A 64,535-nucleotide genomic window follows, 5' to 3' on the forward strand; every position below is an offset into this window, starting at 1 on the left:
GCTAGCAGATTAGCATGTTTCTTATTTCTCAAACTCCTCTATATATAGAATTTTCTTTGGAAGTTTCATTTATGATTGAAGGTGAAAATAGTTTTTTGATTTCTATACGATATGATCTACTTAAAAAAGGATCATATGTTTTTGGGGTTCGCAGAGAATAGGGTCCCAAGCCCATTCCGTTTCTAGTTTAGGTTTATTTGATTTTCCCGATCTTCGATCTAGACCCCAATTATCATTTCCATATTCTCATTCCATCAGGGGCAAATCCCGTGGAGGAGGCTACATGGCCGGTGTTTTGGTCATTCCCGTATTCCTGAAGTCCACAAGTCATGTGATGGGACTCTGCCATTATACAGGTTTGGGCTTAATTCATTAGTTTTAACCTCAAAGCAACCAACCAGGTCCACCTACCACCACTTTCAATCTTCAATAAAATCTTGCTATAAAAAGGAAACCCCACTTGGATATAATGCTCCTTATCATTCTTGTGAGCTGGCTTTTTCTTATTCCTTCCTTTCTATGTCCACCACTACTCTTCCCTTTACCTGATCATGGATTTCTTTTCTCATAGCTTTGAGAGCACAATACTCATATCACAAATCCTCCAAACCCTTTTCCCATCAGGCCATTTTTTCGAGGACATGCTCAAGCTTCTCCTCTCTTATATCCCTCTCAGAGCCAAGTCCCATGCAGATGGACAAGATGCTGAAGCTTCTTCACAGAACTACAACACCTTATCTCCTTTACTTGTCCCAGTTCCTGTCCTCTCAATAACTGAATCCATGAAAGACCAGCTCCGGGTGGTGGAATACAGTCCCCTTCTTGATGAGTCCAAAGCTGCGAAAGAAGGCGATTCACAGTGTGCAGTGTGCTTGAATATCATAGGAGAGCAGCATGAAGTGAGGGAGCTTGGGAACTGCTGTCATGTGTTCCACAAAGAGTGTATAGATGCTTGGATGGATCAGGGCCAGGCGACTTGCCCTCTGTGCAGATCAAAGCTAATGCCTGCAGGTGATGATGAACATGGAAGGAATGAGCTGATAAAGAATGGAGGAGATCCATGGAGGAGGGAGAGGATGATTTACTTATTTGGTGAAGATTATGTGATGGGGTAATGGCTTGGGCCCCATTTGGTTATTGTTTGAGGCCAAGTTTGCTACCTCTGAGGCTGTAGCTAGTTTTTCATACTGGAGAGAGAAAGTCTTCATTCCAATATCATGTTTCACTCCTACCTCCAATAATTGTACTAGTCTTTTATCTTTTCTTCTAGCTCACTAGGTACTACTGTCCCCATGAATGATTCTCTCTCTAATTATAGATTCTATCCACTCTAAGCCTAATAGAATCTGCGACTTTAAAAGGGTGCATTTTGCTCAATCCTTTTCCCTCCTTCTATCTATGAACTGTAATTTATATCTCATGAAAGTGCTTTTGTTTCTTGAGCTTTCTCCTGTTTGAAGAAGAAACCGATTTAATCCGGAAAATATCAGCAAAGTAGGCTTCAAGTTAGAATATGTGTTTGTAATCTTGTGCTAATCCTTTCCTCTCAAACGTAAGTTTCAGTGAGGATTATGCATTAGCCGCATGGTTTTTATCATTTATTGATGTCGCAAATTGCAGTAATCAAGGGACTGTATATTCAAGAAATCAACTGCTCAAATTGATAGATGGAGCAATAAAAGTTGACTTTAGCCAATGGAACTTCAATTATAATCCAACGGCTAACAGATTAGTATGTTTCTTATTTCTTAATCCCATCATTTTATTCTTCTACAAAAACCTTATACTAGGGTAAGGAGAGGAGCTGTCTTAATTATTATGAAAGTTACAGGCACGTTGAAGATGGGATATTTATTAATTGAGCCTGTTGGATTAATTTTCTCGGGTTTGGATTAGCATAAAGAGGGCGAGGATTAGTTTTATTGGGTTCACATTAGCATAAAAATGATGAGCATCATTGAACAGACGATATTATGAAATTTTGATTGGGTTGTTCAACTGATTCACAGTAAGATTGCTTGTAACCGTGACTAAATGATTTAGTCACAGCATTATAGTCTATGGTCACGCATGGAGAGCGACTAATAACACCATTTCTCCCATTGTAAACAAGTTTGAACCCATTCTAATCTCCTATTTTTACTATGTCATGCCTGTCCAAACATACAGACTTGCTATGGAAGAACCCCACTGAGATGCTTCTTTCTTGTGAGTTTTTTCCTCTCTTCATCTTGTTTCTTTCTTTATTAATCCCAGTTACTTTCTATTGTATACAGTGGCCTGCTGAGAAGGCAGGAGCATCTAAAGAAGGCGATTCGAAATGTGCTGTGTGTTTGAATTGCGTAGGAGAACAGCATAAAGTGAGGGAGCTATGGAACTGTGGCCGTGTGTGTTGCAGAGAATGGATGGATGTTTTGATGGATCAGGGCCAGGCAACTTGCCCTCCGTGTAGATCAAAGCTACTGCCAACAGATCGATGAGCAAGGGAAGGAGCTCAAGTGTGGAGATCCATGAAGTAAAGAATGATTTAAGCCTTGTTTGGCAATTGTTTTCGAGAATAGTTTTTGTTCTTCAAAACAAAAAAAATGGAAAATATGTTTGCCAACGAGAAAATTGTTTTTTGTTTTTTGTTTTTAAAAACGGAAATTATGTTATTTTCGGATAACATATTTTAATTGTTTTTTGAAGGTTGTTTTAAAAAATAATTATACAAACATGAAGAATGATTAAAAATAAAATACTAAATATAAAAATTATTTTTAAAAACATTAAAGACATTTTAAGTTTCCAAACACTTTTGTTGTACAAAACATCAAAGAATATTTTTTTTTAAACTATTCTCAAAAATTGTTTTTTAAAATAGTTACCAAGCATAACCTCATTTGTCTAAGGACTCTATGATGATGCTAGTTAGGGCCATAAATTTGCAGTTTGAGGTCATTTGGGATGACCCAACTTATTGGACATCCATTTCAGTTTTTCTGTCTTTCCTTCTAAGTAACTATTACTGTCTTACATTGTATGTAAGGATCCGCTTTCAATTATGTAAATATTTTCCACTCTTAACTCAAAGCGCATTCATGGTTTTAAAACACATTTACAAGGCTAAGAGAGCCCAAAAAGCATTCACGACTTTAAAACATATCCACAAAGTTAAGAAGAACTCATATATATGTAATTTCCCTCAATATAGACATAACATTCTCATTGTATCTCATAGGATCCAATATAAAATATCACAATTAGATTTTTCCTTCTTCAATATGAGATATCACAATTTCTTTTTATGTAAACACAACTTTCTCATTGTATCTCATCGGATCTAATGTGGAATATCACAATTACCCTTCATATAAATATAATGTCTTCATTATGTCCCATAATATATCATAATCATTTTCTGTATAAACACAACATCCTCATTACATCTCATAGGACTATGGGGTCGAATAGAGAAACATCATTTGCAGAGTTAAAAAAACATTCACAGTTTTAAAACGCATCTACAAAGTTAAGATAAGTTTATATATATATATATATATACATAGTTTTAGAAATTTTTTCCCTTATTTAATATAGGATATTGCCTTCAATCTTATAATCAAATGGTATGGTTTGTTACTTGGATGCATGACCTCTAGAAAAACTTCTCATTTATATCTCATGGGTGATTTCCCTTTTACCCCAGAAAAGGCAATTAAGAAGACAAGAAGCTGTTACAATATCTCATCAATAATGGGACATGAAATCTACAAGCTGTTGAGACCTTGCTGCCTGTTGATCTGCCAAAAAAAAACCTGCAAACAGCAATGGCAAGCAGGTGATGAATGATTTAACTTTATTGATAGATGGGCATCAGTGTTTTCCTGTGAAACTTCCAAATCTACCATATATGCTTCCCTTGATCATGAAACAATGGTGAAAACAACTCTAAACAGCCTCATTGATATCTTATGAAAAAACCTATCCGAAAAAACACATCCTAGATCGAGCACCTTTTTCAACTAAACAAAAAACTTCCCAAGAATTTTCTCAAGTATGTGTAACTACTGGCTTTCCATTGGAATCTCTAAGAACATATAAAGCTATAACCAGTTTGGAGAGACTTATTTTGGGCTGCTCTCTCCATGCCTGGATGAATAGCAGAAAGCACATTTTTTAGGGCAGAGTGGATTATACTAAACCTGGACATATTTACCACCCATTTCCTCACACTGATCATATTGGATCAAACCAGCATCCGGGTTTTGTGGATCTCAGACTAGATGTGATTTTCAGCTGCATCCTCATTTAACCTGATCATGAAATATGAATAAAGATGGCAATGAGACAGGATTGTGACGGCAATTAGACGGGTTTGAGATGGGTTAATATCATTGTAACTCGTCTCATTATTTAAATATATTCTCATCCTCGACACAAAAAAATTAAATTAAATTAAATTAAAAAAAATGGGTTCGAGTATGTGTTTTTTTTTCCTTTCAACTTTTAAAAATATTTAATTACCTAAAAATAAACATAACTTGTAAGTAAATAAATATCATATGCCTTTATATTTTATTTTAGTGAAAAATAAATTTTGTTTTATATGTGTTAAAAAAATGAAAAAATTAATGAAAAGAAAAATTAAATGAAAGTCATTTTGTATCAAGTATACATATAATCGAGCCCATTGAAACAAGAAAAATACCTGAACCTGATTTAAACTTCAAAAAATTTCTCAAACTCTTCTCTAACTCGTTTTCATTTTCCAAAACCCATCATTAATGGTAGGATAGAGTGGATAAGTGTCATCCCTAAACTCATTTCTAACTCATTTATCATTTTCCAAAACCCATCATTAATGGTATAGGATAGAGTGGATAAGCTGTGTCATCCCCAATCATGAGTTCAACAGGTGGAATTGTTAAACCTAACCATTCAACTTTGAGTTGGGTGGTTGGTTGAGGGAGAAATACAACATTGCAATCAGCATTGACCTTTTTAAAAATTTCATCATTGATTAATTGGAAGTTTATTTGATGTAGGCTCAATAAGAAGACCAAAGACCATCTTTCAGAGAACAGTGATTTGATCTCAGGATTAAAAATCTTTCTCTTTTACCACTCAAAATTTGATTGAATTGATGAAATCACTCGAAAGGACTCGTTTGGATGCATGTAATTTACTATTGGGATATACCCACTTAGTAAGATATCCTGCTTTTTCCATTTACCAGGCGCCTGAGGACTTTACCAAAAATTCAAATAAGAAGCTCAGTGCAGTTGGGTAGGTTCACAGGTGGGAGGATGAATGATCATAGAACAACCATGGGGTTGAATTAATGGTGAGAAAACCACCTTCATTATTGTGAAAAGATCAAGATGGGAGTTGACTGACTAGGGCATACTACAATACCAAACAATACTTTTTTACTACCACCATACCGAAAACATGTCATTGATGTTACGGGTACATTTGAGTTTTATTTGTTTTAATAATACTTAGTCTCGTTTATTTGTAGTACGTACCATTTATATCTCAGTCTTATTTGTATTATTATTCAACTATCTAAATTTTATCACACACATTCAATAGTCTAGATAGAGTTTGTTAGGTACTGATTCAATACTTTACTATTTCCCCTATTCGAAATTTTCTATTTTGTTTAGGGAGAATCTTTGGCATTCAAGAATATTTGGGTTCATCAACTAAGAAATCCAATTAGCTTAACATTGAACAATATTTAGAATTTTCAAGATTCAAGATCCTTCCTTCTGTATTATTTCAAATCATCACCTTCTAGGCCTTATCATTGACATGAAAGCGAATGTAAAAGAAGCCTTTAATTTCTCATGTCGATATTGTTCTTGGAAAGCTTATTTTTCACTTAGTCTAAAGTCAATCATAACTTTAAAATATGCTTGCATGATTAAACTAGAGAAACTCATTATATATTTCATATTACAATTACCCTTTATGTAAACACAATGAGGATATTATATCTTATGTAATTGAAAGGTATATACTCAAAATACTCACTTAAAGTCTCACAGCCCAATAGAAGGTCCACTCAAATACCATTTATATGATTCATTCCCTTTTATCAAAATATTGTTTGCTCTAAACTCAACGAACTCTCATAATTTTAAAACACGTTTATAAAACACTATCCCAATAATATTGGATGATTGGACTCAAATGAAATTCATTTAGAAACCATTTGCATTAAGAATTGAACTGTTGACCTTCACCACTTACAGTACTTTCCTTACAATCCCCTTCCTTCATCATTAATTTACCCTATTTTTCCACTCTTATCCAAGAGAGATTCTCTCTTAGTAATTATAAAAAAATACTAGTGCATTTTGAAGAGCTAATATTTTTTGAGCTTGTTGGACATTGTGTGATTCGTATCAGCACAAAAAAATTGAGGATCATTGAATAGCATGATATTATAATGAAAATTTTATTAGGTTATGTATGACTCACACCATTAGAGAGATGAGAATCATAGAAGATAGGAGACATGATATCATACTTGATAAATATTTTGTTGGGTTGTGCATATGACTAAGAAAGATGGGAATCATTGGAAGACATGATATTAAATTGAGTTGTGTGCATGACTCACATTACCATTAAAAATAATGGGAGAATCACGGGAGAGTTGATATATATTAATGAAAATTTATTGGGTGGTGTTGGGTAGTTGATTACTACTCAAAAAGAGAATATTTTATATAATAATTATCACGAGTTTCACATCTTTTGAGTAGTAATTATGCTTAAAACACCCAATTAAGATGTTGTTGCCCTTGCAAGAGTTATTAACAAGTTTCATGAAGTTTTGGAGTCATTTCAAGATATGATTTTGATAAATTGGTGACAAAAGAGATGAATCAAATTGAAGAGAACAAATAATGTTAATAATGATCCAAATGTATAATGAAAAAAGTAATACAATTGGTTTTGATCAGGATTTAATCTGATTTGGAGGTAGTTGAAGTGGAAAAACAAATAAAAATAAAAAATGGAAGAAATGACAAAAGAAAGCTTAAAAATCAAATATTTCAATTTCGCATGATGATGTAAAAATTTCGCATGACTATGCGAAATGGACCAAAAAGTGGATTTGTGTCGCATGCCAATGAGAATTTCAAAATTGATTTCGCATGATCATCCGAAAATTTCTCACAATCATGCGAAATACTCCAAGAATATGTAAATTGCTACTACTGCATTTTTTATTTTGAACAATCATGCAAAATTGCTTAAGCTCTTGCAAAATGGCCATTTTATTATTAAACTCCAAATTACTTTATGAAGAAGCTTCTGAAAGACCTCTTAGATGATGCCAAGCGTCCACTTAACCTTAGCCTATAAATAGAAACTTGATTTTCTCATGAAAAAAATTCTTTTTAGACACTTCTAATTGTAGAATTTTCCAAATTTTCTTTTTCAATAGAATTCTCTATTTTCCTTCATTTTCTCACTAGCCAAACATGCCTTGTGAGACCAAATCTCCAAGCATGTGTGGCTAAATCCCGTTTTTCTCGGATGAAGGAGGATCTAAAGGCAAAATCTATGGTGAATTAGAGAAATGAGCTTTAATTGCAAAGGTAATTTGATCCAATTGATTGATTAATTGAATTTTGAGGATTTTTCTCTTCAAATTGTCTTGGATGATTACTACAACGCAAACTAGGTGGATTCATTAAATTCTTAAAGCTAGATTTGATGAAATTGAATAGTTGCATTGTGTGAATCATTGGAAGATAATTTAAGATGAATTGAATATATGATTTGAATTGGTCTCTTGGATTAAATAACATAATTTGAAGAGAAATTAAATCTAGACCTAAAGTTAAATCAAAAATCGGTTTAAATGAGAATTTAGATTTTCAATCTAACTTGATGAAAAATAGATCTTAACATTTGTTCACCATAGAGATTATTTTCTAGAAAATTCTTACTCTGAGAATTTCATTTCCTATTAATTTTCTTCTATTTCACATTTTATTATTCCTCTCAATTTGAAATCATTGTTATTTTGAACTTTTATCATGAATTGTCAAATCAATTTCACTTGATCACAATCATTTCTTCTCCTCTCATTCAAGTCTTAATTACCGAGAACAATTCATCCTAGTGGACGACACCTAAAAACCACTATACTACAGTAGTTTGTACTAAAACCACTTTTTGATCAAGTACAAACTACTCTAGAATGGTGAATTATGTTATAAATTGTGTTTTGATGCAATAAACAACGAAAAATCAATCTATCGATAGTGTTTCATTCTAAGATATAAAACTCTACTTATGGATGAAAATTTTATGATCAATGCAATCTATGTATGTTGAAAGTTTTTTTGATTTATGTAAATCTTGAAAACAAAAGAGTTTAAATTTGAATAAGTAGGTATGGATAGAGAAGAAAATGCGACAAGGTAGATGAGAGATCAGTTGTATTTGTCATTGTTTACATATATGTTTCTTATTTTTGTCTCATTTCTTGTATTAAATTAGGTGGATTGAGACAAGAAATCCCTACTAAGGAAACAAGTTTTACATCTTCGTCACATTTTTCGTTTTAGAATTTATATTTTAGGGTTTTATTTTCTAGATGGTAAATTATACATGATGGTTAATGGATCAAAGCTATCTAGTTTGTTTGATCAGAATTACTAATATCTTTGTTAGTGTTAATAGTATCGATATAAGTATCAATATTTGCACATTATTAGTAATCACTACATGTTTGGATTTTCTTGAACAAATCTTATAGCCCATCGCTATGACTTTCTTTAATTTCTCCTTCCTCTTCTTCTAAATTGTTGATTAATTTGTATGACCATCGAGTAACTATTGTATTGATTTTCTTTATTCCAATGGATTTTTTTTATATTGTTTGATGGTTGGGGTCATTTTTAATCATATAAAAAAATTTAAAAATTTTGCTTGATCTTTTGAATTTGGATCAACTTTTCCTTGTTCCAAAAATAACAAAAGTCCTTTCAAATTAATATTTGATGGCGATTTTATAGTAAATTGATTGATGAAGTTGAAAAAAAGAACCAACTTTTGTTGATAATGATTTTCTATTAAATGTGTATTCAAATTCTCGATAAAAGAATACCACAAATTTTATTTATGCAAAACTTCTTCTTGGAAATTTCTCTAGACGCTTTATTTATGATTGATGGTGAAAACATTTTTTTTTTATTGTTCTGTGGTTCACTTAACAAGGGATAATATATTCTAAGTGTTAGTGGGGAATAGGGTCCCAATGCCGTTTCGTTTCGGTTCAAATTTATTCAATTTTCCCCATCTTCAATTCCGACCCTTGATTATCATTTCCTTTTTCTCATCTCATTAGGGGCAAATCCCAAGAAAGAAACTACATGGGTATTTTGAGGAAAATGCTAAGGTACTGTAACTTACCGAACAAGATATATGGACCATTAAAATATGTATAACGAGATCTAAACCATTGAACAAGGATACAAATGAATGGAACCAAGGTAGAATGGTAAAAAAAATGAAAAAATGAGACTATGATACAAACAATAGACCCAAAAAATGTATAAGTGGAACCATCTAATTAATGGTAACTTCTCAACAAGTACAAAAAAAAATGTCATTCAATGCTATTAACCAATGTCGTGTTTTGATCATTCCTATCCTTTAAATCCACAAGTCGTGATGGGACGACTCTCCCATTATACAAGTTTGGGCGTAATTTATTATTTTTAGCCAGAGAGCAACCAACGAGGTCCACCTATTACCACTTTCACCCATCAACGTGATCTTGCTATAAAAAGGAAACCCCACTTAGATATGATGCTCCTCCTCGTCATTCTTGTGAGCTAGCTTGTTCTTCTTCTTTCTCTTATTCCTTCCTTTCCACTACTCTTCCCTTTACCTGATCATGGATTTCTTTTCTCTTAGCTTTGAGAGCACAATAATCATATCACAAATCCTCCGAATCCTTTTCTCATCAGGCCACTTTTTCAAGTACATGCTCAAGCTTCTCCTCTCTTATACCCCTCTCTCAGCCGACTCCCATGCAGATGGACAAGATTCTGAAACTTCTTCACAGAACTACAACACCCCATCTCCTTTATTTGTCCCAGTTCCTGTCCACTGTGTAAGTGAGTCATTGAAAGACCAGCTCCGGGTGGTGGAATACACCGGGCTTCTCGACAAGTTCGAAGCCACGAAAGAAGGTGATTCACAGTGTGCAGTGTGCTTGAATATCATAGGAGAGGAGCATGAAGTGAGGGAGCTTGGAAACTGCTGTCATGTGTTCCACAAAGAGTGTATAGATGTTTGGATGGATCAGGGCCAGGCAACTTGCCCTCTGTGCAGATCAAAGCTACTGCCTGCAGCTGCAGATGAACATAGAAGGGACGAGATGATCAAGAATGGAGGAGGTCCATGGAGGAGGGAGAGGATGATTTACTTTTTTGGTGAAGATTATGTGATGGGGTAATGACTTGGGCCCCATTTGGTTTCTGTTTGAGGCCAAGTTTGCTGCCTCTGATGCTGTACCTGGTTTTTCATACTGCAGAGAGCAAATCTTCATTCCAATATCATCTTCCACTCCTACCTCCAATAATTCTACTCTTGTCTTTATCTTTTCTTCCAGATTAGTTAAGTACTACTGTCCCCACATTATGCTTCACTCAATCATAGAGTGGCTTTTCCCTACCATATATGCCAAAAAAAAATTAAAAAAAAATTGATCAATAAGAAACAAATACCATAAATGGTTGATTCAAACTCGATATATGTTTTATTTATTTTTACCAGATTTATATCCAATCTCATTTTTTTTTACACAAAAAAATTAATAATTCAACATGATATCAAATTTTTGTTTAATGGGAGGTCATATATATTTGTTTCCCTCCATTTGCAAATTTGTTTCCCAATTTAACAGTTTGTCTATCCTATTGACTTAAACTTTTAGAAAAATTGGTGGTTCATCAATACTTTTGTAATATTATGTAATGATCTAAATTTAATTATAAATGTAATAACTTGCTCTCTCTCTCATATAGACATTGTTCATTCTAAATTTAACAAAGAACTTACAACTTTAAAATACATATGTAAGATTTAGAGGAATTCATATATAAACTTTTTCTCAAGAAATTTTATTATATATCAATAACTTAAATTAAAAGTTTTAAACTAACATGGGCTTGGCTTCAATTGAAACCAAGAGGGCCCAATACAACCCGATTGTTTATATGTTTATACTTATTGTACGCACAAATTTCGTAAATTTTTGTCCTGCAAAAATTAGCAAAACAAAATAGGAAAACAATGCGAACAAAATATTTATTAAAATTAAAAATATATTGTGTGTACAATCTAAAATATATATATATATATTCTTTCCAAAAGAATATTTTCCCTCTGATTATTTTGCCTTGATTACACTTTGAAAGATGACGATGGCATTTTCTTGATTTTGAAGATCAATCGAGGGCCACAAGTAGCTTATTCTCGAATGACTTTGTTGAATGGCGAAGAACGCGTGTAGTAGTTCTTTTGCCGTTTTCTTTTGTTGTGAAGCCCCTTTTCCCATACGAAGTTACCTTAGGATTTTATCCTTAGGATTTTCCTTTTTGGATTTTTTTTATTTCTTAATTACTTCCCTTTTTTATGGAAGACACCTCATTTATAGGTGAAGATAGAAAATTTGAATTTCAAATTCCCAAATTTTAGTTTCTTAATTCAAAGGATTTAGTTCCTTGATTTTAGCAAATTTTATTCTCTAGGAAGTTTTACCAACAAGATAATAATAATAATAATAATAATAATAATAATAATAATAATAATTTTCTTACTATTATTATTATCCTTTTTATAGTTAGATATTAGGGAAACTTATCCATGAAGAGGATTTTTTTTTTTTTTCAATTTATTGATTTTGAAGACCAAATTAGTCGTAATTTAATCCACTAATTTTTTTATGTCTACAAATGCCCCCACTTCAAGACACATCATGTACATACATTGTCATGTGGATGGGGTGAGTCTTGAAGTAATTTGTTTTTTTTTTTTTTATTTCTTTCCCACTTTTTTCCAAACTCCACTTCGTTTTCCTTCTTGCTTTACACTTTGAATCATCTTCAAATTCGTTTTCCTTCTTGCTTTACACTTTCAGTCCTCTTCCAATTTGTCATCCCTATATACACTTTTTTTCTTATATAAAGGGTACAATAGTTGAGAAACTTGACTTGAACCTTATTAGAGAGCTATTTTGATCTTTGGGTGTACTTCAATCCATCTAATTTGAATTCATCGCGAGAAATTTTCACCTCTTCAAACTTATAAGTGTTTTTTTTTTTTTTTGAATATATATATATATATATATTGGCACTTGGTGGGATGGAGCCACAATGTTGGTGGAAACGTGAGCCATGATGGTGGTTACCTCGGGACGTAAAGGTCATGTCGTGGAGATCATATCATGGTGTCCAACGTCACGCTGTGGAGAGGCTTCAATGGTGGTTGTTTACCTTACCATGGAAAAATGTGGGCTTGTGGTCCTTGATACCCACTTTCTATATATATATATATATATATATATATATATATTGTTGACACGTGAACCCACTTTCCAATTTTCATGTACATATGTATATTCATGTTGACACGTGTTATCCTTACTTATTCTTTTTTTTTTTTTTTAAGGAAGAAAAAGACTTACCTTTTTCGAACAAGTGTCGACCTTCATTATTCACTCTTATTTCAGGTAATTTAATTAATTAATTAACTTTTTAAATTACCTTAATACCTTAAGAGAATCTTTAATAAAATTAAATATCCAAAAAAAAATGAATATTTAAAATTGACCCACATATAATCAAGTCGTAGCCCTGACGCGAAGCGGTGTCGTATTTTCGACATTTATGTGCTAAAGTCATGCATAGTGGTGTTCAAGTTTTAATATTTAATTAAAACCTGGAATAACATTTGGTATATATGCAAACAAGTTATAGCTCTGATGTTATGTAGTGTTGTATTTTCAACACTTATGTGCTAAAGTCTTCACTCATGCAAATTGACTAGACTTGAATGTATTGTGATATTTCAAGGGAGAAAAAAACCTTCTTTTTTGTCTCCATTATTCGCAAAGGTGAATTTGATTTCAAGTAATTTAATTTAATTTAATTTAATTAATTAATTAATAATTAATAATTTTAAATAAAAAAAAATTACCTTAATACTTGAGGGGAATTTTTAACAAAATTAAATATCCATAAAAAAGATATGAATATTTAAGATTTAACCTTCATGTAATCAAGTCATAGCCTTGACGCGAAAAGGTATCGTATTTTTGGCACTTATGTGCTAAAGTCTTCACCCATGCAAATTGGCTTGACTTGAATGCATAGTGGTGTTCAAGTTTTAATATTTAATTAAAACCAGAATAATACTTGGTATCTATGCAGACAAGTTATAGCCCTGATGCTACGCGGTGTTGTATTTTTGGCACTTATGTGCTAAAGTCTTCACCCATGCAAATTGGCTTGACTTGAATGCATAGTGGTGTTCAAGTTTTAATATTTAATTAAAACCAGAATAATACTTGGTATCTATGCAGACAAGTTATAGCCCTGATGCTACGCGGTGTTGTATTTTTGGCACTTATGTGCTAAAGTCTTCACCCATGCAAATTGGCTTGACTTGAATGCATAGTGGTGTTCAAGTTTTAATATTTAATTAAAACCTGGAACAATACTTGGTATCTAGGCAAACAAGTTATGGTCCTAATGCTACATGGTGTTGTACTTTCAGCACTTAATACGACTTGAGTACTAAGGTTTTCACCTATGCGAATTAGCCTGACTTAAATGCATAGTAGCATCTAAAAACTTAGACCCATGTTTTATTCATCTCTCTTTCTACCTTTTTTTTTTCGTAGGATGGCATTCTTCAAATGTTTCAAGGAGAAGACCCTAACCATTCTTGAGGATGATAGTGAAGATTTTGAAGAAATGACTACCTTGTCAGTGCATAAGTCACTTACTGGCCTTCAATCTTTGTCAGTACCAGTGACAAAGGACCCATTACACATTTCTTCCTGGTCTCGAGTCACATCTTGCAAGCTTACAAATATCAGCAATTCAAAACTTAATAAGGTGAAACATGTTTATGATTTTTTTGCTGTTGAATTCTTCTCACCTAACTACTACTGAAGTTCATGATGAATTTGGATTGTTAGGTTCTCGTGTTCGTAACGGAGAAGCCAAATGGGAAAGCTCATTCAAAGTACTTGGGGAATCTTTCTTTACCGAAGGATATTGGGAATGGGTTGAGGAGGTATTGGGTCGACATGGACCATTTCTTAAAGGATGTAAGCTTTATGAAGCTATTTTTGCATCCTTATTCAACTATGATCGTCATGCCTCTGTGATTAGGGCCTTTTGCGAACGTTGGTGTCCTACCACTAACACCTTGCATACTTCCATTGGAGAGGTTTACATCTCTCTTTGAGACTTGTATCGTATTGTTGGACTACCCATCAGTGTAATGATGAGATGGTACCAAGCACGGAAGAATTATCTAATGATGCAACAAAGTCCTCATTCCCACCAAGTTGTCGAAACTTATTCCTTACATATCATCGAATTTGTTCTAAGACAAAAAGGAAGTCTTCAGTCAAGTTAGCCTCTTGGGTGTCATTTTGGTACAAAGGCTCTATGAAGTATGCAAAACCTCCAAAGAAAAGTACAAGGAATCAGGTACAGAGACCTAAGGAGACTCATAACCGCTCCAGGGAAATTGATCCTATTAAATCTCGTACTTCGTTGGAGATGGAAGTTTTTGACAACCTTGGGGTAGCTGAGACAGATGTTAAAGAGACTTACTTGGCCGTTTTCTTAGCATGTTGGTTATGTAAGTTTGTTCTTCCTTGGGGGGTGTCAATTTGATTCATCTTGGAGTCTTCAAAGTAGCTAGTAGAATGGCTCAAGATGAGACATTTAGTCTTGTTGTTTTGGTGTTGGCAAGCATTTACAACGGCTTAAATGAAATCGCTTGTTCTTTGAAACCTAGGACTAATGCACCTATTTTCCCTATTCATTACTTATATGGATGGTTAGGTGAATATTTCGACACCCATTTCATTTCTCCTTCTTGGAACCATCCCCCACGGATGACTTATTATGATGGCGAGTTTTCTGCTAAGTGTTTTGATGATTTGCAAACTCAAGCTTTGATAATGTCTTGCAAAGGCGTAAAGTTGGACTACTTGGCATTGCGCCACAAGGAGCGTGTGCACTGGACTCATAATGAATCTATTAGTGTTACCAAAGCTTCTTATCTCATAAGTCTTCGCTTTAGCTATTTTTCTTTGCGACAAAGTAACCATTAGGTGATCCAACCGTATTATCCTCATCGGTTTTCCAGGCAATTTGGGAATCCTCAAGACCTTCTAGGGGGTTTTCCAGAGATTTTTTGCACTGGAACTTTAGAAGCGGTGCATCAACATTGGGAGTCATGCACCAAGCTTGGTACCTACTCTAAAGTTACTATACTATATTATCATAGTCTTGAAGAGTTTTTAGTCACCAAGGCTTACGCGGATTGGCGGATCAAAGTGCGTAATCCTGGTAAGGAAATTCTTACTATTGCTTGTATAGAGCCCCCTCTTGATTCTTCTCGACAAATACCCTCAAAATCTTTAGAGAATAGAACGCATAAAAATGACTCAAGTGTTTCTACTAAGGAGAATGTTAAAGACAATGTTGAGAATGATTTTGATGATTTACCTGATGATTCAAGAGCTTCTTCTAAGCGCTCAATGAGTGGACATCAAACTAATTCTTCTACATACTTAGAGCATGAGGAAACTATTTTCAATGGTGAAAATACTCACTATCACAAGACTTTGAAGCAACATAACAATGCAGAGGGTTTTTGTGTATCAGACGATGACTCTGAAAATACAAGTGAATGTCATTTCAAACGCCGAAAGATTAGACCCAACCCTGTGTACTATGATGAGACCAACTCTCATCCTCTTGATGCAGATGTCTTCTTTGCTGACATCCAAACTTCTACTCAACCGATAGAACTTGATGGTGAAGAGGTAATTTTTTATTTTTTTTTATTTTTAGCATTGATACTAACAAAAATAAATATTTGTCTTAGGTGGCAAGTGACAACCAATTTGTCAATAAAGGGGATGAGTCCTCTCCTAAGGATCGGCTTGAAAATGTTGTTGCTACTAGGGAGTCGACGCCCTTTACATTGACTATGCAACAAGATAATCACTCTATCATCCCATTACTTTTGCCTCATTCTCGTTTGGGTGATGAAGGTATTACTAACATCTTAAGTGATGTTTTGATTGAATCTCAAGGTCAAAATATCACAATTGGAGATATAACATATGATGAATTGACACTTTTAGTAGTTGCAGGTTTAATTGTTGAACAACAATCTCCATGCTCTACTGTGGTTTCTCCTTCTACTTCCACTTACACATTCGACGTCGAACAAATCATACTTAATGCCCAACGCCAAGCAGCACTTATGATAGGAGAAGCCATTAAGGAAATGATTATCAAAACTTCTAATGAATGTCTCCCATTATTGAGAGGAAAACTTGATGAGCTTTTCAATGCTATCACGAAGATTGGAGTGGACCCTTCACCATTGAAGTCTCAGATAGAGAAGTAGATGGAAAGTGTAGATCACCTCGATGTAGTGCAATACACCCATTCTATGAAGATATTTCTAGAAGTACAAAGTGAACGTTTAGCTATTGTTACGTCTCAGATTGTAGATGCTTTAAAATCTGAAGGTGTACAGACAAACCATTGTCAATCATTAAAGGTTGACTTAGCTACTCTTGATGCTAAACAAGAAGCACTTCAGAATGAATTGGAACAACTAGGTATACAAAAGAAGCGCCTTCACAACTCAATCTTGGAGATTGATGAGATTATAGCCAATAAACAAAGTAATGTTTCTCGCTTGAGGAAAGAACACGTCATTATCGCCCAAACCCCCGTGCTTACTGATGTTGATGTCAAGACTTTAGAGACACTTCAAGAAGCCTTAAGGATTCAACGTGACAAGCTTGCATGCTTGGTGTGGATGTGATCATTGTACATTTTTACTTAGTTTTAGCTCTCATTTTTTTCCTTTATTCATTATTTTATTTTTATTAAAATGTAGTAAAGTCTAGCATTTGTTAGCCAGATTTATTTATTAATAAAAAATGACTTTTTTTTGTAGTGACTAAACTCAAATGGTTTCCCCGAGTTGCCTACGTACCCTTTAAAAAGAGGGGATCGAGTCAAACGTAGTTCCATTTTTATTTTTTTTATTCTCTAAATTTTTCCAAGACTAAAAGAAATATTTAATCTTGTGAGCATATGTCCTAACTTTTGCCTAAGTCACCTTTTCAGGTTTTCAACTTAATGAATTTTTATTTTTATTTTTACGCTCTAACTTTTGCCTAGACTAAAAAAAAAATTAATCTTACGAGCATATACCTTAACTTTTGCCTAAGTCATCTTTTCAGGTTTTCAACTTAGTGGATTTTTTTTTTTTTTTTTTTTGTGCATCATACGCAGTTTATGTTCATGTGGGCCAAGAGCATAGTATGACTCAAGCATAATAACGCTTTAAGAATTTGCCATTGATAGGGCCAATTCTTAATATGTCTTCAGTGATGATCTTATAAGCATCATTGGTGTAAACTTCTTGCACCACATAAGGTCCATCCTATTTTGATGTAAATTTGCTCCTAGTCTTATGTGTGGTGATGATGGGTCTATGAATGGCAAGAACTAGATCACCGATTTGAAAAAATTGAAGACGAACCTTTTTGTTAAAAACTCTTGAAAGGCGTTCTTGATAACACTCTAAGCGTTGTTGGGCTTCAAGTCACTTTTCATCTAGTGCTTCTAACTCTTGAAGACGTAACTTGGCATTATCTTCATCAGTTAGTCCTTTATGTATAGCAATCCTTAATGAAGGGATCTGACACTCAAGAGGCAATATAGCTTCTACACCATAAACGAGGGAATAATGGGTTGCTTGTGTAGGCATTCGATATGTTGTTCAATATGCCCAAAGTGCTTCTCCTACTCTTTCATGCCAATCCCTCTTTGACTTATCAACAATTTTCTTCAATAAGTTACAAAGGGTCTTGTTGAATGCCTCTACGAGACCATTGGTCGGTGCATTGTACATTGATGAATTGTAGTAAAGTATTGGATTAAAAAGACCAAAATTTTAATCCAAATCAACTTGAATTCAAGTAATAGTATCCAAATAACTTAAGTTTAACCCAAACCGGAAACAATTGGAAATGACTTAGACTCAATTGAACATTTTGGATAAGATGTGAAATTTTTTAGAATTTTGATTGAAAATCTATTATTTCGGATTGAGGTCTAACAAATGTGAAAACTAGGGCTATATTTTGGAAGAGTTTGTAATGACTAATTTGAGTCTAACTCGAATTAAAAAATAATCAATTGGGGTTTAACTCAACTTGACTTTTAACTTAAAGATACTCAACTCAAATCGAATCTAACTTCATTTTTCTAAGTTCGGGTTGATTAGATTAGACACGATTTTGAGGGTTGATTAGATTGCACAAGTCAAAATTTATCCATAAATAACTTTTTTTTCTAGGTATTTTCACCAAAATTTTAATAATAGTTAGATAAAATTTCAAAATAGTAACAAAAAAAAAAAATTATATATCTTTCAAAAAAAATAAAAAATATATCTCGTATAATATAATTTGATATTTTAAAAAATATATATATAAATAAAATAAATATTATTATATAAAATTATAAATATTATAAAGATATTAAATTGGGTTCGGTTTGTCTGAAGCCTGACCTAAGCGTACCCAAAACTAAGCTCATGTTAAAAAAACTTGACCCAAGTCTAATCTTAGCCCAACCCGAGTATTGAGTCCGCCAAGTGTTTGGATCAGATCAACTCGCCGCCCATATTGAAAACTCAACCCTTCTTGTGGCCCAAAATCCCAAGGAGAGAGAAAGGAGAAAAGATGAGAAAAATGACGAGTCAAATGACATAAAGGAATATCTGAAATTGGATCCCCAATGCAAAATCAAATCCAGGAGTTAGAATCCAATCCAAACCAGAAGTATAGAAAGTAGAGGAAACCCACCTCTTCTTCCAACCCTCAATCCACAATCACATATTCATATTCCTTCTCTTTCGCCCCCATTCTCATCATGGACTCTTCAACCCACATCACACAACCCATCTTCAGACTCCAAGAGCTGCCGCCACCTCCTCCTCCGCCGCCCCATAACGACACCCAGTGATATGTCTCCACCGCCCCCGCCTCCCCCTCCGCCGAAGCCACCGCAGCAGGCGCCGATCAGCAACTGCCACAGCAACCTCTGTAAGCACCTGCCCAAACCCACATCGCTGCCTGATCTGTTCTTCACTGCTCTCTCCCTCCTCTTCCTCTTCCCTTCCTCCCCTAAACCCCAGACCCTCTTTTCGAAGATCTCCTCCCTCTCTTTCCCTCAAAACCCTCGTCGCTTTCTCAAAACCCCCACCATGATCTCACCCTCGAATCCTAAACCCATCACCCAGTTCTCATCCCCGCAGTCTCTCACCGATTGGCTCAAGCATCGTCTCCCCTCCGACTCTTTCGCTTCTTGGGGGGTCAAGCCCGGCACCAAGAACGTCCACAATCTCTGGCTTGAGCTCTCTGAGGGCGAAACCTCGCTCGCCGATTCCATTCCTCCTATCCGTACAGTACGTGTCGTCACGGTTCGGATTATCAGCGAAGACAACCGAATTCTCCTCGAGTCGCACCAGGAATTGTCAGACGGCACAATTCGGGAACGATGCCGGCCCTTGTCGGAGAAAATGAAGCCCGGCGAGACCCTTGAATGCGCTGTTCATCGGGCGGTTAAGGAAGAGCTAGGATCGATAATTCAGGGCAATGGGAATGTGAGGATTGTGCCCGGGTCGTATGAGCAGAAGGTGGAGGAGAGGGTTTCGGCTTCCTACCCGGGTTTGCCGGCCTGTTATGTGTTGCATTCTGTGAATGCGTGGGTCGATGGATTACCTGACGGAGAATTTTGTACGGAAGAGGAAGAATATAGGGATTGGAATGGGATGGGCATTGCAGAGATGGCCGTTTCTGTGAAAAGACATTACTGGAAATGGGTTGATTTTGATTCAGTGTGATGTTTGATGATCTGGGTGGTGACTGGTGAGTCACTACTTCTCTTTGATATTTTACAGGGTTTATCACTTCTTTTTTTCTTTGTCTAAGATAATTTTGTCCGTTGATGCAGATCACCGTAATAACCGAAACTTTTCTGATGTTTATGAATGAGTTTGTAATATGATTACAATTAGTCAAATGGCATTTGAGATGGGAATGATTGAATTGCTTCATTCAATTTGAAGGGTCGTTGCTTTAATCACTGAATTGCATCTGTGTGTTTATTTCAAGTTTGATCGCAGGAGGGATGGGAAATGTAATGGTATAGTGACTTAACTATGATCCATAAGCAACTCTTTTCTTTTTGTTCGTTTTTCAATTTTTCAAGAGAATCCCATGTAGGTTTTTTTTTTTTTTTTTTATCAGTAAATGAGATTTATATTAAAAAGCGCCAAAAAGGGCGCACCAAAGTACCCACAATGAGGAGAATCCCATGTAGCTGGAATCATGTGTTTGAATTTTTGAGGCAGATAGGTCACTTGGATGGTTGGATTGTGTTTGCATTGATCATTAGACAAGTGGGTTATCATTTCACTGGCATCTTATCACTACACAGTTGTAGAAATGGGGATGGATGAAGACTATGGTTGTGGAAAAGATGGGGAAGGCTTAGCATAATTTGAAGTACCTTGCGTAATTTGCCTATTTATTTCATGTCCCTGTATAAATGCCCAACTGAGGCTTGAGAAAATTTAGAGACTTACTTTGGAGAGGAGGAGCTTTAGAAAAAAAGATGCAAATTTAGAGACTTACTTTGGGGAGGAGGGGCTTTAGAAAAAAAAATGCATTTAATGAAATGACCAATTGTTTGTTGGAAGAAGAGAAAACGAGGTCTAGGAATTAGAGGCCTCTCTTTGCTTAATAGGGCTCTCATGTGTCAATGGTGTTGGAGATATGCTTTAAAATGAGAAGCCTTATGGAAAAACGTCATTCAGGAAAAGTATGGAGAGGATGAGGGGCTTGGTGTTCTTGCAAAGTGAGGGAAGGGTATGGAGTTGGGGTTTGGAAAAACATCAGGAATACATAGGACTTGGCTGACAGTAGCGTATCCTTTGAGAAGTTGATAATGGAATAAGGGTGAAGCTTTGGAAGGATAGGTGGTATGGGATGGACCCTTATGTTTGGCTTTCCCTCCCTTGTATGCCTTAGCATCATCTAAAGAGGCTTGGTGGCAGATGTTTAGGATGATTTGGGAGAGGGGGGGCCACTGGAATCCTTGTTTAACTGGACACTTCAATGATTGGGAGCTAGATAATGTAAAATCTCTTTTCTCAAGGCTTCAAGAAAGGTCCTTGAAGAGGGAAGAGTGATAAGAGTGGTACAAATGGATTCTAGGAATGGGTTTTCTCTATCAAATCTATATATTCCATTACAGACCCAATGCATGTAATTCCTTTAATTGTGGTCATTATTTGGAATTCATGGATCTCATCAAAAGCAAGTTTTTTTGGCTTAGGAAGCTAGCAAAGGCAGTGTTGTCCATGGATCAGCTTTAGAGGAGAAGGCAGTCGATGGTGAATAGATTTGTTCTTTGCAAAAGTGAACTAGAATCAATAGATCACATTCTCCTTCAATGCATCTAAGTAAGGACACTATGACAACTTTTGTTTTCTTTGTTCAACATTATATAGGTCCTTCCTTCTATGATCCAAAAGATTATTTTAAGTTGGCATGACTACTTTGCGGAAAGAAAACATACGAAGGTTTGGAGAGCCAGTCCATAAATGCATTTTTTGGACAATTTGGAAGGAAAAAAGTCAAAAGAGTATTTGAATTTTTTTTTACTCTTGTGGCACCTTTGTACAGTCCTTGTGTACTTTAGTGTGCCTTCTTTTGAAAATGTTATTAATAACAGTCTCTTGCCTTTTTAAAAAAAAAAAGAAAAAAGATTATTCAAAAAGCAAGGAGTAGCCAATTCTTTCCTTAGCAAACTTGTGCCATGGGTTAGCTTGTTCATAGAAGTATCAATGTCTTTAATTCATCTTGTAGATTGGGCAGAATCTAGTTGAGGGGAGGGAGTAACTATTTTTTTGTGTGTTTTCTCTCTTTTTGGCAACAACTTTTAGTACCTATCATATACATTATATATATATATATATATATATATATATATATACTATTTTCGTGCTTATTTACCAAAAAGAAAAAAAAAAAAAAAGGGGGGGGGAAAGGAAATGGGGATGGCAGAATTGGTTGATTGGTTAAGGTCCCTGGGATTTTGCTCCTTTTCTCACTGAAAGAGTATTTGGAAGAACAGAGCAGAAGATCACCCTCACTTCTCTATCAAGCGTGTGCTTGAACCAAGTTTCAAGGCATTGAGAAGCCGAAAATGTTGTCTTGCAAGGAAATTGTGTAGATGTTGATGTTGGATGTTTCACTAGAATGGCCGCTGTTTGCTTTGGAGAAGTATCTGTGTATAGAAAGAGGGACTTGGAACATACTTTCTGGTGCCATCTGTGAATTTGTTTGTGTATAGAAAGAGGGATATGGAAGATATGCTGTGCTACAGCCAAGTTTATATCGGATGCTAGCTACATTTTGCGGAGATGAGAGTGGACTCCAGGACTTTTATCAGAATAAGAGTATGCACATCATACCGCTTGGTGATTGGGACTTGCCATTGTTCATGGACCAAACCAAAAGGAAAAACCAGGAGTAGTTCAATCTAATGGTGGAAAAGAATTGGAAAGAACTCGATCGACTGCCTAATGACAGCACAAGAGGTCTTTGTTTGAGTGGATGTTGCATAGATAATTTTCTTTTTCTTTTTTTTCTTTTTTTGATATGCAATAAAAGATGTATATATAAGGCAAAAGAAAAGGGCACACAAGATGTAGAAATGGTCAAGCTACAAAAGAGATCACAAAAAAAAAGAAAAAATCCCCCACCCCTCTCTCTCTCTCTCTCACGCAGCGAGTTCCTAACCAATCAACAAGATCAATTGAAGGTATTGATCCTTCTCTGATGTATGTCCTGACCCATGCTAAGAGGTTACTAAGGAACAAATATTTCAACTTTTGATCCGACATTTCATTGTTTTTAAACTCATGTTGGTTTCTTTCCTTTCACAATGTCCAAAAAATGCATAGGGGAGAAGCTTTCCAAAACTTTTTCCATTTTTTTTCCTACAAATGAGTCATCTCAACTTAATAGAGTTTCTTTGATCGAAAAAGGAAGCCAAGCTAATGCCAAAAAAAAAGAGAACAACAGCTGTCATATAATCCTTAACTTGATTCAATGAACAAGAATGTGATCAATTGATTCCCCTTGGATTTTACAAAGAGAACATCTATTCACCGATGATCACCCTCTTTTTTGGAGTTGATCTATTGTCAATACTTTTTCGTGCGGAGATACTATGCATGGAGCATATAAACTGCCTGACTCTTAACTCATTCACATGTTGCTGCTACTGCTGCAGCCTATTCAAAATCGACTTTGAGAGTGTTCGATATCCCTTGTCATTGAAACCTAATCCTTCATACTTTGGCAGGCTCTTGAGGTCTTTCTAGACACTTCATTTTCATTTTTGTATGGACTTTATGTGTAGGAAATTACTGGCTTTTGAAATCCTCAAAAAGTAGTGTAACTTTTGGAATTGGTGGCACCCAATCTCTGCCTTTCATTCTCCTTTTTCAGTTCTTTAGAGATAGAACTGTTACTGTCTGTATCTATGACCTTACTATTAGATTATGAGAAATGATTCCTCAGCTACCACCTGCCAAGGAAGTGGGACAACAGCCCAACCCAACTGTCAAAAAGACAAAAAAAAAAAAAGTAAAGGATGAAAATTGACTGAATATCTAAAACATTTAGAAATGTATAACAAACTATTGGCTTGATGAGGTACTCCATTGAAATCATCCTTATTTGTCCAATAAAAAGGAAATAACAAAAACATTATTCCGAGTACTTACTTTTAAGCAAAACCCAAGATTGTCAGCACTCATTTGGACTTTAGTGAGTGAAGCTTGATATGATCAGTTCAGGGGCTAGTGGTTTAGCTCATTTCTGCTACTTCTTTCAATTGTCTTAGTTGTTAAGTTAGTGGGTCTCTAGAGGTTTTCGAACATATGGCTGGTAGGATGAAGTAAGGAAAGGGTGGAAATCAAAACTCCTTGACTGAAGGTGAGATCGTTTCTCTGATAAAGGAATCGAGTTCATCCTGTTTCTCAGTAAATGAATCGAGCTCAGCCTCCCAGTCTTGCTTGGTTTGTGCCACTGTAGTATTAAGAACAGAAATAGAACAGTAAAAGAGAATCAGTTTATTCTCTTTGTACGAGTGTAAGTGTGGAATGGACGGAATTAAACCCTCCATTCAAGCCCATCAAGACACTTATTTCCATATACTTGAATGAGTATATTCTTCAGTATGCCCATTTTTCCAAACACCCAAATTCCATGTCTTGGGGATGATTCAAAGCACCAAGAAAGAGAAAAATTTACAGAAAGCCAAAGGCACAAAGGGACCCAGCAGTTGGGGCTGTGCAGGGATCCAAGAGTTCCATTAGCTCTATAATAATTTAAAGGTGAGGGATTCAGATGGAAATTTTAGGATTCCTTACCCAGAAAGCAGTAGAATTCCCGCCTTTTATGTTTTCTTTTCTCCCTGGAATCTCATCTTTCTCCATGCCCAGAAAACAATCAAAGAAGGAAAGGCGAAAGAATCCCGCCTCATCGTTCCACTCTCTCAAAAAACTGCTTAAAAAAGATACTAGAAAACTTCTTTTTTCTATCTTTCCTCATCACATGTGAGGCGAAATGAAGTCAGAATGATGGAAAAAGAGAAGATAAGATACACAATCCAAACAAGCTTTTCATTCTCACTTATAATTGTAACTTTCAATCCTATCTTTCCTTATTAATTACAGATACTGAAGAGCAAAACACATGAACCCTTAAGACAGCAAAATAGGTAACAATGCAAACACAAAGAAAGAACTCACTGGATGTGAATAGTTAAATCTTAATTCAAACAGTAGTAGAGCACTGAGTTCCTTCTTTTGAACTCAGTGGACCAGATGGGATGGAGGGTCCAAATGCCATCACAGCAACACAATTAACGTTAAGTCGGTATCGGCCAGAAACCCAAGTCCCCACCTTCCATCGAACCCGGCCATCGAGCTTTAAACTCAGAACAAGTTTTCCTGCCGTCTGATCACGTCCAACTTCATAACCAAAAGATGGAGCCACCGGTAGGGCAGTTCCAACCAAGGACGCCGTCAAGAGATTGCTTTCTTCATGACCTTGATAGAAGGGAGGAAGAGAGGTGTCAACAGTTATCTGTTGGCCCTTGTAAGAGGCATAAACTTGTACCATGTCATAGTAAATGCCAACCTTCGTATTTGGATTCTTGGAGAGGAGTGTAAGTTGGATAGAGGAGTTGAGAAGATGAGGCCCTGAGAGGTTGAGCTGATAGATATCGGCTTCTTTGAGGCTGAACTCAGGCTTAGTGGGATGTAGGATAAGCCAGACAAGTAAGATGAGTGAGAGAACAGAGAACAGAAAGGAAAAGCCAGACCAATATAGCTTCTTGTAGAATTTGTCAATGTTCAATCCTTTGTCGGCACAGTGTTTGGGAGATTTTGAATCGACTTTAGACATTTGCAGAAGGCGAGAGGAAGGTGGAGGAGGAGAGGGAGGAGGTTTACAAGGCTAAGCAATGAGAGGTAGTGGATTTAAAAAGGGAAGCAATAGGGAACAGAAAGCAGCAATTATTTTCCCCTCCCACCTTTTGACTGGCAGCTCCTCCTCGTGGTGGATGGTAGCTGTGAGATATTTACTCATTTGATTTCTCAAATCAACGTTTATATTTAGGCTGAACTGCTTTGGCTAATAATCACATGATTCCCCATCTGAAAATCATCTTCTTAACCGTTGGATCAGTCGACTACCCCTTAAAAGTAGTCCCCGCTCCACACTTCCATTGTTGATTATATAATGCATGTCATAGTCTACCAACTGAATTAGGAACAGGCCATGGATGTGAGAGGAGCTTAACCTTTTTCAAAAGCAGGTAAAGCTTCTTCGATGTTCATATTTGTTGACTTTCCAAATAAAAACACATGAATTCCTTCTACTATCATTTCTATATTAGGTGTTTGGTACTAGACAAGTTTCAAGTTTCGATACTTTTATCAAGCATAACCCTGTTGATCATGTTCCATGAAAATTGAATGCACCAAAAACTATACACCTTTAAACGCCGTTTTATCGAGTAGTTAGCATGAAAATAGAAGACCACTAAATCAAGTTTATCAGAGTTAAAGTTTGGTATGCAAGGTGTCGATAGTGATTAGCAGCTGAAACAACTCTAATGGTTGAAATAGCATACATGTAGGGACACCCAAAATACAACAGGTATCAATTTTCCCTGTTAGGTCCATCTTTCCCAGTTCCTATCAAGAATATGCATGTATCTTTGCTATCTCATAAGGGAGAGACACCGTGCTTAACAAGTTGCATATTTTATTCTTGCTTTACAAATTTTTATGCACACCATGATGACTGATGGGATTGAGAGAGTGATGCGGGGATATCTATCTGAGCCGAATCAGAAGGAAAGTGCACGCTTATAGAATGATTGAGACCAAAGTAGAGCTTTATAAAGGGCTAAGAGATAGTGTTTGGAGATAAGTTAGAAATGATACAATAGCTGAATGGCCTCTTACTGTTTCCACCTTGTTTGGCAGACAAGAATTGGTACATGAAAATGAAATCAGTTTTGGCAAGTAGAGTAGTGAAAGCAAGGATGTATAATTTGTATGGAATGAAAGAGTTTTGAAGTTATGGGTATCGTTGTTTATTGAGCTGTGCACGGAAAAAGACTTCAAAAAGAAAGAAGACAAGGGGAATCTGAAAACTGGCTTTTAGGAAGGCCGTAGGAAGCATCCATTTTCCTAGGGTATTATAGCGTCTCATTTGGATGTTACTTTTGAGTTAAGAAAAGAGTAGAATTGTTAGTTGAGATGACACTGATGTAATCTCAACCATCCATCTTTTGATCACTGGTGTAGGATGGTGATTGTCATGGTTTAGCAGCAGGAACTTCATGTTTTTGGTAAAGCTGTAGGACCCTCCCGGCCAGGATCTTCAAAAGAATATTACAGTCTGGGAATTAAAGGGGTTTGAAATTAGGGAGAGTTGTTCTGCTTTTGAAAACCTTTCAGTTATATCGAGCCCCGCCTGCAATCAAGGGAAAGTTGGTCGACCCCATTGTTTTTTAAGTGATTTCTCCTCTACTTTTCTTTCCTTTTTATTTTTGGCTTAATTTCTTCGCAATGGGACCAAAACAAGCCCCTTATGTCTTGGATTAGACCAGGTAAAGAAAGATCTTCACCTTTTCTATTTCATTGAATTTTAATAGAAGTATGCAATTATGGGGTTTCTCATCCCATCACCTACACCCTACTGGCTGTTTGTGTCTTCTAGAAAACCCGAAACCCGGTGATTTGCAGGTTCTAAGTCTACCGTGTTTGGTAAAAACCTTATTGCAATCCAGCAGTTTTAAGGCACTTAAATTAAACCCAACTTTATGGTGGATGGTACTTTACTACTTTCTGGTAAAGCAAAGAGCATTACCAAACGTTTCAGAAGGAAAGATGCAACGTCTGATAGCTCTGCTACCACCATATTGGTAGGTGTGCCCGTGAAATGTATTGTTTTCAAGCCTTTGTATTTTTCTCTATGGGCATATGCGGCTACCAGATTGTTCTTGATAGCTCCATCTCAAACTGAAGTTACAGTGAAAAGTAAGATCAAAATATTGTGGCATTTGAAAAAGTTTTATTAGGCTAGTAGTCAAAGATCAACATGTCCTCGCTTGGAACAGTAGAACGAGCCATTTTTTACTAGGAAAAAAAGCCAAACCACCAACCTTCTCAGAGTTGGGCAAAGGCAAACCACACGAAACTGTCTGAACAAAAGTAACCAATGTTCACTTCATAAAAATCTACAGAGCTCTTGGACCCAAGATCATTTAAACTTGGATATGGATGAGCAATGCAAAAATTATATACTATTTAATGTATGAGAGTTACTGAATAAAGATATCTACATATGGACAAAACAAAAAAATTAACTCAACAGCTCCTTCACATAATGCAGAGAAAGGCAGGATTGGAAATTTACAAAACCCATTTCACAACAAATACAAAGACTATTCAAGTCAAAACCCACAAGGGAGACAAGAAGCTACTGAAATTAGAAAGTACCTTCAATGCTCCTTGTGTTCCCTCCTCTCTGTTCCTCAAGCTTCAAGAAATCGAAGAGGTGGAAATTTTGCGCTTGCAGATCATCTGAGATCTTCAATGCAGTTAGGTGCATCTGCTTCCCCTTCTGGAAGAAGTTGAGTGACTAACCATCAAACGAACTGCCATAGTATGTATCAGGCTCTGCAGGTGGGGGGATGGTATGCACTTGTCGAACAAACTGTCCTTTTACTCGGGGTCGCTGCTCTGCAAGCTTCTTTCTGCTTTCATAACGAACCTGTGAACAAAGTTTTGAGTCTCAAATATTTTAGCAAATGGGCACATTGGGTGTGATCTGCAACTGAAAATCGATTACTTAATACATATGGGGCACAGCCTGTTGCTACATCTATGTAATTCGCAAGTACAATGTAGCAGTACTAATGCTTATAATGATAATGGGAGTTTTAGCAGGGAATGAGCTTTATTCTTGCTTTGATTTTCATTTTCAGCTCCATTTGGTATTTGAGGAAACAAGCTTGGAAATGATTCAAGAGATTTCAAGCTGCAAGAAAACATAATCCTTCAGAATAAAGGACTTGACTTCCTACCACAATTTAGGGTGGCTGATTCCCAGAAAAAGACTGGTTTTCCACATCTCATTACATATCAAACCAACCTCACAGCCATAAGAATACTAGTTTCATTGGAAACCATCACTTCTCTACTCTTTCAAGGTATGTTATCAGTTGAAACAATCATGTTCTTCAGGAACAAGCTTTACAAACAGGAGACAAAATACAGGCAAAACAGACCATGTCCTGCCATCCACATGTAAAAACCAAAGGTTGCTTATCTAAAGGACACTATGGTTATTTCCCTGAGGTAGTTGTTTGATCCTGGGAAGCCTCTGGTTCATTTTATATAGGTTTAAACCAATGCCCATCAGGACGGAAAACTGCCTGTCTTGCAGAACTTGGTGTAAAATGTGGGATGGTTTGTGAAAAAGACATTTAGAAACAACAGCAGTAATAACATACCTTCTTCTCAAAGCATCTGTCTTTCCGCTTCAAGCGAAACTTGGTTAGAGCAGCTTCTCTTTGGATAGATCGTTGAGAGTGTCCTTCATGACTGAAGATACCTTCTTCATTCTTGCCCTCTGCAGCAGCCTGAACAACAGCAACTGTATTGGCATTCCCATTACTTCCACAAATGCTTCCACACCCAAAGCTATTCAGATTACTTGCACCACCATTACCAAAACTACTACTTGAATTCTGATCAGTGGCAGGAGAGAAGTGCCCTTGACCCTCCAATGAGTCCAATTTGTGCTCTGGCTTGTGATTAGTCTGGCTGGTGGAATTGTTGGCATTTTGCTCAAGTGCGTTACAAAGATGTTGAGAATCACTAGTTTCATGTCTGGATAGATGACATGGATTTGCTCGAAAGGAGAGTTCCTGCTGCCCAGCTGAACCCGGACTTGGCATAGGTGATGGGCCTGATTGTGCACAAAATATTGGGGGAACCACAGAACCATAACCAGTACACAGACCATCAAACCTTACACCTCTCACTGGAACTGGAGCAGGAAAAGCTCTCTGTTGAGGGCCACAAAGTGCAATTTCAACTCGTCCAGATGGACTAGTAGCTAGAGAGATCACACTTCTTTGAGTACTCAGTGTGGGACTAGTAATATCAGAGTTATAACCAGTAACCAGCTGAGATAAACGTTTATCAGAATCAGCTCCAAAGTTTTTCTGCTGATTGAAAACACCTGTTGATGGTAGATGTGGTGGCTGCAATGACCTGTTTATGTAGCTGCACAAAAGATCTCTGAATTGATTAGAAAATAGGAACTTGGTTGATAATTCACCTAAGTATGGTGTACTTTAGAAAAGGAGCCCCATCCCAACCCAACAAAAAGTAAAAAAGAAAAATAGAAAGAGTAAAACGAGAGAAAATAACTCAAATAGATCAGATTTCCTCTTTAGAACTTCCGATATTACAATAATTTCAGCTTATTTCTATGTTTGCCTTTTATGCACCTTAAGACTCCACTGGGAGCTAAGAGAATGACACAAAGAAGAGGCACATAATGATAATAGCTTGAAAAAGGAAGCCATTCTGAAGAAATCTTCAGCATTTTCCTTTCCTTTCCCTCATTCTTTTCAGCATCCAAAAGAGCCTAAAGCATAAAATGTTAAAGAATACATAACAGTTGTTTTAAACTTTAACTGGGTTAAGCACTAAAGTATAATATTTCCCCAACAGAAACCGTGTACTGTCTGTTTAGAAAATAGATGGAGAAATAATAAAGTTGCCACTACTAATCATAAAAGGATAATCAGGAATAGAAAATGGAGACTCACCGTGAAAAGGCCGAGCCATTAGAATGGTTCAGTGTATGCCTTTCATCAGCAACTTGATTCTCAGGGCTACTAGGATGAGATCTTCTCAAGGAAAGGTCCAACTGTGGAATAGAATCACTCTTTTTGGTGCCATTATTTGAACAAGAATTTCCATAAGTGCATTTTTGAGAATTATCAAATACTCCAATCAAGTCGATGGCTTCTCTAGATGAGCTGCCCAATATGGCATTGTTACCACAAGCCTCACTAGGAGCGTTAGCACCTTGCCCATCATTTTCTGGTTCCACTGCTTCAGGCTGAGTCATTGTGTTCACATCCCTGCAGGCAGCCTCCAGTGTTCCTATTTCATACATTTGCAAATATAAGATTCTTCTCTAGTGAACTAAACAAACAGACAACAAGATGCCAAATGGAAACAAGGGTTTTACCCCCAGCCTCTTTATTGTGCATAAGAAATTTCGGGCCCAATTTGGCATATTCTTCATTCTTCTGCATTTTTGTGTCACTCACAAGAGATCTGCTCCATGTCGGATTTGAGAAATCCTGCATAGTTTCCATGTAGGCACTCTCAGCTTCCAAGTCTGGCTTTGAACAAGAGCTCTGCACAAGAGACAGCAAACATGCAGTCTCTACGTGAAATTTCATGTAGCCAACCTAAACTGAGAGGAAATTCCTTTTACCCATAAGTAGCCTTATAAATGTATATAATCATGGATCCTGGATAATGTATACATGATATATACCCAGCAGCATAATTAAATAATCCACGAGTAATCTACATTCAGCTAAAAGGGCAGCATACTGGATGGAAAAATGAAACCAATCCAGTATGGTTTTACATGGCATCAGAAACAAACCATTAAGGTGGCTTGTCTTAGGGTTCTAGAACAAGGCCCAACCTATCCTACAGCCAATTCTAATGTAAATATTATGGTTAAATAAATGATTGCATTTCCATGGACCCCCAAATGTCTCTTCACACAGGTCAAAGGAAATGCCCAATCAATTAATACACATCTTTGTTGCATTCTACTATTTGTATGGGACAACATTATGAATGGATCCTTATATATTAAAAGGAATACATTTGCTCCATCAAAAGAATGTCCAGAAAATGAGAAACACTAACCTGAGCATCACTCACTTTATTGAGTGCTTCCTTATTTTTCTGAATACAAGCAACATGATCACTTGAGTGATTACTTGTGGGGTTGTTTTCAGAAGTGGCTTCGACCTTCTGTTGTGCAACACTCTCGTCTTGGGGGCCATTTCCGCTAACAGTTGACTGATAGTACAATATAGTAAATCAAGATTAGTTATAAGTTACTAAGAAACCAAAAGGAAGCATATAATATTTCTGACAAGTTTAAGGATTAAGCATACAGATTGTCTTCTCCAGACATGTTGCCACAAATTCTTCAGCTCATTTCTTCTAACAGGCTTAACAAGAAAGTCAGCTGCACCTCTCAACATGCATTTATAAACCGTGTTTATCGAACCATGTGAGGACATCACTGCATTATCACACAAGAAACGCTAAATTATTTTTAAGATAAAATTTAACATGGTGAAAATCAAATTTGCGGTATGCATATTCAGAAGTTATTGTTCACTATTCCATACTTATAACAGGAATGTTTTTGCAGATCTCATGTTCCATAATCAAGGTGAGGAGAGCAAAGCCAGATATTGATGGCAACTCCACTTCTGTCAATATGAGGTCAATGTTGTGGGGTCTAGCCTTCAGTACCTCCCATGCCTTTAAGCCATCAGGAACAGCAGCAACTGCAAATAGAAAAAGAATTGCTTTCAGTTACAAGAACAATACATCTACATGAATTCAATAGAAAAATAGTTGGGCCTGAAGGAGATATTCACTAGAGGTGAACTGCTTTTCAAGTGAATGCTACTGCTCTTGCACTTATTCTTAAAGGCACCAATCCAGCACTCCCTACTAACATCATCAAATCTCAATGTTCTACACAAAAGTACAGTTTAAGTTTTTCACAGACGGGTAAAAGTTGCTTAAATCAGTTCATGAAGCTCAAGCAGTCTTTATCAAAGGTAGGGTTGTTTCAGATAATTCCTTTTTAGCCCAGGATTTTTTAGGAATTATTGTTCCTCCTTTGTTAATCCTAGATGTGCCTTCAAGGTGAAAATCTAATTGACAAGATTATGAATAGAATCAAATTATAGAATGGCAAGTTTCTTCCTGAGAAAAGTTGACCTCAGCTGGTCATTATTATTATCAGTGCTTGGGTGTACAAATGTAGAACGTTCATTCTTCTCACACAGGTGACCCAAACAGTTCAATTGAAAGAAGCCTACAAGTGGTATTAATGGCCAGGACTCAATTTAAATTAGAAAAGTTGTTTGCACTTTTTCTAAGGCTATACAAACTGCCTATTTTGAGCCATGAACTTGATGCTATTCTTTTGGGAATACAAGTGACAGAGCCAAAAGATATATTCTGAGGAACCCTGCCGATGCTCCTTGGAGTGTCAATGGAGTATCTAAGGAGACTGTCCAAACCCCAACATAGTCTTAAGTATTGCCAATGCATCCATGTATGCAGGGAGATAAATTAAGCTTCTGACTTTATACCTGCCTACTGCCATCCTTCTAATAACGGAGACTTATACACTTAAGCAGAGTTTTCCTGCTTGTAAATGATTCCCTCGATCGTTTATGTCTAAATAAAAAATCAGATTCATGTTGTCCATAACGAACTAGATTATAAATAAACAAAATTACATGAACAATAAGAGCCCACATATACAGATTTCAGTTTTTGAACCTGGCAAGTCCCTGAAGACCATGGGTAAAAGTCTCCTACCCAAAGATTAGACACTCAAGGGTAGTTCAAGGAATGATCAGGTCAGTGCAAGAAACCTTGTACCAAGTATTTAGCATCAACCTGTGAAGCTAGTTTTGCCAATCAAGGGGATCTGGAACATCGGTTGCAACATTAAAGAGCAAAGTTTACCAACATGCCTCACTAATAATCAGATTGCAAAAACATGGATTTTCCCAAAAAGTTAGCCAAACAAAAACCCAAAGGACACAAACTCAAAAGAAAAAGGGAAAATAAAAAGCCAAAACCAACTCTCTTAATTCCTTGCTTAACACTTAATTCTTGCTCTGTTTCAGCAGAACAAGGATATTTCCATTCCCATATCACGTAAACTCAAAAACAAAAATTTAACCCAAAACACAACTCCATTAGAATGAACCAGAAAAAATGGAAATAGTTTCCAAGAAATAGGAGGTTAGAAGATCAAGGAGGGTATTCATGAGAGAGGAAGGTATTGATGATAAAACCTTAAAAATTTTACCCTTGAAAGAAATAGATGAATTGTACAGACCAAATTGGAAGAAGTTTGTTTAAGCAACTCTACTCATAAAACCATTGCTCTCATTTGCTCATGAAAATTAAAGAGAAGCATTTTTTTTTTATCCCTCCCAATCAAATAAAAATTCCCAAGATATTGACAACAAAGGCAATTCAACATCCCAATTTACGAAAGACCCCAAATTCACAAGCCTAATCTTCCCAATTCACAAGACCCCAAACCCCAAATTCCCAATTCAAATTTTGAAAAACAATGCTCAAAAACCAAACACAAATCAAAACCTGAAGCAAGCAAAGAAAACCTGTAAACAAACCTTTGTAACTGCATTTCCTGAGAAGCGCAGCGATAATTTGCCTGGTGGAATCATCCGCTTCAACCAACAAAACCCTGAGAACCATTCTGGGAAGAAACCTCTCCCACCTCACAACCCCACTGCCCACCTCCTTCTTCTCCACCTCACCCTCCATGCCTCCTCCTCCTGCCTCACTGCTCACCACAACCTCACCCATCAAAAACCCTAACGCCCACAAAACCTACACCGGTACAGCGTCTGCCCCAGAAACTAGAACTAAAATACAAAAATATCTATGCCGCAGTGAATTTGACGGCGCAGATTGAACGATCGGACGGTGGAGACGCAAAGCTCACCGATGACCGCCTCAAACCGAGAAGGCACAAAATATCTCAAAGGAGTGTTGGGTGGGCCCGGGTGTGCCACGTCAGCGTAAAATCTAGCCAGATCAAAAGGCAAGGTGCCATTGGCCTCTCGTCGTTGGCGCATTTGTAAGGCCTTCATTCAACTGCCTGTTTTTTTAGGATATTTTGTGTGTGGGCGTGGGTCCTACTTTGGAAGATATTTTTGCCTTTTTTATAATATTTACTGCGCCGTCCTCACCCGGTATTGGATCTCGTGGACAGAATTGTGACACGTGGAAGAATATCAGGAGTGCTTGGTTTGTGGCTTCGAAGTTCTCCCACCGCCATCCTTTATATTTAATCAGATTCCCCACTCGCCGAGGTTCTGAAAGTGGTTTGCTACTCGCTGCCACATTGGAGATATGAGACCTGCGAGTATGATAAGGTAATATCTACTCTCCTCCTTGTTGGCCGCCGTGGTGGGTGGTTGTTTCAAATCTTAAATTCTAAGTCAGAGTATTATTATATTATTTTCTAGGCAATTTTTTAAATTCAATGGCGTGGATTTATTCTCAATGGGACAAAAGTCAACCTAAATTGATATGACTTGAATTGATTTGAGACGTGAGTGGTCAATAAAAAAATGAAAAATAAATTCATATTGTGTTTGGTTTTTGAAATATTAAAAAAAAAAAACAACGTAAAAATAATATGAAAAATAATAATAATAAGTTTAGAATTAATAAATTAATTATGAAATTAAGGCTAACAAACCCAAGTAAAAAAACGGAATGAGTTGGGTTTTTAAAATTTTTCCAAAAAACGATTTTCAAGCGATAATTAAGGAAAAATTGAACTGAAGAGACGAGAGTTAGAGAGATTATGAACATTAATTTTATATTGGTTCCATCAATTCAATTCAATCTACGTCCACCCTTCACAAGTTCTTTTCAAATAAAATATTCAAACCTAACAGAATTAATAAACACATACAAAGAAGGCTAAGATGAACTATGAATGCACAGAAAATGAATTGCAAGTGAGAGTTTAACAAACCAATAAGAGAACAAGAGCTTTGACAATAAGAAATAAGTAAATACGGAGTTTAATGCAAGTGTTATATTGTAATAAATGAATAAAAATTTTCTATTTATAAGTTCTCAATATAGGACATGAAAAAATACAGCAATAGGTTTTTCCTGATCAAGATTCAATCGACCAATTGACTAATTATTGGACATTTAATGCTTGACAAATAATCATTAGAAGGTTTAATGGGAAAAGGTACCCCTTAACCAAAAAAAGGATTTCCCTCAATTTGGGGAGAGTAACCATTCTAGAAGAGAAAAAAAACTTTTGCACCCCTCAATCCTCAATTGGGAAAAGGTAATTAGGGCCTGTTTGTTTAGTGTTTTCAAGAACTGTTTTCTGTTCTTGAAAACAAAAAACACCAAAAACTCGTTTGGTTGAGAGAGTAGTTTTTGTTTTTGTTGTTCCCCGTGTTCTCAAAATGGCACTGTTTAGAGAACAACAAAATGTTGTTTTCCCCGTTTTTTTACTGTTTACAGAACAAAATTAAACAAAAAAAAAACAATCTGTTCTCCGTGTTTTTTTTTTCTTCCCGTTCTCATCTCTTCTCCTTTCTTGATTTTTCCCCTTTCTCAGTTTTGATTTAGGGTTCGTGAAATTTAAATCCAATGGCACAATAGCAAAGAGATCCCTAAAACGGATCCAGAAAACACAGGGAGCAAAAGAAAAGCAATTTTTTTGGTTTTCCTTGGGGTTTTGCATGGATTTTCTCGGAAATCAAACGAGGATGAATTTTCCCAGAAATTGAACGAGCATGGATTTTCTTGGGAATCAAACGGAGGCATGGATTTTCTTGGGAATCAAACGGGGTTGCAGAAAAATAAAAATAAATAACAAGATTAGATTAGTACCTGGGAGGATTGAGAGTGGCAGAGGAAAATAGGGCCTTTTTAGGGTTTCTCTCGTCTGGAGGGCAACTTCAGAAAAGGGCTTCAGAAAAGGGCTTCTTGATGCCCGAGTGAAAAAAGGCCATTTCATTATTTTGAGAGAAGAGATAAAAAAAAACAACAAATCACGATAACAAGTTTATCTCAACTTAAGAATATGCTATAATTTTTCATAAAGTTAAAGATTAAATAAAAAAATATTAATAAAAATGATTTTATTATGTTTGATTTATTTTAAAAATATATAAAAATTATTTTTATTTTAAAATTAATAAAATAAATAATTTTTTTAATTTAAATGAACTATATATCTAAAAAATATTTATAAATTTATAATATAAAATTACTTGAAAAAAATATTTTATTAATTAGAAAAGAAAAAAAAAAAAAACATCTTTCAAACGTGTTTTTTGTTTTATTTGTTCTAAATTTTTTTTTTATTAACTCAACCAAACATGTTTTTTTGTTTTTGAGAACAAAAACTGTTTTTTAAAATTCAGTTCCCAAACATAATTTTTTTTTAAAAAAACACCAAAAACTGTTCTTAAAAACTATTCTCAAAAACTGTTTTCCAGAACAGTTTTCAAAAACAGCAACCAAACAGGCCCTTAGTCACCTAATTCCTTCATTGGTTGAACCCATCTTCGATCAATTAGACGTTTTTAGCTATATATATATATATATATATATATAAAAAAAAAAAAAAAAAAAAAACCCATCTTTTTCGATTCAAATTTATTCTAACACTTAAACAAGGTTTTTATGTAAGTTTATAAACTAATTTTGAGTGAATTTACCAAAATTTTTTGAATAAATATTTAAGCTTAAATAAAATAAACTTTCAATGTTTAACCCGTTCATGAGAATGACACATGAATGAAACAAAATTTCTAAATGCACCCAAGTATTCATCTTACATTGAGATCCTATACTTGAAAAGTCCTATGCTCTCTTAATCCTGCGTTTCTTGGATCCTTTGATGATTAACTTAATTTTTCATTTAAATATTTTAATTAATACTTTAAACTTTTCTTGATTTTAAATTATTAGTACTCTATCCATATTTTATTATAATAAAAAAAATGATTAGAACAACCCTTAGCTAACATTTATTTTATCTATTTATTTAAATTTACTTTATTTTTATTTATATCAAAATTTTCCATGAAAAATCAAAATAAGAAAATAATTTTAAAACTTTTTTCTTTTCTTAGTACTTATTTGAAACCAAATATGATATCAAAATTATTTCTAAATGTTTTTTCAAATACATTTCACTTTTTCCTTCTTTTAATTATATTTGATTATTTTTCATATGTTTTATATTAAATTAAATATTAAAAAATATTTTTCTTAACATTTTTTTCTTATTTTTATTTATTTATTCCTAAAAGCAAATTTAAATTTATTGATATTGAGTTAAATTATAAACTATGAGTGTGAAGAGTATTAAGAAATGAGCAAACATGTTATCAATCAAAGAGAATCCTAAGCTTATATTTTTTTTCACATGTCATTCAAAAACCATAATTCATTGTTAATGATTTTTGGTAAGGACCACTTCAACGAAATGAAGTGGTCTACAATTTTTCTTGGTTGAGTGTCAATCAGATGTTTCCAAAATATCTTAAAAAGTAGGAAATAATGCTTTGGAAAATATCTTCCAAAAAGTATACTAGGAAATTTTTTAAAACAAAATATTATTGCTGGTAAAAAAGTTAATTTCGCATAGGTTCCAGGTTATGTTTAGTTTTCAGAAAATTTGAAGGAAAATAGGAGAGAAAAAAAGAGAAAGAAAATAAAAAGTGAAAAAAATAAAAAAATAAGTTTAAACTCGATAAATTATTTTCATATATTTCTTTAAATTTATTTTACTTATTTCTTTTTATTATATAAAGATTAAATAATTTAAAATATATAAAATTTTGACAAATTTTAAATATATTTTATATTTTATTTCTTTTGTATGTTTTTCCACGTGAAACCAAATACAAAAAAAAAAAAAAAAAAAAAAAAAAAAAAAAAAAAAGAACTATTTTCTTAACATTATTTTCTTTTCTCAATAATTTTTAGGAATCAAACATAAGCTAACGTTTGAGCTAAATATACATAGTAACTATTGATTTTAAATTTTGTTAAATTCCTTCTTTATTATTTTTATTTGTTAACTTCTTTCATATCTTTTTTATTCAAAATAAGATAAGTATTTAATATAAATTTCAAACTAATAATTCTTTTGAGAAAACATTTTAAATTTTGTTAAATTCTTTTCGTATTAATATAATTACGAGAAAATAGTTTAAAACAACTAAACTGTTTGAGAAGTATTTTTGAAAACATTTCTAAAAACTATTCTATAATATTTGTATAACAAAAGTCTATTTTGAAACATTAAGGGTCTGTTTGGTTACTGTTTTTTAAAACTGTTATGAAAAGCAGTTTTTGAAAACAATTTTTAAGAACAGTTTTTTGTCTTCAAAAAAAAGAAAAAAAAAAATCGTGTTTGGGAACTAAATTCTGAAAAACAGTTTTTGTTCTAAAAAAAAAAACATGTTTGATTGAGTTAATAAAAAAAAATAGAATAAGTAAAACAAAAAATATGTTTGAAAGTTATTTTTTTAATTAATAAAGTGTTTTCTTCCATTAACTTGATATTATAAATATATAAATCATTTTCATATACACAATTCATTTAAATTAAAAAAATTATTCCATTTTAAAAACTTTACAATAGTTATAATTTTTTTAAATAAATGATGACTTTGTAACCATGTGTAAGTATATTAATTTCAATAATTTAAGGAAAAATAAAGGGTTTGCGGGTGGGGGTGTGGTGGTTAAGTAGGGCTCACATTTGTGGAAACACAAAAAACAATTAAGAAAACACAAAAAGAAGGAAGAGAAAACACGAAAAACAATCTATTGTTTGAATAATGAAAACATCTTTTTATTGTTCTAAAAAAAATGGTTTTTGAGAACACAGAAAACACAAAAAAAAAAAAAAAACAAAAACAAAAACACACCCCTTCCCTGAACAAGGTTTTTGTTTTTTGTTATAAAAACAGAAAACAGTTCTTGAAAATAGGAACCGGGCCTAAGTATTCTTAATTTGTTTTTTTTTTTTATGTTTTTAAATATGTTATAAAAATAACTTTTATTTATCATATTTTATTTTTAATTATTCTTAATATTTATATAATTATTATTTTTTAAATCCCTTAAAAAATAAGTGAAAATAACTAAAAACAATTCAAAGTTATTCTCTAAAAATATCATTTTATTTTTTGTTTTTAACAATAAAAAACTATTTTCTACTTTCATGGTTTTTTTATTTTTTATTTGGGAGAGTAGAACTTTGTTTTAAAAAAACAGTTTCGAGGCCCTATTTTTTGTATTTTAATAATGGAAATATGGGCTATGTTTATGAAGTTTTTTTAAAACAATTTTGAAAACCAATTTTTGATATAAGTTTTTAAAATTTGTTTTACAATTTTTTGTAAAATAAAAGTCCATTTAAGAACTTGAAATGTTCTTAACTTATTTTGATATATTGTTCTAAAAAATAATTTTTGAAAATTGTTCTATAATGTTTTGTAAAATAAAAGTTTGTTTGAAAATATAAAATATTTTTAACTTATTTTTAATATTTTTAAATATGTTTTAAAAATAATTTTTATATTTAGTGTTTTATTTTTAATCATTTTACATGTTTGTATAATTATTTTTCTAAAATAACCTTTAAAAAACAATTAAAACATGTTTTCTAAAAACATTTTATTTTTTGTTCTTAAAAATAAAAAAGAAAATATAGTTTATAGTTGTTAAACGTGTTTTTTTTTTATTCTGAAAAATAAAATATTGTTCTCCAAAATAGTTGTCAAATAGACCATAATTTTTTATTTTTATAAATAAAAAATTATTTATTAGTTTCTTATTATAAAAAAATGTTTTCCTTTTTTTTATTAATTTTTTATTATAAAAAATAAAAAAATCGACAACATGTTAGGTATTGATGAGATTCACATGCCTAAATTTTTCTACATATCATCCACAAGTTGCAACTCATTGTTAGTCATGACCATGACAAGAAGTTTCCAACTATTAGGACATCTCAACAAAATTGTTTGACATACAACTTTTCCTCAGGACTATCAAACAGATCTTTCCAAATATCCTAAAAAAAAAAAGTAACAAATAATGTTTTCACATGATGATCAAAATGTCAAAACAAGTTGTCTCCTATTAGACAACTCGCAAGAGATCCATTCACATTGCATCGACAAACAAATGCAAGAAAAATTTAATAGAAAAAAAAAATCGAATATAAGAAAATAATTTTCTTTTCTTAGCCTATGTTTAGTTATCAAAAAAATTGAGGAAAAAATGAAAGAGAAAAAAAAAATTAGAGAGAAAAAGTAGAAGGAAATAAAAAGTAACGGAAAATAAAAAATGAATTTAAAGTCAATAAATTATTTTTATTTGATGCTTCAAACTCATTCACTTATGTAAAGACCAAATAATTTGAAAATATATAAGTTTTTAACCAATTTTAATTATATTTGATTTTCGTTGACATTTTTCATAGGATAACAAATATGAGAAAATCATTTTCCTTAGGTTATGTTTAGATCATGGAAAATTTGAAGGAAAATGTAAAATATATATATATATATATATATAAAGAAAAAATAAAAGAGAAGAAAAAGGTAAAGAAAATAAAAAATAAAAAATAGATTTAAAGTCAATAATTTATTTTACTTATTTAAATCTTATATCTAAATATTAAATAATTTAAAAATATATAAATTTCTTAATAATTTCAATTATATTTGACTTTTTTGGTATTTTTCGTGGCAAAACCAAACATTTCCCTAATGCTATTCGAGAACCAAAACTTAGCATTTTTTTTTTCTTAGTATTTTATGAAAATCAAACATAACCTTAGTGTTTTTCAAAAATCAAACCGATGGTCAAAATTCTAATTCTAATTCTAATAAATAGAAAATTATTTTTAAGAATAATTCATGGGGAGAGTCTATTAAAATTATTAGAAAGCAATTCTAAACAAACAATTTATAAGCATAATTCTTAAAAGATAATTTTTATTTTTTTAAGAACAAAATTGTAGTTGAGAACTTCAATGAAAAATCCTCGAAATCCCCCTTAAAAAAAATGTTTTTAAGATAAATTTCAAAAATCTTATTGTAGACCCTCATTTTTTGTCGAGGTTTTTTTCATTTTTGGAGCATATTTTTACCACCTTTTAGGAGGTTTTGGCAATAGGTATAGGAAATGGTTGTTAGAATAAATGTGGACCCACATCATATTAACCATTGTTCAGGATTTAGCTATCCATATATATATATATGATTTCTATTTGATCTAGAGTATGGACCACCTCATGTGTAGAGCCCAGAGACATAACGGGTCTTAGATGATGGGCTTAAGACTCGCGAGGCCCAATAGTCCAAAGGGTATGGTCCCTAATGCATAGAGGGTATAAATATAAGGTCCCTAATGCATAGAGGGTGTAAATATAAGGCTAAGTGTCTATTCTTAAGATCACATCTTTTTAAGAACAGAACCCGCTCTTTCCCCCTCCCATCGTCAGAGAGACTAAGAAAGATGGATACCCCTCTACAACCTAAGAAGATCCATAGCTCTTCATCAAGCGTATAATGGATTCAAGTTGGTTCCCTATCTGGTGATTAAGGCATGTTGTTATATATATATATCCTGTATCTATGTGTTTGGTGTTAATGGAGAATATAGAAGTCCAACAATTGGTATCAAAGCCTGGTTGCATTTCCCATTTTCACCAAAACCTTTTTTTTAATAAACACAAACAAAAGGTCCAGTGCAAGAGGAGGATTGGGAACGCTGCTACAGACGTCATTCAGGCATCATTTAGCCCCTACAAGAGATGTCGCTCAGGGCGCCATTACAAGCGTACTTCAGGCGCTGTTCAGACGCCATTTCAGGCGCACTCCAGATGCGGTTCAAGCGTGGTTCAGGCGTCGTTTTCCCATCATTCCATTTTGGCGCCGCTGATGACGCTGTTTAGAGACATTCTTAGGCTCCGGTGAGGGGTGCCATTTTGACGCTGTCTGGTGGTTGGAAAATGCGTCATTTGGCACCGTTTTCAGGCGTTCCATGCACCGTTTTTAGGCGTCGTGGCGTTCCAGATGTCGGTGAGGAGCTCCGTTTTGGCATTGTTGCAGGCATCCTTACGACGTCGCTAACGTTCGGAGAAGATGACGTCGTCTTAGTGTCGTTCGGCGGTCACAGAAGATCGATTTGGCGCTGTTGTCGGTGTCGTTTCGCTGTGGGTGCCACTGTCGCCATCGTTGCGATGCTAGTTCTAGCGCTAACGTTGTTTGGCGATGGGAGAACACCGGTTCGGGCAATCGAAAAGACACCGTTTTGACATCGTTCCTAGTCGACGACGCTGTTTTGGCTCCGCTGAGGCGCCGATGCAATGCCGCCTGGAGAAGCCACTGCCGGCGTCGGCTCTCCATTACAGCCTGCGACGCCGCTACCGATGTCCTTTGGCGATCAGAACACCACTGCCGACGTCCTATGGCACGAGTGTAACCCTCTTCACAGTTGGATTCAAATGGAGCCTCTGAATGGTTAAAATGGGCCAAATTTGTCTCAAGGCCCAATGTTGAATTGCCCACCTATTTCTTTTAACAAAATGGGCTTCTCTCCATGGCCCAACATTCAACCATTTCTTTTGCAAATTGGGCCACTACATCATGCAATGAGCCATATGGCCCAAAGGCACTTAAGTGATAAAGTATGAGCTTGAATTTGTAAGCGTTTTGGGCCATCTTTGGCCTACTTTATCATTTAATGATGAAACTTCTTGGGCCTCAAGAAGCAGCTCAAAATTTTTTTTTAGATAATGGGCCCTCAATCAAGGGTTGAACAATAAGCCCAAAAATCACTTTGGCTGCACTATTAAATGAAGGCCCAATTTATTGAGTTTACTTGATGGGCAATTCATTTGAATAATTAATTAATTAATTAATTAAATTGTTTCTTGCTGAATTTGTGTTTAACATTTCAAAATAAATAAGTTATGTATATTTGTTGCCAAAGTAACTTGTGTTACGTAATTTTATTTATTTTTGAAATATGTATGCATGTTATTATTATATAAAACAATCGGCCCAAAGGAATATTATTTTAATATAATAATAAATAAAGTAATCATAAATATGTGACATATAAAGTTTATCTTGCATGATGTATGTCAGTTCAAAGACAGACATATTGTTTCGGTTTTATTGTCAATATTTATGAATTAATTTTGAAAAAGATACCAATTACAAGTTGATATTTTTGTCCAAAGACTGGATATTAATGTTTGTGCTAGGTATCTTGTAATAGGCCCACATACGTATACATATGTATGTTAAATTTTTTATTTATTCATATATGTATGATATTTTTGGGACTGATTGTTGATGGGATTGAGAAACCATTGAGAATCAATTGTGATAATAAGGTCGTAGAATTATATTCTAAGAACAACCGAAGTTCGTCAAAGTCCAAACGCATTGACATCAAGTTCTTGGTTGTAAAAGAAAGAGTTCAGAGTCTTCAAGTATCAATTGAACACATAAGCACAAACTCCATGATTGCAGATCCGCTCACTAAGGGTTTGCCACCCAAAGTACATAATGAGCATGTCACATATATGAGTGTTGTACACATTGATGATATGCTAGTATAGTGAGAGTTTGTATTTAGATTTTGTGTTTATTTTCTTGATGTGATATTATGTTTGTGTTATCTGTACATACCTTGATTTTAAAAGAGTATTGTATTTGAATACTCTAAATTGAAATGATGACTTTCAGAAACAGTTTAGCATCAAGTGTTGAAAGTAGAATTTGACTATTTTTAGTCATAAAGTAGGACCAATTGGAAATAGACATATTAAAGATCACATTCTATGTAATTTCCATGCTACACATCCATACTTGATCCATGTTGCTAATTTTGTTAATGTTGTGATCATTGATGGGTCTAGTTATAATTATGATTAACGAAAACCACTTTAATCTTATGTTAACATAATTAGTAGACCGGATTGTTTAAGGATATTTGAATAGGATAGCAAAGATGAGCTCAATGAAGTATTATCATGAACATTGTTGGCTAATATATGTAGTCCAAGTGGGAGATTGTTAGAATAAATGTGGACCCACATCATATTAACCATTGTTCAAGATTTAACTATCCATATATATATATGATTTCTATTTGATCTAGAGTATGGATCACATCATGTGTAGAGCCCAGAGCTATAATGGGTCTTAGATAATGGGCCTAAGACTCGCGAGGCCCAATAGTCCAAAGAGTATGGTCCTTAAGGCATAGAGGGTATAAATATAAGGCTAAGTGTCTGTTTTTAAGATCACATCTTTTTAAGAACAGAACCCGCTCTTCCTCCTCCCATCGTCAAAGACACTAAGAAAGGTGGATACCCCTCTATAGCCTAAGAAGATCCATACCTCTTCATCAAGTGCATAATGGATTCAGGTTGGTTCCTTATCTGGTGATTTAGGTTGGTTTCCTATCTGGTGATTAAGGCATGTTGTTGAATGCTTGATATATATATCCTGTATCTGTGTGTTTGGTGTTAATAGAGAATATAGAAGTCCAGCAATAGTGGGTTGGGAATAGTGACCTTTTCTGGAAGCAACCAACATGTGATAGGTGGCATGGGAATATTCTGCAAGCCCTTAGAGGAGAGCTATAAGGGAAAGGGAGAGTTGGAAATGTGGGAATAGATCATTTTTTCGGTGAGAAAAAAATGTTGAGTTGAGCATGAGACAACGGAGAAGAAAGGTTTCTTAGAGAGAGCTTGAAGAAAAGGAAAACCAGTTGAAAGAAGAAAAAGAGTAGAGCAGAGAAGAAGATGAACTCATAAGTTTCCTGGCTCATTTTTGCTAGAAAAGAGTTCTCCCAAGTGCAAGCATTATGGATTTTATGTTCATATTTCTCATTACATTGTTCTTCATGCATTTTTCTTGTTGTTTTTAACTTTCATTCGCTGCTTGGATGCGACTACTCTGCTATTCTCTCATTTTCTTTGATTTCACTTGAGAATATCATGTGTATGGGTTCATCTTAATCATGTTAATGTTCTCTGTCATTCCCCTATTCATAGCCCATGGATTCACATCTGAAATGAGGCTCAATATGTTTGCTATTTGGTATTTCCTATTTGTTTCTTGGGATTTACCTTGTTTTAACCTCTGTTTTTTCTTCTTTTGTACACGTTTTTTTTTTCTTTAAATTTGTGAATCACCTGTTGAGTTGTGTGAGTCTGGAGAGGGAATGAAAGTCACTACACTGAAATCATGCTTTGGAGTCATCAATATTTCTTCGAGGAATTGCAAATCTAAGCTTGGGATGAGAAAATGGTTTTGTGGAGTAGGTTTCCTGAGATAGGGAATCTTCTGCACATAAATGAGTCTTATGAAGCTTTTGAACTTGGCCCGGTAAGAATCTGAATATCATCACCTGCCGGATTCTAGTGAGCCATCACCACTACCAAGTTATGCTATTTTGAGGTGTAGAGAGCAATGAGTACATTGATCATAATGGCTCATGGGATCAGTCATTTGCATTCTAAACGTCATAGTCTACCATGTAGCCAAGCTCTGAAACCATGCCTCGTATCAATGTAGATTGGCAATCGCCTCAATCTCTTGCTCTCTTACCTTGTATCTCCATTTTTAGTCTCGGCTCATGCAGAGTGTGAAAGCTTCAATGGCTGAAAGGCTCTGGGTTCTATGTTTTTGAAGCTATGAATCAGGACATTGGGTTCTATTCTCCTTGATTTTTAATAATTTTCTGATTTTCATTTTTTTTATAAGCATGAATAATTCTATAATTTTAAATAATGAAATTTATGGAGTTAATTCATGCTAAAATAAATTGGGCTTTGGTGGGACTCAACATATGAGATTTTCTCATTTGTTGATTGATTGCTATGCTTGATTGACTTGCTTTGTTTGGTGATACATGTGATTATTTTGTATTTGTTTACTAACCTTCATTTTTCATGAAGCAATCAGCTCACTACTCAAGTATACACCTTGTCTTTTTTGTTCATTTGATTGTTCTAAATTGATATCCTTCTAGTATCATGTTTAATCAATCAATTGTCACACTTACTTTAACTTAATTAGTAGAGACCTAATTCTTAAGGCTTAGAAGGGTGCTGCGGTTTATCACCGTACATTCCCAATAGGTAACCCGATCCCCGGACTCAGACTCGATTTTTCATAGACCTATTTTTTCTTTAAGAGTCACATTTAGAGTTTTTTTTTTTTTTTTTTATATTTTGTTTTTCCCTTTAAAAATAAAACAAAAATAAGTTATTACTTCAAAAAAATTTCAAAAATCATTTTTCAAAATAAAAAAAAAACAAGTCGTGTGCATGCGTGCAGAATGCAAGGTCCACACTTATTTATAATAAAGTCCACACTTATTTATAATAAAAATTTTGTTTTCAAAAAACAATGACATCAAAACTCAAATGAAATAAACCATGAATCATAACCATGAAAGTCTTGGAAATGAATTAGTAAAGCTTCCAAAATTTCTGTGGAAGATAAGAATCATAAAAATATCTATGGTGTCGCCGGAAAGTCAAAATTACCCATTTGGGTAACAACACCACCTTATGGGTTCCATACCAACTACCAAACATCCTAGTCTAAATTTAAATATATATATATATATGAAAAATCTTTTCCCAAAACACTTATAAGATTTTTTTTTTTAAATTATATTTTAAAACTCAATCACTCATATCAAATTTGAATGTAGGAATGGAATCAAACTTGTTTGAGACATGGCACCTTCATCCCAACTTTATATTCATTATTTAAAATAAAAATTAAGATATAAAAAATATTTAATTGTAAGTATAGTTAATAAGGATATAAAATTGGATTATCTATTAATCCAATTGGTCCGAGACTGGTTACTCTCATCTCATTTTTGTTCTTATTATATAAACTTTTTATTTATTTATTTTAGATTATATTTTGTTTTAGCAAAATGATAAGAAAAGGAAAAAAATACTAAATAAAATTATTTTCCTTAAATTATTTTTTATTTAATTATATAAATAATTAGGGTAATTAGGGGGCAGGCAAATCGACAACTGTCACGTGCCATAGGTTTCTCTGCAAGTTTATCCTGTTTGGATAAGCTGAGCCACGTCTGACATCATATCTTCTTCGCCTTTCTCAAAATTTTCGCCCACTTTCCCTTTCTTTTTTCCATCCATCCAAACGCTCCCGACTTCACCCAACAATGGCGGCTCCTTTCGCTTCAGCTGCTCTGCAAACTGCTTCCTTCCATCGCCAGTATCCGCCCTCTCCATCTCCTTATTCATCTTCCTTTTTAGCTACATCCAAGTCTCTCCGCTCGCTGTCCAATCTCTCCACATCTTCTGGCGGCTCCTCCATTCTCAAACTCAATGCAACCACTCGCCAGACCAAGCCACTGGCTGTTCGAATGTCCTGGGACGGTCCGCTCTCGTCGGTTAAACTGATCCTCCAGGGCAAAAACTTGGAGGTGAGTTACTTTACCCTAGTCCCATGTTTGGTTGCTGAGAAAATGGAGGAAAATGTTCGAGATAGGAAGATTTTTTTTTTCTTTTCCTGCATTTTTCTCAGAAACCAAACAGAGCTTAATTCTCTTGCTGTATTTATGTTTTCAAATATTCTAAACTCAATTCAAGAAAAAATGTTTGCGTGAATTCGACAGTTAACTGATACAGTTAGGAGCCATGTGGAAGAGAAAGTGGGGAAGGCAGTTCAGAAGCATAGCCATCTTGTGAGGGAAGTGGATGTTAGGTTGTCTATTCGAGGCGGAGAGCTTGGGAAAGGCCCCAAGATTCGGAGATGTGAGGTGCCTTCAAATAGCAATGTCTTAGTATTCCCAGTTCCATTCGATTTTTCGGGTTTTTGGGGTTGTATTGAGAGGGTTATTGTGTTTGGATTTGGTTTCTTAGGTGACTTTGTTTACGAAGAAGCATGGAGTGGTTCGGGCCGAGGAACATGCTGAGACACTCTATGGGAGTATTGATATGGTGTCTTCTATTATACAGAGGAAATTGAGGAAGATTAAGGAGAAGGATTCAGACCATGGTCGACATATGAAGGGGTTCAACAGACTGAAAGTGAGGGATCCAGAGACTCCATTAGTGGAGGAGGAAGCTGATGTAGTTCCTCAAAAAGAGGATGGGGACCTAATCAATGAGGTTGTCTCTTTATGTATTGCTTAATATATTTTCTTATTTATCTGGCTTCATAGGTCCATTTCACATTTTCATGTTCATTCTGAGTTCATCATCATCATCATCATCATTTGCATGAATATTTTATATCCTATTCAGAAGCACAATCCATAGTTGATTGAGGTGCATCAAAGCATGAAGATGGTTTTTGTGCCTAATTTGTGTGTAATTTAGCTGAATGCCATTCGATATTGCTACTTGGAAAATTGTTTGGTGATCTTGGTGATGGTTTTCTTCACACCTGAGGATCACCACAGCAGTCCTTACTGAAATTTAGGGCTTTTATTATGTCTGTTATTGATTTTGAACCTATATCTTCTGTCTTGAGCTCATAATCACTCTGTGAACTCACCTTTCAGATTGTTCGGACAAAATACTTTGACATGCCACCTTTGACTGTACCTGAAGCCGTTGAGCAGCTGGAAAATGTTGATCATGACTTCTTTGGTTTTCGAAATGAAGAGACTGGTATGGAAGATCTCACATCTTTTTATTTTCATATTTCATAATTCGATTTTGTGCTATCTGATGATTGAATTTCTTACGCCTTCGTTTCAGGTGAGATTAATATTTTGTACAAAAGAAAAGCTGGTGGATATGGGCTTATTATTCCTAAAGAAAATGGCAAAACTGAGAAATTAGAGCCTGTGGTGGTAAAGTCAGATAGGGAACCTTCCTTGGCAGAATAGAAGAGACAAACAAAGGGCGATCCTTTTGTAAGATAACTTGAAGAAGTTATATTTTGAAATCATCTGACTCTTCTCAATGGCATTGTCATATGCTTGTGCCAGGGCATATATAGACTACCTGTTTAGGGTTTTAGATCAAGTGAAGAGAGCTTTTGAAATGTTTGAAACATTTTTTTGTCGAGACGATGATTTTTGTAAAGATGAGATGCACCATCTGGTGCCCAACTTACTGAGACGAGAAGGATCATTATGTAATTACAATGCATTTGTGTACAAATTACCATCTCAGTTATTACTCCTCTCTTTCTCTAGTATCATTATATAGTCACAGTGCATTATAGACAAATCACCATCTTAGTCATTACTATCCCTCTCTCTCAACTAGTGTTTTGCTCATTGTGAAATTTGTCATGCATCAATGTGTCTGTTAAGTTGTCATTTCTATTTTTGTAGGTTAATTTTTTTTTTTTTTTTTTTTTTGCTTTATTTTGTCTCTATCCTTGGTTACCAATTGGTTGGTGCAGAGTACCAAGGGACAACCGTGTTTACACGATCTAACAAAATGATTCAGAACAACACAATCATTGATGAAATACAGCATAGAGCAAAAGAAGAAACAATTTTATTCATCTGATTTTGATTATCATAGAGTAGCAGTTTCCTTATTACCAGAGTTCTATATTTTAATTTTCAGCCAAAAGGTGGACATAATCACAGCAGCTGAATTACTTTTAGCTGTCATTAGCATAAGATTCTTCGATCATAGTTCTCACAGATATGGGACTTCTCACTGCATGCACCCCATCAACCCAAGTCAAGCTCCCAAAAGAGTATTCTGTGTTCACCTGGTGAATTGAGGAAACTGTGACACTGAAGGTAACAGTTTTGATGGTAGAGTCAAAAATCAATGTATCAGGTTTTACTGTTATGGTTATGCCTGCTGGGGATATGATAGAGGCTTTGTATGTGGAGTTGACAGCTCCAACATTTGTGACGTTTCTGGTGAGAGAGGTTGAATTTTGGAGGCTTGGGATGGTTATGGAAGGAAGATTCAAGTCAAGAATAGAATGCTCTCGAGTGGGGCAGCGTATGGATTGTTCTGTGAACTGAAAAATGGCAGAGTTGTTGTAGCCCAAGGTACAGAGATAATGAATATAATCCGCTGTACCCATGTCATACACTAGACCAGGATCCGCTGCTCTATTCGGATTCACAATTCCACCTCCAAAATCAAATGGATCAGCGAGCTTTGTTGGATCTCCCTGGGCAAAGATTGGTTCTCCAGACGGATCAGTTGTCCATCCTGCAATAAGATGTTTTTAAGCACCCAGAGACAGTGGATGGGGGGTGTTTGTGAAGGACATAGCAGTGCAATGGAATGGACATATACCTGTTGTGACAATTGCTGATTTAATTGCAGCTGGGGACCAATGTGGGTGCAGGGATTTGAGTAGTGCAACAATGCCTGCAATGTGAGGAGTTGCCATGGATGTTCCCGATAGGAAAGCAAATTTGGTGCTCTTTTTCAGATAAAAAGGTGGAACTGCCCCAAGTATTTGGGCACCTGGACCTGCTATATCTGGCTGTGCCATTCAGTGCCCAAAATGGCTGTCAGTGAAATTCTAAAACGAGAATTCTCAAAATCCTAACATGGTTACCTTCAAAACTGCCGGACTGGGGAAACTTGGCCCTCGAGATGAGAAGTAGGCCACATTGGTTGGCACGGGTTTCCCAACATGTGTTTTAGAAGGGCTCAGCCTTACATGGGGATGCCTGCACAAGCCTCTCAACAACCAAGCTATATGAGGATAATGATGATGATGATGATGATATTTTTTGTGATAATGTTGATAATGGTACCTGGTCGAACTGATGTAGTAGAGTATCTGGCTTCCAGTTTCGTAGCTTACTTTAATACATGGGAAGTCGCTGATGCATGACGCCTCGGTGTTTCCAGAATTCTCAGCAATAATTACCCCCAGGCCACGAGCTTCTTTCACGAAAGATGCAGCAAATTCTGTCTCAAATGTACCTGAAGTGAAGCAGAGCGCCACTTTTCCAGCCACTGAAGTGTCATTCGGTGACATACATAGACGACTGCTGCAACAGGTGAGTGGTAGTAAGTATATAGAATGAGCTACACAGACAAGTGAGTCATTTATTTTGACGTCTAATAATTTTTATGGACTCGATTTTAAATGTAGGCCTTCCAAGAGGTGGGATCCGAAGTGACAGTGCAGGACAAGGGATCAATAGGGCCCTGAACAGAAATAGTGAAACACCAAGTTAGAACAGAAGGTTGCTGTCCTTGGAAGATATTTACCCAGCACTCTCGACATCTGGGTACACTAAGCTAGCGAAGCCTGTATGGTTTCCAATGAGCATGGCTTGACCCTGCAAGTAACCAAGTTGTTCAATAATGCAACAGAAAGAGCTGTAGGAGTGAGTCATTAATATAAATTTTATTTTATGTTGTTATGCAGTGCAAAATCCAGATTATGGAGAATTACCATGACGGTGCGGTTGTTGCCTAGTGTGATGGGTGTAGGGAAGGACCGATCAATGCTGCTAGCTGCTACAGTTAATATCCACGGTGCTGTATTTTCTACTGTTTGAGCACTTGGGCCTCCATTTCCTGCTGCACAGACAACCGAAATCCCCTGTGACACAGCATGGAATGAACCAATGAGGATGCTATCAGGTTTGATAATTTCAGTGAAGATGTCGTCGTAACCGATTGAGACTGATAACACATCTACTCCGTCGTGTATGGTTTTGTCAAAAGCTTTCAGTATATCAGCATCTGAGCAGAATCCCCCGCCCAAATTCCAGCACACTTTATACATGGCCAGCCGAGCCCCAGGTGCGCCACCCCTCACTGTTCCAAAACCAAGCCCATAGTAGCTGGCATTGACCACAGGAGAACCACCAGCAATAGAAGATGTATGTGTACCATGTCCAAGTGCGTCTCTCGGGGACAAGTATTCTAGGTATTCAGTGGTATTCAATGGCTCTCCAATCTCTGCTTCAAGTCCCTTTAAGAAATAACGAGCTCCAATAAGTTTTCTGTTGCAGTGCTTTGTTGCATTGAAGCTCTGTCCTGAGCTGCAGCCACCTTTCCATCTAGAGGGGATTGGCCCCAGACCTTTATCGCTGAAAACTTTTGATTCGGGCCAGATCCCTGCTCACAATTCAAGTGGAGGCAATTCAGTTTTATTCAGACATGGAGACACGCAGACACAGGGGAGAGGTATAGAACCTGAGTCAAGAAGACCAATGATGATTCCATCACCCATGTTGGTTTCATGCAGGAGATTGGTGGAAGAATGTGAAGAGGAGAGGCCAAGGTAATCCCAGCTCCTTGTTGTCTTCAGCTTATGAAGGCGGGAGGGCATGACTTGAACCGCACCAGGTAACTCTGAAACCAGGACAAAGAGGGAAAAACTGTAAATACATTATATGGAACAACAAAAATTGCTTGTAAGATGACCGATGGGCTTTTCATATTATGCCTGTTTCCAAATACCGCTATGGACCCTTTTTACCCTTTACTTGCCTTCAATAGAAATGGCCCTCAGAGGACGGACCAAAGGCAGCCACCTTACTTACTGCTATATGCCTTTTGTTCAGGCTGCCATTCTGATGTGAAACACAAATCCTCATTCAGTGGTGGCTGTGCATGCAGTGGATTCAGGCCATTGCATACGATGTGTACCATGCATGCCATTTGATGTCAAAGGTATATCATAAACCTAGAATCTAAAGCATTCACCAGTAGAATTTGTAATCTTTGTGACATGGAAGATTACCTGAAACTGCTTGTGCTTGAGCTTCTGTCAACTTGGCTGCAAATCCAGAGAAGCCATGTCTGTAACTGTAGATCATGGAATCTACAGATGCTTCTTTGCTGCATCATGAGAACATGGTGAACCAATTGTTATGACACTGGACTATCTCAGTCTAGAATTCCAAACAAAAACATATAGATTTTGACTCTTTCTTTCTTCCCGTTTTACCTTCCAAGAACTGTAGTGAGCATTTCATGATGAGTGTTGGTGATGAGTTCTGGATCATGGTACTGCCTCTTTCCCAAATAAACAATGTGGACCTGCGGGTTTCCATGGAGAATTTAGTGATATGGAAGGTGATGAAGTTAGAAGAGACAGTGATTAGAATGATTCGATTACTTACCTTTCTTTTAGCTTGTGCAGGAGATACCGAGCTAACTTTCTCGTTTAGAATCAAGATCAAAGAAGCTAAGAAAATTAGTATGAGACTTCCATGATGGACTGAACTCATTGTGTGTGCTAATGGAGCTTGTGGCTCATGCTATACAACAAGGGAGTCCAATAACTCCTTAAAAGGTAGAAAAAGGATGAGTGCACGGACCTCGACCACGAAGACATGGTACATTTCCAATCTTCGGAAGATTTTTATTATGCACAGAGGTCACTTTCCTGGAATTATGTGAGATTTTTCCATTGGGAGGCTCACAGGTGATGTTTTGATTGGTCGAGAAATGAGAACGATGTTTTTAAGTGGGATTTTTCTCAATAGTACGGTAATTTAAAAAAGTTATGCTTAAATTACTGTAGTAGAAGAAGTTATTACAAATATACGGTAGTTTTTGCCACCTAGGAAAGAAGATTTGCCACTTAGAAGAGAGGAGAGAGGAGAGAGGTTCAGCGGATAATTTTTTTTTTAAACCAAAATCATCTTTTCAAATTTTCAAAGGAAATCGTCTTTTCAAAAGACGAGTTCCATGAAAAAAAAAATTAGTATTTAAAAAAATTCCCCATTTACAAGGGAACTCGTCTCTTGAAGAGACGAGTTCCTTGAAAAAAAATATATATATATTTTTTTAAAAAATTCCCAAATTAAAAAAAAAAAAAAAAAAACACACAATACCACAAGGGAACTCGTCTCTTCAAGAGACGAGTTCCCATGGGAAAAAAAAAATTTTAAATATTTTTTTTATAAAAAAAGTTCCCAAATTAAATTAAAAAAAAAAAAAAACAATTCTTCAAGGAACTCGTCTCTTCCCATGGGAAATTTTTTTTTCTTAAATATTTTTTTTATAAAAAATTCCCAAATTAAAAAAAAAAAAAAAAAAAAAAAAAAAAAAACAATTCCACAAGAGAACTCGTCTTTCCCATGGGAAAAAAAATTAATTTTTTTTTTTTAAATACCCAAATTAAAAAAAAAAAATACAATTCTTCAAGGGAACTCATCTCTTCAAGAGACAAGTTCCCATAGGAAAAAAAAAATTTTAATTTTTTTTTTTTAAAAAAAAAACCCAAATTAAAAAAAAATATATATATATTCTTCAAGGGAAGAGACGAGTTCCCATGGGAAAAAAAAAATTTAATGAAAAGACGCAACCACACAATTCAATTGAAGAGACGAGTTCTCAAATTAGTAAATTTTTTTTTTTAATTTTTTTTTATATTTTGGGATTTTTTATAATTTGAGATTTTTTTTAATGAAGAGACGATTTCCCTTTTGCAATATTTTTTTTTTATTTTTATTTTTATATTTTGGGATTTTAAAAAAAATATATTAAAAATATTACTTTTTTTTAAAGAGACTATTTCCCCTTTGGAATTTTTTATTTTTATTTTATAATTTGGGATTTTTAAAAATATATATATATATATTTTTTTTATGGGAACTCATCTCTTCAAGAGACGAGTTCCCTTGAGGAATTGTTTTTTTTTTTTTAAATAATAATTTGGGAATTTAAAAATATATATATATATATATATATATATTGGGAACTTTTTTTTTTTTTTTTAAAAAAAAGACGAGTTCCCTTGAGGAATTGTTTTTTTTTTTTTTAATAATAATTTGGGATTTTTTAAAAAATATATATATTTTTTTTATTTTTCATGGAACTCGTCTCTTGAAGAGACGTCTCTTGAAGAGACTAGTTCCCATGAGGATTTTTTTTTTTTTTTTTTTTTAATTTGGGAACTTTTTTAAAAAAATATATATTTTTTTTTTCATAGGAACTCGTCTATTGAAGAGACGAGTTCCCTTGCGGAATTGGTTTTTTTTTTTTTAATTTGGGAATTTTTTTAAAAAAAATATTAAAAAAAAAAAAAAAATTCCCATGGGAAACTCGTCTCTAGACGGGTTCCCCTTGTGGAATTGTTTTATTTTATTTATTTTTTTTTTTAATTTAGGAATTTAAAAAAAAAAAAAATTCCCATGGTCAAGAGACGAGTTCCCCTTGTGGAATTTTTTTTTTTTTTTTTTTTTTTTTCATTTAGGAATTTTTTTTTAAAAAAAAAATTTCCCATGGGAAACTCGTCTCTTGAAGAGACAAGTTCCCTTTGTGGAATTGTTGTGTTTTTTTTTTTTTAATTTATTTAGGAATTTAAAAAAAAAAAAATTCCCATGGGGAACTCGTCTTTTTTGTGGAATTGTTTTTTTTTTTTTTTTTTTTTTTTTTTTTTTTTTTAATTTGGGAATTTTTTTTTAAAATATTTTTTAAAAAAAATTTCCCATGGGGAACTCGTCTCTTGAAGAGACGAGTTCCCCTTGTGGAATTTTTTTTTTTTTTTTTAATTTGGGAATTTTTTTAAAAAAATATTTAAAAAAAAATTCCCATAGGAAACTCGTCTCTTGAAGAGACGAGTTCCCCTTGTGGAATTGTTTTTTTTTTTTTTTTTTTTTTTTTTTTTTTTGGGAATTTTTTAAAAAAATATATTTAAAAAAAAAATCCCATGGAAACTCGTCTCTTGAAGAGACGAGTTCCCCTCGTGGAATTGTTTTTTTTTTTTTTTAATTTTAATTTAGGAATTTAAAAAAAAAAAAATTCCCCATGGGAAACTCGTCTCTTGAAAAGACTAGTTCCCTTGTGGAATTGTGTTTTTTTTTTTTTTAATTTGGGAATTTAAAAAAAATATTAAAAAAAAAAAAATTCCCATGGGAAACTCGTCTCTTGAATTTCCCTTGTGGAATTTTTTTTTTTTTTTTAAGGAATTTTTTTAAAAATATATACCTTGAGGAATTTTTTTTTTTTTATATATATATTTTTTTTCATGGAACTCGTCTCTTGAAGATACGAGTTCCCCTTGTGGAATTGTTGTGTGTGTTTTTTTTTTTTTTAATTTATTTAGGAAAATAAAAAAAAAAAAAAAAATTCCCATGGGGAACTCGCTTTTTTTTAAAAAATATTTAAAAAAAAAAAAATCCCATGGGAAACTCGTCTCTTGAAGAGACGAGTTCCCCTTGTGGAATTGTTTTTTTTTTTTCTTTTTTTTTGGGAATTTTTTTTAAAAAAAAAATATTTAAAAAAAAAATTCCCCATGGAACTTGTGGAATTGTTTTTTTTTTTTTTAATTTTAATTTAGGAATTTAAAAAAAAAAAAAAAAATTCCCATGGGAAACTCGTCTCTTGAAGAGACTAGTTCCCTTGTGGAATTGTGTTTTTTTTTTTTTTTTAATTTGGGAATTTAAAAAAAATATTAAAAAAAAAAAATTCCCATGGGAAACTCGTCTCTTGAATTTCCCTTGTGGAATTTTTTTTTTTTTTTTAAGGAATTTTTTTTAAAATATATACCTTGAGGAATTTTCTTTTTTTTTATATATATATTTTTTTTTCATGGAACTCGTCTCTTGAAGAGATGAGTTCCTTTGTAAATAGGGAATTTTTTTAAATACTATTTTTTTTTTCATGGAACTCGTCTTTTGAAAAGACGATTTCCCTTTGTTTAAAAAAAAATTATTCGCTGAACCTCTCTCTTCTCTCCTCTCTTCTCTCCTCTCTCTTAAGTGGCAAATCCTCTTTCCTAGGTGGCAAAAACTACCGTATATTTGTAATAACTTCTTCTACTACAGTAATTTAAGTATAACTTTTTTAAATTACCGTACTATTGAGAAAAATCCTTTCTAAGTGGCAGTATAGATCATCGACATCGGTCTCGGCATCTCAACTTGGCGTTGGCTGATATGCAAAATAAGATAATTAAAAAATTCAAAATAAATTATAAAAATGTTATAAAGTATGATATTATATACCACTATTGCGACTTGTGATGATCATCCACAATATTTCTTTGTGACTCCCTTCTTAAGGGAGGGACCCTATTCAAAATCGATTTAGTTTTTCGGCCCCTTACATTCCATCTTCTTTTGTTTTTTTTTTTTTTTTTCCTTATGAAAATTTGAAAAATAAATAAATATAATTAAAAAAGGTTGAAAAAATAATAAAATAAAAATTTCTCATATTTAACATTATTTCAATAATTACAAAATGTTCGACTGAAAGTAATTTATGATAATAATTGGAATTATTTTATTTTAAATATAATGATATTTTTATTAAAAGACACGTAATTCAATCATCAACTTCATTTTAAATTTTTATTAAATAACATATTCTTAGTTAAATTATTTTAATATATTAATATAATAATAAATTAAATGGTTTTGAACCATGTTACGTCGCACTTAGACCAACTGAAGGGGTCTTGGGGAAAAATCTTTTGGAATTTGAGGTGGATTCCATGAAACCACATGTGAAGCCTAAGGTGCCGTCAAAAGACTACTCATTGATTAGCCTTTTAGGGAGAGATTTTCCAAATGGGGAGACCCACAGGTGATGTGGAGATGCCTTACCCCAGTAACAGAAATTTCGGGTGTAGACCACCTCGTAACTTGTATTAGTCTTCCAGTCCTGGGTAAGAGGAAGTTTCCTTCCATCAGGGACTGCGACCCACTGTTGGTTAACGGAAACCACCATCGGGTGACCGCCCTGATGGTAGGAGAGTAAATCCTGTCCGGATTCTGGAGACCACTCTGAATTTCGGTTGATAGTTCGGTCTGAAGTTTGAATAAATCTGAATTTGTATGAAATAGGAGTAGAAAGCCATGCAAAAGAAAGTGAAGTAAAAGAATTTTATGTTTTTTAAGAGAGACTATTAAAACATCTAAAAATAAAATTGGACGTGTATTAACATGCCTTGTAATCATGAAGCTTAATTTCCACATTAAAAATAACTAATCTTATGTTTTAATTCTCAAAAGTGGCATATGGTTTTGAGTTCGAATCCTGTTATGATACTCCCAATTTATCCGAGGTTTGGGTCCCAATCGAAAGTCCTAAGGGTTTGGCTATGAAAGGTTCTCGGTTATAAAAAATTTAAAGAAAAGTTTTAGTATAAGGGTGAAGGACAATATCATGCCATCCATTCCACCATGAACAGCCCTGAAACATCTAAGTTGAAAGGACATATCATCACCATCATCAATGTTTTATTCATAGTTCATATTTGATTAAAAGCAAGTTTACATCCACAAATTTGATGTTTCTGTAGACCCTCCAGCTATGGAATGGTGAAATCACGTCTCATTGATATGGGAATTCTTACAGCATGCTCTCCATCAGACCAAGTCAAGCTTCCGAAAGAGAATCCCGTGCTCACCCGGCGGGCTGAGGAAACCATGACTCTGAAAGAAGACGAGTCTATCAGGTTCTACTTTTATGGCATTTCCTGGTGGAGGGTCGATAACAGCTTTGTACTCTGAGTCAACAGCTCCAACATTTGTGACACTTCTGGTGAGAGAGACAGAGTACCGGCCGTTTGGGATGGTTATGGAAGGAAGGTTTACGTCCAGAATGGAAGATCCGTTGCTGGGGCACGATGTGGGTCGTCCAGTGACCTGAGAAATGTGCTTGTGCCAGGGCATATATAGACTACCTGTTTAGGGTTTTAGAGCAAGTGAAGAGAGCTTTTGAAATGTTTGAAACAAGTTTTTTTGTCGAGATGACGATTGTTGTAAAGATGAGATGCACCATGTGGTGCCCAACTTACTGAGACGAGAAGGATCATTATGTAATTACTATGCATTTGTATACAAATTACCATCTCAGTTCCCCTTCTGTTGTACTCTTCGTTCTGATCTTCTCCCTTCTATGGCTCGAGGCAGCTCTCAGGTAGCTTCCAACCAGCGTTCCACTATGAAGACTTCTAAGATTATCGGCCCCTCGACGATAATGGTAGATTCTGGCAGTCCGTATTTTCTCCCAAATGGCGATCATCCAAGGATGATTTTGGTTTCTCATTCTTTGACTGGGCCAAATTTCAACACATGGAGTCGATCTATGACGACGGCTCTTACTGCGAGGAACAAAATCGCGTTCATCGATGGCACTCTTCCACGACCAGATTCAGGACATCTACTTTATAATGCTTGGATTCGCTACAATTCAATGGTAACGTCTTGGATCTTAAATTCCGTTAGCAAAGAAATAGTCGATAGTCTTCTTTACATTGAAACTGTTTCGAAAATTTGGCAAGATCTTCGTGACAGGTTTCACCAGAGCAATGGGCCGCGTATTTTCCAGATCAAGAAACACCCCATTGCTCTGAATCAAGGAGCCATGGATGTGAATATCTATTTTACCCGATTGAAGATTCTTTGGGATGAACATAAAGATTTTCAACGTCTCCCTCCTTGTCATTGTATGGCCATTAAGTGTTGGGCAGAGTATCAACAACAATTGATTGCTGCTGTTTCTACCTATTCACCATCTCAGAATCTAACTCTATCTCAGGTCCAACAATTGATTGCTCTTCTGAGCTCTCAGCTTCATGCAAGCGACTCTGTCTCTTCTGAAATTGTGCGGCCTATTGCTTCTTTTTCCAGTATTCATGGTATATTAGCCCTGTCATCTATTTCTAATTCACATCAATTTTCTCATTCTTGCTGGGTGTTAGATATGGGTGACACACATCACATCTCTTGCACTTTAGAAACTTTTATTTCCTCTACTCCCATTACAAATTTTGTTGTCATGCTTCCTAATGGTAATTCTGTTCCTATCAGTCGTGTTGGTTCGGTGTCACTCTCACCTCACATCATTCTTGACAATGTCCTATTTATTCCTCAATTTCAATTCAATCTTCCTTCAATTAGCTGGCTTACACAAAGCCACAAATATTCTGTTAATTTTCTTCCTGATTTTTGCTTTATTCAGGACCTTACTCAGGGAGTAACGATTGGGAAGGGTAGATGAGAAGGGAACCTTTATTTCTTGGAGTCTAGCAAATCTGTTTCTCTTCATTCTCAAATTTCAGTTCATTGTAATAATGTCTCCTTGTCTTCAACTAGACTTTGGCATTATCGGTTGGGAAATCCCCCTTATGTAAAACTGAATATGATGAGTAATGAATTGAGAATTTCTTCAGATCTTGAACATTCCAATCGTTGCTCTATCTGTCCTTTAGCTAAACAGAAACGCTTGCCTTTTATTTCTTCAAATCATTTGTCATCTGATCAACCATTTAATTTGATACATCTTGATATTTGGGGACCTTTTCACACAATCGTTGCTCGAGCCTTGTTTTTTCAGTCCCACGTTCCCCTCTGTTATTAGAATGATTGTGTTGCTACTTTAGTTTATCTCATTCATAGGACACCATCTCCCATTCTCTCAAACAAAACACCCTTTGAACTGCTTTGGAAAAAGAAACCTTCATATTCTCATCTCTGAATTTTTAGTTGTCTTTGTTATGCTTCAACTTTAGATAGTCCTCGCCACAAGTTCTCTCCTCGTGCTTCTCCTTGTATATTTCTTGGATATCTACCTGGTTACAAGGGATATAAGTTGCTTGATTTGGATACTAACACCCAATTCATTTCTCGTAATGTTGTTTTCCATGAATCTAAATTTCTTTTTCACAACACACCCTCACCAAGTGTAACACATGACATATTCTCTGGCTGCATTCTTCCTACTCTAGTTTCCTCATCCTCACCAAAAATCTCTATTTCTTCCACTTCCCCATCACTACAAGTTGATTCCACTCATATTCGTCACCCTCCTTATCTTCAGGATTATCATTGCTATTCCACAATAGTTGAGTCCTCTTCTACTTCTCATCTCTTATCTCAAGTACTTAGTTACCACAAATTGTCCTCCACACACACAACCTTTGTTTGTGCTCTTTCTTCCCATGTCGAACCCACAAGTTATGCTCATGCTATAGACATTCTAGAGTGGCAGATTGCTATGGCTGATGAATTGCGAGCTCTAAAAAGTAACAAAACCTGGTTTGTGGTTTCTCTTCTTCATGGTAAGCACCCGGTGGGCTGTAAATGGGTGTACAAAATCAAATACCTTGCTGATGGTTCTATAAAGTGTTATAGGGCTCATTTAGTAGCAAAAGGCTACACTCAACAAGAAGGAGTGGACTACTTGGACACCTTTTCCCCAGTTGCCAAGCTTGTTACTGTCAAAGTCTTGCTTAGCTTTGTTGCAATTCACAGCTAGTCTCTCACTCAACTCGATGTTAATAACGCCTTTTTACACGGTGATTTGCATGAGGAAGTTTATATGTCTCTTCTTCCTAGTTATCACCATGAGGGGGAGCCTTTACCTCCAAATGTTGTTTGTCATTTGCACAAATCACCATATGGTCTGAAACAAGCATCACGACAATGGTTTTCTAAGTTTTTTGGTGTACTCCTTGCCATAGGTTTCAAGCAATCTGTCTTTGATAGTTATTATTTATCAAGAAGGCTAACTCATATTTCTTAGCTTTGCTTGTATACAATGATGACATTGTCATTGTCAATAACAATCAACAAGAAGTGGACAATTTAAAGGTTTTTTTGGATAATCATTTTAAACTCAAAAACTTGGGAAATCTAAAATACTTTTTGGGTCTTGAAGTTGTTTGGTCTTCTAAAGGAATTTCAGTTAGTCAGTGACCAAACTTCTCTATTATTCCAAAATACTTAGTCTTTTTACGTTGCAACTTTAGTCAAGAAAAACTAGAGAAATAGTCACTACCGCTTCTGTGGTACTTTGGGCATTGTCCTTAGGGATTGACTTATGGAAATTGTCAATACTAGAATAAATGAATTGATTTTGTTTAAATCCTAAAGTAAAAAACAATTTGTGAATTATCTTTTATGAAATGAAATTGAGTGAATGAAACTAAATTAATAACAAAACGAATATTGATTTTTAATTCAATCAATTCAAGTTTGGGGCTTTCCACAATCCAACTTAAGATATAGAAACAGAGAGAACAAGGGTTTCTTAAGTAAAGTGATCTTAGGGTTTTGGGATCATTGGCCACTTGAAACCTAATTTTTTCTTTTTAAAACAGATTCCTAAAACCATGAAATGAATGAGATTGATTACTAGTTTAAGATTTGGCTTTTTTTAACCCCTCCTACTCCTTATAACTTTGTTTTGGGGCAAACAACGATCGAGAAGACATGGCTAACTAATGATCAAGAATTTTTAAGAATCACTAGTATTGAGTAATAACCTATCGTATCATTCCCTAAACTAACTCACAATGATAGGATAAAAAAAATGATAAATTGTCACTCAATCAATAATTAATCTCATTGTTATAATAATTTATCCATTATCCCTATAGGTTTCCTAACCCCTAGGTTTTCATGTTTTAAGCCCCAAGTTGACTTCTTAGCTTCTCATGGGGGTGATGTCACATTCACAATTCATAATAAGGTAAAAATCTATAATTTGAATAAAAAGAAACTAAAAACAATATATTTAATAAAGAAGAAAAAGAAAACAAATCAAAGTTCTCATTTTCTTCCACCTTAAATATCTAACTTTCTGGAAAAAAAATTCAAGATCCCTAAAACCTAAAACTAAGAGAGTTTACATAATATCATTAATTTACCTAACATGTAACACACTCTCATTGATCACTTATTACAAAAATAATTATCTAAAAAATGATTAAAAAATAATCAAATGATGATTTCTAGTCATGTGGGGTCCACTTCAGGTGGATGGAGTACCCTAGATGTAATTCCCAAGATATAGGAGGTGAAACATCAAAGTGGCAGTGGATGAATTCGAAATTGGGGTCATTTCGAACTGGATTTTGAATTCATAAGTTGAATTTCAAAATGCCCTTTAGTTTTGCGCAATTGTTCAAATGGTCATAACTTCTTCATTTCAACGTCGATTTATACACCGTTTGAAGCGTTGGACTTTTGACTTCCTGAGCTTCAAAACAATATACAGTATGCCTAAAAGGGACTTTGGGAAGTACTCAAAAATTTTCCTCAAAGTCAGAATATATGTTGCCACCATATTTTGAGTTCTAAATTTCTATGCAGCTGAATCTTGCTTCATGCCTCATTTCCCATGTTTTCTTGCCTTCTTTTTTACTCCGTAATGGTCATTTCTCATCTCCCAAACTCATGATATCCTCATCTTACCTTTTCTCATGGTCCATGAGTCTTGACTCGCTTATTTTTTTCATTTAACCATTTCTTGATCTTTCAAAATCTAAAGTGATTTAATTTGCATCATTTTCTTCTCTTGAGCCTTAGATAAATCTCCAAAATACAAGTTAAACTCATGGCTAGGGTCTTAGCATCGATTTAGGTTAAGTTAGGTGATTTGAGTGTCCTTTGATGCTCAAATCATATTGAATATGTATCATTAGAGCACATATTTTCGCTCCAATCAATCAGCGTCACTATGCTTTGAAACTTTTATCTGAGGCCAGATATCTTAGATGCAAAACTCGAAAGACTAATGGATCCAAACTTAAAGTTGTCTCAATAATATGATGATTTACTTGATGATTCTCTTAGATACAGAAGGATGATTAGAAAACTTTTGTATCTTACAATCACAAGACCGGATTTATCTTATTCAATGAATCATTTAAGTCAGTTCCTAGCTAATCCACGAGTTCCTCACCTTCAAGCTGCCTATCATGTTCTAG

General features: G+C 34.8%; 7 protein-coding genes across 8 annotated transcripts; 4 read left to right on the forward strand and 3 right to left on the reverse strand.

Moving 5' to 3' along the window:
* The first annotated feature begins 473 nt into the window (after positions 1-473).
* On the forward strand, positions 474-1,623 carry LOC117933963 (E3 ubiquitin-protein ligase RHA2B-like). The gene has a single exon (XM_034855548.1). It carries the CDS (start codon positions 552-554, stop codon positions 1,113-1,115), a length of 564 nt encoding a protein of 187 aa, XP_034711439.1. The 5' UTR covers positions 474-551; the 3' UTR covers positions 1,116-1,623.
* An 8,290-nt stretch (positions 1,624-9,913) lies between these two features.
* Positions 9,914-10,477, forward strand: LOC117933439 (probable E3 ubiquitin-protein ligase XERICO). Its single transcript, XM_034854794.1, has one exon. The coding sequence runs from the start codon at positions 9,914-9,916 to the stop codon at positions 10,475-10,477; it is 564 nt and encodes a 187-aa protein (XP_034710685.1).
* Positions 10,478-19,074: 8,597 nt separating this feature from the next.
* Positions 19,075-20,458, forward strand: LOC117934127. The gene is made up of 2 exons (XM_034855758.1): positions 19,075-20,236; positions 20,322-20,458. The coding sequence occupies exon 1, from the start codon at positions 19,333-19,335 to the stop codon at positions 20,209-20,211; it is 879 nt and encodes a 292-aa protein (XP_034711649.1). The 5' UTR covers positions 19,075-19,332; the 3' UTR covers positions 20,212-20,236; positions 20,322-20,458.
* A 4,586-nt stretch (positions 20,459-25,044) lies between these two features.
* On the reverse strand, positions 25,045-25,947 carry LOC117933531 (NDR1/HIN1-like protein 26). Its single transcript, XM_034854928.1, has one exon. It carries the CDS (start codon positions 25,853-25,855, stop codon positions 25,223-25,225), a length of 633 nt encoding a protein of 210 aa, XP_034710819.1. The 5' UTR covers positions 25,856-25,947; the 3' UTR covers positions 25,045-25,222.
* A 2,220-nt stretch (positions 25,948-28,167) lies between these two features.
* Positions 28,168-34,784, reverse strand: LOC117933530 (two-component response regulator-like APRR5). 2 transcript variants are annotated; one of them, XM_034854927.1, is made up of 8 exons: positions 34,476-34,784; positions 32,433-32,594; positions 32,193-32,323; positions 31,939-32,094; positions 31,238-31,352; positions 30,810-31,149; positions 29,481-30,258; positions 28,168-28,738 (listed from the first exon to the last, which is right to left on the reverse strand). In XM_034854927.1, exons 1-8 carry the CDS (start codon positions 34,669-34,671, stop codon positions 28,607-28,609), a joined length of 2,010 nt encoding a protein of 669 aa, XP_034710818.1. In that variant the 5' UTR covers positions 34,672-34,784; the 3' UTR covers positions 28,168-28,606. The 2 variants fall into 2 exon arrangements, with proteins under 2 accessions (XP_034710818.1, XP_034710816.1); XM_034854925.1 differs by having other exon boundaries at positions 31,238-31,409.
* A 13,266-nt stretch (positions 34,785-48,050) lies between these two features.
* Positions 48,051-50,108, forward strand: LOC117933813 (ribosome-binding factor PSRP1, chloroplastic). Its single transcript, XM_034855358.1, has 5 exons — positions 48,051-48,384; positions 48,577-48,720; positions 48,824-49,072; positions 49,468-49,576; positions 49,667-50,108. The coding sequence occupies exons 1-5, from the start codon at positions 48,121-48,123 to the stop codon at positions 49,795-49,797; spliced, it is 897 nt and encodes a 298-aa protein (XP_034711249.1). The 5' UTR covers positions 48,051-48,120; the 3' UTR covers positions 49,798-50,108.
* A 289-nt stretch (positions 50,109-50,397) lies between these two features.
* LOC117933812 (subtilisin-like protease SBT3.5) lies at positions 50,398-54,097 on the reverse strand. The gene is made up of 10 exons (XM_034855357.1): positions 53,989-54,097; positions 53,814-53,905; positions 53,607-53,704; positions 53,057-53,215; positions 52,308-52,978; positions 52,121-52,191; positions 51,658-51,894; positions 51,456-51,570; positions 51,188-51,380; positions 50,398-51,100 (listed from the first exon to the last, which is right to left on the reverse strand). Exons 1-10 carry the CDS (start codon positions 54,094-54,096, stop codon positions 50,529-50,531), a joined length of 2,316 nt encoding a protein of 771 aa, XP_034711248.1. The 5' UTR covers position 54,097; the 3' UTR covers positions 50,398-50,528.
* Between the last annotated feature and the right edge of the window lie 10,438 nt (positions 54,098-64,535).

Source organism: Vitis riparia, chromosome 16 (assembly GCF_004353265.1).
Source record: "Vitis riparia cultivar Riparia Gloire de Montpellier isolate 1030 chromosome 16, EGFV_Vit.rip_1.0, whole genome shotgun sequence".
In the NCBI taxonomy this organism is placed as follows: Eukaryota; Viridiplantae; Streptophyta; class Magnoliopsida; order Vitales; family Vitaceae; genus Vitis; species Vitis riparia.

What these genes read in the sequence shown, in the direction of transcription:
- LOC117933439 (XM_034854794.1), top strand. Translation starts at nt 9,914, where the DNA reads ATGGATTTCTTTTCTCTTAGCTTTGAGAGCACAATAATCATATCACAA.
- LOC117933813 (XM_034855358.1), top strand. Translation starts at nt 48,121, where the DNA reads ATGGCGGCTCCTTTCGCTTCAGCTGCTCTGCAAACTGCTTCCTTCCAT. An exon ending in ATGGGGACCTAATCAATGAG is followed by an intron (nt 49,073 to 49,467) that starts GTTGTCTCTTTA and finishes CTCACCTTTCAG; the next exon opens with ATTGTTCGGACAAAATACTT. An exon ending in TTTTCGAAATGAAGAGACTG is followed by an intron (nt 49,577 to 49,666) that starts GTATGGAAGATC and finishes CCTTCGTTTCAG; the next exon opens with GTGAGATTAATATTTTGTAC.
- LOC117933963 (XM_034855548.1), top strand. Translation starts at nt 552, where the DNA reads ATGGATTTCTTTTCTCATAGCTTTGAGAGCACAATACTCATATCACAA.
- LOC117934127 (XM_034855758.1), top strand. Translation starts at nt 19,333, where the DNA reads ATGTCTCCACCGCCCCCGCCTCCCCCTCCGCCGAAGCCACCGCAGCAG.
- LOC117933531 (XM_034854928.1), bottom strand. Translation starts at nt 25,855, where the DNA reads ATGTCTAAAGTCGATTCAAAATCTCCCAAACACTGTGCCGACAAAGGA.
- LOC117933812 (XM_034855357.1), bottom strand. Translation starts at nt 54,096, where the DNA reads ATGAGTTCAGTCCATCATGGAAGTCTCATACTAATTTTCTTAGCTTCT. An exon ending in CTCACTACAGTTCTTGGAAG is followed by an intron (nt 53,705 to 53,813) that starts GTAAAACGGGAA and finishes CTCATGATGCAG; the next exon opens with CAAAGAAGCATCTGTAGATT. An exon ending in CCAGTCCGGCAGTTTTGAAG is followed by an intron (nt 51,381 to 51,455) that starts GTAACCATGTTA and finishes TGAATGGCACAG; the next exon opens with CCAGATATAGCAGGTCCAGG.
- LOC117933530 (XM_034854925.1), bottom strand. Translation starts at nt 34,671, where the DNA reads ATGGGTGAGGTTGTGGTGAGCAGTGAGGCAGGAGGAGGAGGCATGGAG. An exon ending in CAAAAACATTCCTGTTATAA is followed by an intron (nt 32,324 to 32,432) that starts GTATGGAATAGT and finishes GTGATAATGCAG; the next exon opens with TGATGTCCTCACATGGTTCG. An exon ending in AATGGCTCGGCCTTTTCACG is followed by an intron (nt 30,259 to 30,809) that starts GTGAGTCTCCAT and finishes TCTTTTGTGCAG; the next exon opens with CTACATAAACAGGTCATTGC.